The following is a 72,089-nucleotide window of genomic DNA, read 5'->3' as shown; positions in this document are numbered from 1 at the left end:
CTCTTGCTCTTTTACCATCATTTTAAACGGTAACGGCTACTTAACTCGTTTATGGTTTTTTAAACTATAAAACAGTAAAAACTTGATTATATATCGCAACGCAATACTTTATATTACACAATATATTACTGTGATTCATAAGTAAAATGGTAAATTAAAACTCCCGGGAATTAGGAAGGCAGATATATTTTTTTCGTGGTTAGTAGGGCTCTATAACATTTGCCAAGGGTCTATTTTTCAAAAGGTCCAGGTATACTAAACATTTTAATTAATCGCGTCAAGTCTCAATTGGTGCCAAAAAAGCTTAAGATTTTGAAAAAAAAGCGTCAAAAACTTGATTGGTGTCGTTCCGCAACCACTGTATTCGTCTGATTTGGCTCCGTGTGACTTTAGAATATTCAGAAAACATAAGAGAACTTTGTAGGGATGCCGTTTTGAGGCGGTTGAGGAGCTAAAAACCGAATTGAAGAAGATCTTGAAGGCTATACCGGAAAAAAGACTATGTCGACCATTGTGTGAATTGGAAAAAGCGTCGGAAAATGTGTGTTTTATCGGACGTTATAAAGAATTTACATTTCGTGAAAAATTAATCCTTATTTTTAATCACAGTATTATGTTCAATTATATCCTGACAAAAATATAATCTGCTCTCATTATGTCCACAACCCGATCGTGGGTATGTCCTGGACGGAGTGACCCCATCGGTATTTAATTCAATAAATTATTTACATCACGGCCTACAGATGAAGATACAGGTACAGTTAACACTGACCTTTGAGTTCCTCGTACATTCTAATGCCCATCCATGGCATACAACAAAATATGCGTTCAATTGTACAGTTAGCAAAAATAGTGCATCTTTGATATCACGAATGAAATTTGTCATAGTTTGCTATTTTCATCGAGATATCGAGTTGAATAATTATTTGTAACTCAACAATATAATATAATCAACCACCTAAACGAGAAATGTAATGACTCAGTTATGATATATGTATTTCTCTTTTCGAATTTTGATATACTTCGGCCACGTTATATAAAATAAAGACTAAGAGAGACTAGTGGGAAAACATATATATATATATATACATACATACATATTATGATTATATATTATATACATACATATAGATATTATTTTATGTAATAACACTTTTTTTGGGAAAAAAGATATAATTCATTTGGTACAAGAGGCGGTATTATCGCATCGATCTCTACCAGCCAACCTTTGGATGGAGATGAGAGACGTAAAGAGAGGGTAGTTAAGGGTGTACATAGATACAAATATATATATATATATAGTAGACACCAGTAAAATAAAAGACAACCGGGCTGCTTAATCTGTGTCTATAAATAATCATCATTTTATAAATCGAATTTAGAAGATAAGGATATAATTCTTTTATTAAACTTTGAAACTTTTAACAAAACGCTGATAGATTGTCAACTTATTGTTTATTTATTTTTAAATCATTCATGTTTTTCACTTTACTCTACTTCGCAAGGTATTATAGTTGTGGAGAAAAAGCAGGAAGAAATATAAGACGTTGAGGGCTTGACATACGCCTCCCGTAGATTTGAAACACTGGAAACGGCCTGCGTACTACGTTTTCCGACGTAACAAAATACATACCGCAGTAAATTGTATAACAGAAATAGTAAGGAATAAAAGAGACAAATAATAAAAAACCAACCGGAAATGTGTGATTAAGCTAACTCAAATTAAATTGATAATAAATAAAAGAGCGGTCTATTAGTAAGAATATAGTAATGTAATAAAATTTGAATTTTTTTTTGTAAAAAATCCTGTAAAACTTTTTTCACCTTCATAAAAGATGTCTGCCATTAGAAGGCGACTAAAAAAAATTATAACAGTAAAAAAATTTCCCGTGTCTACAACACATTGTATAATAAAAAGATAGTCTGGTAGAGAATACCATTTAGTGACACGTTCATTTTATAAATATCATAATTATAGTTAAATAAAGTTATAACATTCATCTTGGTGCCAAAACTAAGCTAAGTACTTATTCCAACACAATTCCCATGTAAGAACTTATGCTAAGTTAAAGATAACTCATTGAATTTATTAAGTATAGATGACATTTGAAAACTTCCGCACTTTAAATGGCACCATAATGCTTTGTTAAGACAACCTTTGACAGTATATCTTATTGTAATGTCTACAGTAATAGAATAAAAATTTAGCGCTTTGACTATAAAAAACCTTCTTGTAATGCCTCTCCGTTAAGGGAGATCATTCAGTATTCGCATATTTCATTTTTATTTATAAAATCCACTAAAGTGTAGCAATGATAGCCCTGCCGGTAGAGAACTGAAATCGTGAGTTCAAATCCCGGGATAATCTCATAAAATTCACAATGTTTTGTATGAATTATGTACGACTGCTATTGCTCACAAATAAGTTTATAGAGTATGGATCGCAGCGTCCTCTGCGTACAATAATACCACAATGCGATAGCCTTCCAGCCTGTTAAGCGTGGCGATTTTGGTATGTCCACCCTAAACAGTTTTACAAAAACTCGATCTAGTTTTTCTTTTGTGTTCACTTTCACAAAATACAGTATTAACAGCAATTAAAGTTATTCAAGACGTCCACTGTTGGATATAAATCTCCACTGTAGAGTTCGAATAAAACTACTTGGTCTTGCATCGTTCGTCTTTTGACAACCTAAACTAGCTAGTATATATATATATATATATATATATATATATATATATATATATAGCTATATGCTTATAAAAAGTGTAAAGGATTTTTGTAGCTTATAGCTATATGCTTCAAAAATCCTTTACACTTTAGTTATCGTCCTCATTGCAGCCCATAGACTATCACTGTAAGGTATGAGCCTACCCCAAAAAATCTATGGGGCATATATAAAATCTTTTCGCTTGGCAAGCGGGTTGGAAATGATCGTGTGGTATTATGGTGCACAAAAGTCACTGCTACCCATCTTCAGGTTGTATCTTCAGGTTCCACTTGTTTGTGAGCTGTGGCAATTTTATGTCATTAATGCACAAAGTGTGAATTATAAAAGATATCGAGAATCGAAAATAACGCTTGATAATACGCAGTCTGTTAGGTTACCCAATATCTGAATTAAGAATAATATTGGCCATTAAAAATATAGCAAACTACTGAGCATTCGAATTTCAAATCATACCCCGGGCTTGAAATGTTAACGTTTTTTTTTTAATTACATAATTCTGAACGATCAAATGCAATATGTTAGTTCATCTAAATGATTACGGCCTGTCATCGTCCTATTGTTTCATATAAAACACTGTAACAGCTGTCAGATTTGATGTTTCCATTTGAAGCGACTTAGCTCGATTTTCATTTGTTTATGGTACTCTTGTAATTATAAGGCGCGTAACGCGTTTTTAACGATGCGATATTTCGATTTCAATATCATCGGATTGCCGTTGCGGCGAAGGTCGACTTTGTACTATTAAATAAATTATATCCATTAGTTAACAATGATGTTTATGGCAGCCATAGCTTTTTATATTAAAGTGTAATAACTATTATTAGTCAAAAATTAAAATTATTTTGACCTAGACGTCGCAGAGGAATCAAGATGACGTATAAATTGGCAGTGAGCATATTGCTTTTGAAACCTTTTGGTCATTGTGGCCGAAGGTCCCTACCATCATGCTGCTGATAAGAAGAAGACGTCGCCACAGTATAATAAAAAAGTTGTCTCTCGTTTTGATTCATTCTTACAAGCCAATAGTCGCTTAAAAGCCATGAAGAGAGGCTCGGGATTTAATTTAAAAAAAGCTAACTGACAGTCCAGCAGACCGGTAAGTTAAATAGGCAGGAAGCGAGTTACATAGTGTGATGATACCTTTAGGTAGTTGAAGATATTGCTAAGTCGATGAGTGAATCTGGATGCTGATCGCTACCAATCCTTTTGCAAATCTTTGATAGAAAAAACTACGATATTTTTTGCAATCTTTTTAGTCTATCAGTTAAATCATAAACCTTTTGGTTGTGGTCCTTACTTAATTTGGTAGCTTTTAACATAAGTAAAAATTTAATTAACTCTCTATTTAACGACAACTTTGGTATATTGTAAAATTAATCAATGTTCAAAAAATTACATTTATTTCCTATCACCTGTATAATGTGATCACGTTGAAATATGTTACATTAATTTAATTATTATATTGAAATGAGTATAGGCCAATATCTCTTGATAGTACAAATTTTGCAGGATCAAATAGTAAGCAATGATTAATTTTAATATGTCGCAATATGAATTTTTAAAACGCATTTTTTTACTATGTCATCATTTAAATTTATTTAGGGAGTAACGTACATAAATTGATTGCACTTCAGTTATATTCTAACACTTTAAAGATTTTAGACAATCATCCTATATGTGGCTAAATTCTTTCATATAAAAAAATTATTGATAAAAATAGAGTATTTGACCCTTGACCCTTGCGGTTTACGGCGGTGTGTACGCGCCTGAATCATCCGACGAATAAGGAACACGTTGAATGTTTAAGGAATGTGACATTTCCTGTTAATAGTTAAAAGGCCTTATTGAAACCGAGATGGACATGACCCGCGCGGATAGTTAGTGAAAGTGCGTTGCTACATCACCGCTCGGTCATAGAGCAGGCGTAGGTGGTCTCTGTGCAATGAACCTGTAAACGTTTCCACGGCTGACGTTAATCTGAACGAGGTTTTACGCAATGGTTATAAATGACAGTGTTAATGGGATTTTTTTTTAATATTCTAGTCTACTTAGTGTTATTTTAAACGTAGAAAACAAAGACGACAATGCGTACTAGTTGACGCTACAAGCATGGCTTATCAATTTATGGTGAAATTACTGGACTGAGATCAGATTTAACGAATTATTCAGCCGATTGACGTCCACTGCTAGATATAGGTCTGCCCCAAAGATTCCTATGACGTCTTTCCATTCAGTTGTTAACAGACAAATTCACACACACACACATATATATATATATACAACTTATATATATATATATAAATATATATATATATATATACAACTTAGTGAATAAACTGTACACAGTTCGCTCTGTTCGATTTTATCTATTACTCATATACTTATTTTGTGTCTTATATATATTACGCGCATTAAATTTCTTATAAGTGTTATTTGTCTTGGCCACACTTGATCGATATGTTTGTTTTAAGTTAAGACTTCTATGTACATTTATACAAATAAAAAATTATGTCTAAATGTATCGCTTACCTTAAAACTCGTAAGCGGTTAAATCAAATTGTAAATGCTGGAGGAAGGTTTTAATGGAGAGAAAATAAAAAAATTGAATTAAATAGTAAAAACTTTTATAGTACTCGTATATAATCAGAAAGTAAATTAAAACTTATGTTGTATATACAACCTCTAACGAAAACAAGTGAGTTAGAACGTAAATATCTAAAGAGAACTTTTATATAATTTTATGTAGGTGAATAATATGTAGTCGTATATGAAATAAAAAAAACTGGGTCAAGTTTAATACAGGTCAGGTTTGACACAAAGGATTTGATGTTAAATATTATACGCACACTGCAAGGCGTAGAACTCGCCCAAAAATCGTCTCTATAAACGGTCTTGCACTGCCTGCATTCAGTTACTTTTCTAGACCTTGATTATACCGTCGATCCTTCTAGTGGAAGGGCTTACCTATATCATATCTTTGTACAATGCGATGATTTAATTGTGTTTTTTATCGTCCTTTGTTTTACCCGTAAAACGTTCATTTCTTCACTTAAACCAACCACCGAGATTTCCAATAGACCGACATAAAGCAACCTGCATCTTAATTGCTTATTATCTATGCTCGCGTCTTCATCCACGTATATTTTTAAAAAATATATTACCCTTGTTAATTTTTTATGTCTAAAACAACGATCCTCTACACATCGCTCATTTAATATAGCATTGTAGCCAAAAGGTTCTCTTGGTAAACTCGGCGTGGATATTCGCCCCACTAAACGAACTGACGACATAATTAAGTTACCAGGAAATTACTGCATGCAGGCAGTGTAATACCGGCCATGGGATCTTTGGTAGAAAGCGAAGCCTCCTTATTAAGCAATAAGATAGAATATATTATTAATTTGTAGAAACACTACGAAATTACCGGTAACGAGACATACGTAATTTAATTGCTTTAATTATATGAATTACATTTCAATAAATCGTTACAATAAATGTATGTTAATGTATTCTCGCTTTCGACTATTGCAACATGTACTAGTAATACCAAGTGTCAAATCTCAAAGTAATTTAACGTCTAACCAAGTCACAAGTTAAACCGGATTAACACATGTTATAAAAAAAACTGCTTACTTTTTATTCGATCGACAGGTGCAGTAATTTGATAGAGAATAATTTCCAAAAGCTCGGGGGCTGTAGCATGATTAATGATGATTACAGCACATTATCTCGATTATTTCGGGCCCCTCTGCAGCGGAAGAGCATTTCGCAACAAGTTGTAACTTAGTGTATGTCACACGACTTCGTAAGCTGACTTGACCAAGTATTTTAATGTATTGTAATATAATATAATATAACTAGCTGATCCCGCAAACGTTGTTTTGCAAAAAAAATTGATATTTTAATTTACAAATAAAAAATAAGGGTTGATCGTAGAGGGGTGAAAATTTATGGATGTATGTATTCTTGTAAGCTGTATCATAAAAAATAAAAACAAAAAATTTCGTTAAAAAAATAAAATTTTTTTTTTAGTGTGAACAACTTATCACTTAGGGGTATAGAAAATAGATAGTAGCCGATTCTCAGACCTACTGAATACGCATATTAAATTTGGTAAAAATCAGTCAAGCCGTTTCAGAGGAGTTCAAGTTCGAACACCGTGACACGAGAATTTTATATATTAGATATAATATAATATAATATAATATAATATAATATAATATAATATAATATAATATAATATAATATAATATAATATAATATAATATAATATAATATAATATAATATAATATATTGGTTATTATCATCGGCGAAGAGTTGCCAGTTTACTAGTACAACAAAACCCACGGATTCACTACATCCGTACACAGTTGAAATTCCTTCCACCCGCACTAAGCGTTACTACTTTTTAGTGCTAATAGCCAAAGAGTGGAATAACCCATCTCATTGTTTCCAGCCAACTATAACTTAGGAGTCTTCAAGACAAGAGTGCATAGGTTTCCTCTAGGCTCATGTACGATCGTTGACCTCGTCATCGTTTAACATCAGGCGTGAAAGAGGTCAAATTCTTTGCCTGTAAACGCTATAAAAAAATTATCGAATTACTCGTATTTTGATATAATTTAAATGTCAATATTTAAAAACCGAAGTGTTTTGTTTTGATTCTATTTCACAATTTTATTATTCCGTGGTTAATTTTAAAATTATTATTTGTATTTTTTTATTGAAATTTTGTTTTAGTACAGTAATACCCCGCTTTACACGACCCCGTAATACGCGGTTTCACTATAACGCGAATTGTAAATTTCGCGCTCAAATGCCTCGAATTACGCGAAAAAGTGCATATAAATATAATGAGTCATCAACTTCTCTATGGTGTCTTGACCATCTGTCAATCAATTAAAAACAGTGTTGGGTGTTACTTGGGTGAACCTATTTTACAAGAACGTAAACAAAACGTTACCCAAAAGACAATAAATGTATTGCATAAAGTGTTCCTAGAATTAAAGTGATTGATTAAAATGATTTGTATTTTTTTGTAATAATTTTTGGCTATGTTTAATCATAAACCTCGTTATATGCGAATTTCAGTTAACGCGACTTTTTTTGGAACGTATCCCTCGCGTAAAACGGGATATTACTATATTTAAATACTATACATGTTTCATGTTACGCACTTCACACTTGAAGGAGATAATAAAATAAATCACGCTAGAATCGCTATTATTTCGTCAGCTTATCGAAGGTTGAACGGGCAATCCTCGTTTCTTAACTTTATAAATGATTTGTAACATTTTGAAATTCTTGATACGATCGTAAATATATTCTATTTTCTCCTTGACTATTGTAATTTGTTTTAATTTATTGATATTTAATTTATAAATTTAAAATCTATAATCGTATTATACAGTTTTTTTTTATAATATATAAATTAAAGGTTTTTTTTAGTTAAAGAGTTTATATGTACGTAAATCTTACTATACAAAGTTCTTGAAATAATTATTAACAATTTTATGTGCAATTGTGTGCTGTCTATTAAATAATCATTTAAACATTTAACAGTTTCAAAAAAAATCTATTACATTGTATAAGTCATTTTAAGTTAAAATAAAGCAAAAAAAAAAATTAATTCACAAGGAAATAAGTTTTTAGAGTTGACTTTTAACATTTGTAACTTTTCCAGATAAGGTCGCGTTTAAAATATTTTTAGGTTTATGTTTAAACATTTCATTTTAGCACAAGCAGATTCCAGTGTCTTTCAAATTGGATTCTTTTGTTATTCTTCACATGACGTAAATGAGCAGTCATTATAAATGATTATAAGTTAATAATAATATAAATAAAGAAACCAGTGGAAAGCCGATAAATATTGAGAACTTAATATTATATATGTTATGTTTCAAATAGTTCCAGATCTACATTCTTCTTACGACTCTTCATAAATCGTCAAAGTTGTCGATTTAATCCATAGATTTAATCCCTACTGTAAATTATAACATGTCTATCGTATGGTATATTACTTGATATAATATGAACCATAATTCTTGATACAGTGGACAAAGAAAAAAAGGCGATAAGTTTTTATATATCATTTTCAGTTCATAAACGCCCACTATAAGGCTCTCCCAATGAGGGGATATACCATAACAGCCAAGATTGGCAGACAGGTCAGTGATTGCAGTGTCATCTGAAAACTTTTTTCTGAGCAATGGCAATATTATATCATTATTGCACTAAGTTTGAGCTATATAATTTAATGGAATCAGGCGTTACCTTGCGGAAGTCCATCCTAAGTAAGAAAAGGACCAATATTTAGCCATATCAACACATGCAGTGGTAGTCTCTGTGTTTGGCACTAGTCGGTGTAACAACTCCTGAAGACGCCCCGTGGAGGGGTGAAATACGTGTTGAGTAAACTAACGGTGGTAGTTGTGTAATTCGCATTGTTTGCCACATGCGCAATTATCAGCGGGCTGGCGGGCCGTGCATTTCATTGCACCACTACCACTGCATGTGCGAAAGTGGCTGAATATAGGTCCTTTTCTTACCGAGTTATATAAGATCAAGAGAATCAAACCTGCGAGCTACAATCGTATGGGGCATGTTCATGGTCCACTACCGTTGCGTTACCACTACTCAAAGACTTACGCAAGTTGTCGATGTCAATTTTATTTAATGGATAGCATTGTAAATATCTGAAATCAAAAAATAAATGATTCATTTTTCCATTAAACTCCTTTAAAAAAATTAATGCATTGTAATTTATAAAAAGTATACATATATGTAAAGTAAGGTAATGTGTCCATCCTTCTAGCGTTTACGTCTCCGACCAGCGGGACGTGTGAGTTCATATAAACCCGTTTTTGATGAAACCTTAAGTTATTATTGCTATGAAATTTTAACTAAAGCCTTTGCGGTGTTGCATCACTGGTGTCTGATATGGGAAAGTCTAGGAGGTGACATTTGAAAAGTTCGCAGTTCGCGCATCGCTCGAATCAAAATGTTATACGATTTTGACAGTTATGAAACGTGATAGATATAGACGCGGTGTGAGTAATCCGAAATCGAGTGTCGGAATTGAATTATAGGTATAGGATGACGCCGCGCCTTATCGTAGTCCTTGACAACACTTACTTAGTTGTATTCCATTCGTTTCAATTCGTCCTATTCGATTTGTACCTTTTGTTTTGTATTTTTGTGTATAACTCAAATTTTTCTTGACCTATAACTTACTAAAGTACAAAGTCTATTACAGCTAAAAATAATTTAAGAAAAATAAATAAACTTACATCATCATAAAAATATTTACTTATATAGTCATTAATTATTCATATTTAAATTGAATATCTGTAATAATAACATATAATTTTATCTAGCCGTCCAACACTTCGCTTCTGATTTCCAATAAGACAGTTTCGAATTATTATCTTTCCTCTTTATATGTGGACATGTTACGTAGTGCTTGTTGGTCCGAAGTCTCCACAATAGAACCTTAAGACATCAGAGGCTATTCGTGCTGCAGGCTACGTGGCCTGGATACTGTCATTTACATGTGTACGGATCTCTTCATCAATAACTTTATTTATAAATATTAGTTGTATTTTATTTATATTACGCAAAGTTTCCTGAAAATCTAAATCGGTTATAATGAAATAAACAATTTTTGTAAATCGCAAACCTAATATACACACACTTACACAAGTTTTATTTTAAGTAGAAAGTTTTGCTCATAAACCTTCCCGAAATAAACCAAATTCGACGGTAGAAGCGGAAAGCAGAAAGCCTGCATACAATGTGTTCCGAAGAATTTAAAAAAGTCGTCTATCTTATGTATCTTATGTCCCAGGCTGCGCTGGTTGGACCCTTCTTTCCACTCAACAGCCTTAAGACACCAGCGGTCATCCGTTCAATGTCCTATGTAGCCTGTAAACTTCCACTTCAACAACTTGATCTCGCAGAGAAATCCCGAGCTTAAAAAAATTAGTCGTACTGTATTTTTATTAAGGAATATTTTTACATAGTTTTAATTTTTCATCATCATTATCTCAACCGATTTCAAGGAATAGGCTTTTCTTAAGGATCATCGAGATAACTTGACTATGACATGGCGTGGGATGACTCCCACCTAATGGGAGGCCATCCCACGCCGTGCTTGCCGGCTCGTGATCACCGCTTGACAATGTTTCATCTCCAACGGCCTCCCGTTTCAACTTTTACTCTCTACTAAATATGATTTTGTATTACTCAATAGAAATATTTTTGAAGTCTATGTATTGTAAAAATAATTTCACACAAACAGGTTTACGAACATGCTAATACATCATTTCGACAGTGTTAAATAAACTTTCGTAACGGCTTCCAAATTAAAAATTAATTTTATTCGCACAAAATGCTCCGAGCTAATATTACAAATTAGAATGTCATTGGGTCAAAGTGAAGGAAAGCTAAGTTGCAATGCAAACTATTCGCTGGTATGTCCGGAGCACTGACTACAATAGTTCAGTGTCTAAATACGGGGGCGTGAATAATCTTCGTAAAGGGACTTACGTATTCGTGAAATATGTGATGTTAATAAAAGTTTTACGATTCAAATATTTGTAGTTTTTATTTATTTATTTAATCATTTAAACACGGCGAACTTAATGCCGAAGGCTTTCTATACCATCTAACTGTTTGAGCGTAGCAGTGATAAATTAATTAAATTAGAGTGAAACAAGTTAAGTTACTCTGTGGTTTATAAGGGAATAGAAATAAGAATTGTTCTTTTTTACTTTTTTATCTCAATTTTTATATATACAGGGTATTTAGACGTAGATGTAAAAGTAATTAAGTTAGAGTGAAACAAGTTAGGTTACTCTATGGTTTATAAGGGAATAGAAATAAAAATTGTTCTTTTTTACTTTTTTATCACAATTTTTATATATACAGGGTATTTAGACGTAGATGTAAAAGTAATTAAGTTAGAGTGAAACAAGTTAGGTTACTCTATGGTTTATAAGGGAATAGAAATAGTTATTGTTCTTTTTTACTTTTTTATCACAATTTTTATAGATACAGGGTATTTAGAAGTAGATGTAAAAGTAATTAAGTTAGAGTGAAACAAGTTAAGTTACTCGATGGTTTATAAGGGAATAGAAATAGTTATTGTTCTTTTTTTATTTTTTTCATCACAGTTTTTATATATACAGGGTATTTAGACGTAGATGTAAAAGTAATTAAGTTAGAGTGAAACAAGTTAAGTTACTCGATGGTTTATAAGGGAATAGAAATAGTTATTGTTCTTTTTTTATTTTTTTCATCACAATTATTATATATACAGGGTATTTAGAAGTAGATGTAAAAGTAATTAAGTTAGAGTGAAACAAGTTAAGTTACTCGATGGTTTATAAGGGAATAGAAATAGTTATTGTTCTTTTTTACTTTTTTATCACAATTTTTATAGATACAGGGTATTTAGAAGTAGATGTAAAAGTAATTAAGTTAGAGTGAAACAAGTTAAGTTACTCGATGGTTTATAAGGGAATAGAAATAGTTATTGTTCTTTTTTACTTTTTTATCACAATTTTTATAGATACAGGGTATTTAGAAGTAGATGTAAAAGTAATTAAGTTAGAGTGAAACAAGTTAAGTTACTCGATGGTTTATAAGGGAATAGAAATAGTTATTGTTCTTTTTTTATTTTTTTCATCACAATTTTTATATATACAGGGTATTTAGACGTAGATGTAAAAGCTTCAAATTGCTTTTTTTATCATCCTGTATAAAGCCATCACTCTGAAATAAGTTATTTTTTATAAGAATACGATAGGCTATAATTCAGCGAGGATAGATAGCAAATAATATTAAATTTTAATATGTACACTATTTTTTTGCTATTTTATAGTTACGTTATGTATCATTTCTGAAACCTTTAATTTTTATGTTTAATCACCTTATTATCTACTTTATAATTTTATTACTTTTGGAACTTTCAGCGACAATCAATAACAATAAGAAAATTAGCAAAGATATTTAAATGTTTCACAAATATATAAACACACACATATAAAACATATATAACACTGTAAACAATTAAACAATCGGTACCCTAAATATACAATACTGCTATCTATATTTTTTTTTTTTAAAAAATTCCATACCTGACTAGTAAATCATCATAAAAACAAAAGTAATAAGAAAATAAACAAAAGCTAAAATAGTAATAATTGGTAGTCAGTGGTTTTAACTTACGAAACATACGAGTGTTTAATCTCTCTATGAAACATTTTTTTACTTTTATCTCATAATTTTAAAATCAGCGCTTGAAAACGTTAGAATTTTTTTGTTACGTAAAAAAAAACAGAGGTGTCCAACAAGTGAAATTAGAATTCGTATGATCGTCGAAAAGTCTGCACGCACGTATAAGGAAACTATTTTATCGATATGTGAGTGGGCCAAAGTTAATGGAAATAGTATAGGGTTTTGTCCATTTTTTAACAACAACTTTATTTTTTCACGTAAGTGTAAACTCAATGCTTTTAGTTTTCTTAGCATTTAAAACCAAATTATTAATTTTGAACCAATAAAAAAAGTGCACTATTTACTACATCATGATTATTTCTATGACGCTCGAATTAAAAATAAATCAGGCATAGTCAGTAAAAAAGTACAATGTGAAATTGACCTTTTACGAAAAACATAAAGTATATATTATAAGTACTTTTACATATTTTCAATCACCCTGTATAGATTCTTACCGTATACTCTTTCAGTAATTTATTATTATCAAATAAAATATCACATGTTAATGAATACGCGAATGGATACTATACAAACATTTCAGAAATATTAGATTGTGGTTTTTGTGACAGTTAACGTATCAATTTAAAGTCTCTTGTGACGCGTTGATGTCTTTATTAGGCAAGGTCGTAATTATTTTTTTTATTATACAGGGTGGGCCACGGATGCGTACGAATTTAAAATCGCTATAGCGTTGGAACGGGGTAAGGGAGCGGAGTGCGGGAGGTGGGGATCTGTAGCTCGGTTCTCGGAAATTTTGTCGCGATGGAGCACTTCCAGGATGAACAGCGTGCGTTCTGTGTTAAAAATTATTACAAAAATGCCGATTCGGGCGTTATTGTTCGACGTTTATTTCGCTCTCACTATGGATTGCATGACTTAAAACAGTGTCCGAGTGAAAGTTTGATTAGGGCGTGGGTCAGGAAGTTCGAGGCTACCGGTTCGACCCTCAATCAGAAACCTAAGGGGCCCAAAAGGACAACAAGGTCAGAGGAAAACATAAACGAAGTCAGAGCTTCCGCCTGGGCAATCAACTCGCAAGCGATCAGCAGAGCTCTCTGTATCAAGAACGACTTTGCGCCGAATCTTGAAGAAAGATTTAAAATTGCACCCCTATAAACTTCAACTAGTGCAAGATTTGAAGCCGAATGATCACAATTTACGACATGATTTCGTCAAAACAATGTTTGAGCGGTTTCGGTGCTTTAACAATATTCTTTTTTCAGATGAAGCCCATTTTCACTTAAATGCGCACGTAAATAAACAAAATAGTCGTTATTGGGCCTCAGACAATCCACGTTTCAAACACCAAAAGCCTTTGCATTCGCCAAAAATGACAGTTTGGGCGGCTATTTCAGCACACGGAATCATCGGACCCTTTTTCTTTGAAAACCAGCGAGGGAATTCTGTGACAGTAAATACTGAGCGATACATAGCCATGTTACGCCATTTCTTTTTCCCGCAGCTGTCAGAATTTCAAGGGTACAATTGTGCGACATGGTTTCAACAAGAAGGCGCCACATGCCATACATCTAACGAGAGTTTGGCAGTCTTAAAAGAGAAGTTCGCTGGAAAACTCGTTTCGCGCCGAGGTGACATTCCATGGCCACCTAGGAGTCCGGATTTAACCCCACTAGACTTTTTCCTGTGGGGTTACATGAAGAGTAGAGTCTACAGTAATAATTCGACCACAATTGCCCAGTTGGAGGCCAATATCCACGGAGAAATGGCCGCAATTCCGCGCGCCATGTGCGAACGAGTTTTCGGCAATTTGAAGACGAGATTCAAAAAATGTTTGCAGCGGGATGGTGCGCATCTGGATGATGTTATTTTCAAAAAACGATTTTCCCAAATGTTTACTTTAATTTAAAAATAAATTTATTTTAGTATTACTTTTGTTTAGTTTTTTATGAATTTTTCAAATTCGCAAAACTCCGAGGCCCACTCTGTATAATAAAGGACACGGTCTTTAAAGTGGAAGTAAATAACTTTTATAATAAGTCTTAAACATAATTTGAACGTTAATTAATTTCGTTTTTTAAGTAAATCTGTTTCAAAAATTAAAGTTAAAAAAATAAAATTTACGATATTTCTTTCCGTTAATTCTATATTTTACTAGTTGACCCTATGTACTGCTTAACAGTCTATAATTTGATTTTTAATTATTGATTTTTTTACACGTTTACATATAAAGACAATTTTTTTAATGTAATTTTATATTTACAAATTTGTACTATTTCTGTATATTTACTTTTTTCAGATGAAGACAAATACGAAAACTAAAAAATACTGAAAGTTAGTCAAATCGTTCTTAAGTTATAAAGGATGTAACTAACAGGAAATTATCTTGTATGTATACAGGGGAATTGATTATAGGTATTAAATATTTAATAGAGTAATTAACTTATCTGTTAGAAAAAACTTAATCTTTTACATCCATTTCCAATTATACTCTATAAAGTAACGATTCCTAAAATCGTTAAAACGCAATGACGAATTTCGAACTGTTTTTCTATCTGTGTTATTGTTATGTTATTATTTCACAAAAGGTTTTTGAATAGGTTATTGTATATATTAATTGACAGAAAACGGTAAATACATTCACCCAAGCTATACATTTTATAGCTTCTACACTTATAACTTTATGTAGATTACGAATATAATTGTTAAATATATGATGCCAGACATTATTGTGTTTTCAATATTATATTCATCACGTCTCGATAGCGACTCTTTGTGGTAATGAACCACAGAGTATTTTATTACAAAGAAATATGTTTTTAAGCTGCCAATAATGACTATCATTGCAACAGTGGTAAGCCCACTGCGTTTTCTATACTTAAAGAGTTGAAAATATGATAAAAATCCAAACCGTGGTGCTCCTGGTGATAGACTTTACTGTATTTGGAGTACTTCGACCTATCTGTGATAAAGCTAGGATAAAGGATTAAAGTAAAGAACATCGCCATCCTCAGGGGCGACGAAAAAAGATCGCCTTAGATTCCTAAGGTTGTGCAGAACAATAGGACAGAGTGTAATACGTAATAATAAGACTTAGTTACATGAGATAGAGCCAGTGAGACCTAATTATTGTTATTCAAAAATAAAAACAGAGATGAAATTTGTTATTGATAAAGGTGTTTACTAAGAAGAACAAATTAATATAACATATGAACGCAAGTCGTAAAGCAGTTACTAAGACTGTGATAGTTAAAACAAATCTATGATAAGGAATGCAGAAGAGGGATGTAAGTGACAGATATTGCGAAAAACGAAGGTGATGAATAAAAGAAAAATGAAGCACAAAAGAATAAAATATAATATATATAGATACTGAAAAAATTCTTGTAAACGAAGTCCCTATCCCATATTCAGGGATAAACGAGAGATACCCAAAACCGAAGGCCATAAAAAAGAGAGCTGAAAATAGTCACCCTAATATTCACAGTATCCTTGCGTTGAATCGTCAAGTACTTCTACTATAATACACAGAGTACCTCATAAAATCTGGAAAAGCTTTTAGTGTCCGGCAATGACGAAGAGGAAAAGGCTAGAAGACGGCTACTTACTTGATGGCCTGATGCAGTTACCTTAGCGTGCAGCACTAATAGCTTGACTTCCTAAATTTTACTAAGACAAAAATCCTTTCATTAAATTGTAGCAAATGTTGTGTTAAAAGAAAAAGTTATATGTGCTGTTCTATAATTGAGTCTATTTTCCTGGGACGTATATAGTTGTACCTTTAGTCCAGAAATTCAAAAAATCATCTTTACCTTTCGTGTTATAGTTATATTAATCTTTTGTTATGGACAATTTGTAACATGTAATTATATATACCTATTTTATTTAACTTCGAGAATGTTACTGGGGGAAAAGGCAGCGAAAGAGACGGAATCGTCGAAGGAGTTTGTAATATATGATTTTTTAGGTTACACTGTTAGATATTTCATGGAATGTCCTAAAAACTTATATATTCCGCGATGTATTCCCTCACAGTATTCTTTTTTATATGGTCCCGTTTTATGACTCTCTCGTAGCCCCGAGAGCGATTTTAAATTTAATATATTTTTTAAAGTTTGTGATCTCTTTCCTTCTTAAAAAATCTATTACATTTCTTATTCCATTCATTTCACAAACTTTTAGTATACAACAGTACAATTTAAATTTATATTTTTTATGTCTTTTATTATCATATTTTCTTACATATTGAATATTTACAATATTATTGAGTTTCAGGACTTTTATCACATTATTTCTACATTTTTTATTCTAATTAATGTTACTTCTTTCTAATATTTTGTCTTTATACTTACTCTCTCTAGTTTATGTTGAATTTTTACTTATTGCCTTCTGTATATTATATCGACAATACCGTATAAATGTGGCGTCACTTTTTATCTACTATTAGAGAGTATCAGTATTCTAGACTACTCCAACCAGATAGAAAAAAATCTAAAATTATTCCTTTCTATCTCTTGAAAGTATCATAGTTTTAATTTGTTAAATAAATATGTCGAGAAAAGTTTTAAAAACAATTAAAGTGATAATTTCTTTTTCACGTGCAATCACAATTATTCAATTTTCCTTAATTAAACCCAGTAGGATTGCTGAAAGGTCCTGGAGCGGCATCTGCGAGCAGGTATTCTCTGCGGGGGTAGGCCCTCTATTAGGCAAACCGACAACATAGTTAAGGTCGCTGGAAGTTGCTGGAAGTCCCTGGAAGTCGCTGGAAGTATCTAGAAGTCGCCGGAAGTGGATGCAAGCGGGCATCGCAGGACCTGTCATCGTGGCTATCTTTGGGGCAGACCGATTCCTTGCAGTGAGCGTCGATCGGCTGAAAAAATAATCCCAATAAACAGTTGGTTAACTTAGTTGTAAATATCTTGAGTTTTTTAAGTTATAAATTTTTTAAATTAATATTTTTATTACATAATTAATTTTTAATTTGTTGTATATTAAGATATAATATAATACTTTAGTTTTCAGTGCTCAATTTTGTTATCGTTCTAATAAGTCAATCGTATATAGTATGAGATTGATTTTAACAAGTGGTGCATATTTATTTGTGATTTATGATTGTCAGTATTTTTTAAATAATTTTAACTCTAGTAGTCTCATTTTAATATATAACCTACGGGTTTGACTTAAGGAATATAATATAAATTGTTTGGATAATACAATGTTCTCTAACCACCATAACGATGGAGTAAATTCAAAAGAAATGTGTAGATGTAACACAATATAAAAGTAAAATAACTTCATTATAAATTTTTATTAAAAAAATTGTACAAAAATTTAACAAAGCGGTCAACAAGTGGTTTGGCCATAAAAATATATAAGGACTAGTAAAAATTAATTAACAATTATTTTTAATAAAGGAACATTTCAATCGTGTTGTCCTAGTGATATTCCAAAACTGTCTCGATGGCAGGCGCGTGGGCTGGTACTGCCTGGTACTTCTGTTGGTACGCCGCCGCCTCGAATTGCTGATACTGAGGTGCTACAGCCTCTTGGTGTGGTTCAGTGTATGAGCCTGGAATATAACATAATAAATCTTAATCGTGATTCTTAACTAAGTAATAATATTAGTTCCTATACCTACACTTAGTTATTCATTATTGAGGTCATCTATACGCTTTTAAATTAAGTAAGTAATTTATAACCAGGCAAGGTTTATAACTAACATAGTTTTGTATATTTGACTACAATTAAGAATAAAAAATATAAAAGTGGGTTGTGTTTATCATCATCATTATTTTGGCTGTTGGTCTGAAACCAACAAAAGCCTCCCCCATCGATTTACGATAGGTGTAGTCGGAAACGGCTTGCATACAGCGTCTTACGACAACCTTAACAAGGTCGTTTGAACCTTGTGGATGGACTGCGACTGCTGAGCTTGATGTTCGAGGCAAAACCGGTTGAAAGCGTTCTGCAGACTGCGTGGCATTTAAGTAACCAGTTTTAGTCACTAGTTTTAAAGTGAAAGTGAATAATTCAATTACACGCAATCAATATTCAAATATCGAATAATTCCGATATCGTAAATTAATACGTATAAGATGAGAACTTTTTTATGGCCCCTATTTTTGGGAACCTTTTTCCTCTCAACGTGGGACTGGGACTTCAGAGCTTAGGTATATAACCAAGACCAGAATTAAATTTAACTGTGATATAAAAGAAAACCTGCTGTGATATTTCAATAGCGAAGGAGAAGCAAGAAAGGTGATGTATAGAGGAACATTAGTAAGTAAGAAAAGGACCAATGTTTAGCCACTTCCGCACATGCAGTGGTAGTCGTGCAACAAAGTGCACCGCCCGCCAGCCCGTTGATAAATGCGTATGCGGCAAACAATGCGAATTATACAACTGCAACCGTTAATTCACTCAACGCGTGTTTCACTCCTCCACGGGGCGTCTTCAGGAGTTGTGTTACACCGATTAGTGCCAAAGTCTTGGTCCTTATCTTACTTAGGATGGACCTCCGCAAGGTAACGCCTGATTCCATTGAATATTAGTTATCCAAAAGAATGTGAGCTATTGTGAAGGAAAATAGAGAAATGTATGACTGAAATCGGGACGAGTAAAAGAAGAGTAAAAAAACATCAATTATGAAAAACCCTGTCCCTTCCAAGATAGGTGTGAGGGGGTGTCCTGTAGTAACGGAGGTCATTTAAAAAAAAGATGGGAGCTTCGGGCCTCATAAAAAATCTTAAAGTTAAACCAGCCATGGAAAAGGCTAAGCTCTAAATTCTTAATGAGATCGAAGCCGAAATGTCGAAATTTGTAGACGAACAGAGCATCGATAACAGTTAGTGTACAGGGACCTTAAGATGCTGGTACCTCGGGGTAAATCTAGTCTCTCCAAACTAATCTAAATTCGTCTTCCTAAATACTCAAGAGAAACATGGCTTTAAAGTGCTGGTGTGAAAACCCAAAGTTCACAATCCCACAATATCAACAGACGAGCTTATTAAGGTAGTTGGTTAATATCCGGTTTTATGGTAAACCTATTGTAGTATATGTTTAGCAGTGGAGGTTCTATAGTTGGAATAATGACGATGGAACCCTCGAACATAATCACTACAAAGAGGTTACTGGAAACTCTGTAAACTTAAGTGAGACTTTAAGATAAAAAAATGAAGTAAAAATAAGTTGATTTACCATCATCATGAACACCATTAGCTTCATCCTTAGCGTTCTGTTCCAGGGACTTTAAGATCGCCTCAGGGATGGGGGGAGGTGTGGGAAGATGAGCTCCTTGAGCTCTGAATCCATTCTCATCAGCAACATATGTTACCGAGTATACGTGACCGTCGTCACCGGTGTACGAGAAACCGCCATGAGCGTGAGTGCCTTTTGGAGTTTCACCAACTTCCTCGGCTTTAATTCCTGAAATATTATTAAACACATATTTTTAATCTTATTGCTTCAATTTAATATTATTAGGTATATTTATGCAAAACAATTAAAATTTTAACAAAATTATGAACTTATTAGACAATGATAAATACTGGATGATTGGTTATATATTGTTGTTAAGCCTTAAAAAAGTCAATTTACTGTTAATCAATGTATGGTACACCATTTCCAAAAAACAATGATTTAAAAAATTATTACATATTAAAATTATTTAGTGTTTACTATCTTTCCCTGTAGATTTTGTATTGCCAGATATATACCTGTCGTATTTCAATAAAAAATATGCATTAAAATAATGAATTTAAAATTGCTAACTATAAAGTTTGATTGAAAATAGATTTAAAAGTTACAAAAGCATTTTGCTGATAAAGGAGCTAAATATATAAGTATAAGTACCGTATAAGACACGTGAAAAGATATAATAAAGGTTACATTCAAAATCCAATCTTCTAAAGCATAAACATAAATATTTAGAAAGTAAAGAAGTGTGTGTTAAGTTTTATAATATATTATTAATTATGTATGTAAGCTAGGAAATATTAAAATCCTAATTAATTCTTTTGTAAAGAGATATAATATAAATTTAAATAAATAAATAATTAATTTAATATTAAGAATAAACTAGATTTAGGATAAAACTTTCGAATTTAATTAAAAAAATAATGTACAATGTACAACTACAAAATTTATTGAAACTTAAACAGTTGATGGTAATTTTAAACATGTCAACTTAGAAAAAAATAAAGGTTTAAAATCTATACTTAAATGCAACTTGGTGCACGTTAATCACTAATTTCATCACCTCTGGAATCTGGGTGAGGTATTGCAAACCCATGGTGATCGGACTACGTTATTATTGCTTTAGGCAAGCATTTTTGCAAAGTTAAAAGAGTCGGAGATCGAGATACAATAAGATTATATACAGGATGATTTGAAACAGCTTTAATGGCTTAAATGTATCAATTGACAGCAAATGAGCTCATTTGCTGTCAATTGATGGTGTCAGAAATAATAACGTTATGATAATATATTATATTTAGAAAAATCGTTTTCAAATTTCGAATTACTACATATAGCATTCATTAGAACGCATTTAAAATCATTGTTAAAGAACGCATCTGTTTTCTTACTCTCTCTTTTAACTCTATGTATATCTCTGAGGCGCTGCCCTACCAGCTAGACGCATCGCTTCAACCGCTGTAGTAACAAAACCTTTATTGTAACTCATATTTAGATTTAGATTTTTTGACACGTTTAAACCACGGGTCGTGGCACCCATATCAACAACCACAACTCATTCATATTAAAATGAGATACGGCTTACTATTTATCTATACAGACTTTGTAATGTCATTGGTTATTGGTCGTCGTGTTTTAATAAAAAAGTAACACAATATATTTCAGAGTGATCACCCTGTATAAAACAATGTAGAATGTTTTAAAAACTCACCGTTTTCAGTCTCGTATCCGTATTTGTAGTTATGAACGTTGTTCTCAGAGAAATAGCTCAGTATCCTAGCGTTCTTCTCATGCGGCCTGCTGCTGTAAGCTGCATGCTGTGCTGCATGCTGTGCTGCATGTTGTGCTGCTAAATCCTCCTGTTCAGCGAAGCCTTGGTGTTCATAGACCACCACCGGTTCAAAAGTTTCAGCACTTTGATACTTCTCCTGCGGCTGAAAGGTTTCTTGCTGCTGGTAGTTCTCCTGTTGTTGGCTGTAGATCTGCCCTGCTGATGCGACAGCCAATATGGCGGCGATAGTTATTGTCTGTAAAAATACAAAAGACATCATAAGTATTGTTTCTGCTAAACTTTGAACAACCAACTTAACATTGTTTTAAGTGAAAATGCCTTGCTGAATAGTTGATTTTGGGTAAATTAATATATTAAAAATAATCACAGTTATTGATGGTTTCTTGTACATAAATGCTATATATATGTAGCATATTATATATATATGTAGCATATTATATATATATATGTATATATATATATATGTATATATATATATGTATATATATATATATATATATATTTAATACGAAAATAACACAGATATGAATCCAGTTAATAATTGAAATAAATTAATCAAGTTCAAATTAAACAATCGTTGCCGTCTTCGTTGCTTCAGCCAATAGACGCCTACTGCATTTGTCAAGCTCACCCCAAAGGTATCTATGGAAGGTTGTATCATAATAGTCAGGCTTACAGAGAGGTATTATGGTACCAAAAGTACTCATCTGTACATCCTCTGGTAACTTATCAAAAGCGATCCTATATAATCAATGCACTAATTGTAAAACATGTAAGATTGGAAACGAGGAATCGAACCCGGGGCCTTCCATTTCAAGTCTCAGTCCTTATCGCTAGACTACCACAACTCTGCTTTACTAATTGAACAATGTCATATAATTATCAATAAAAAATTAAAATCCTTCTTAATATAAAAAATGTATATCTTATCAAGACTAGAATTATTTTAAATCTATATAAATAATAAGAAAATATTTTGTACATTTAAAATATTACATTCCTAGCGCTACATTTATGCTATAAATAAAAGAATTAAAATATTTTTATAAAATTGTATATAAATATTACAGACATGTTACGAAATCTTACAAAGCGTTTACGTTACAGTTTCATAATAAGGTTTATATTATGAAATTTCAAAAATTATTTGCACACAATACATTAAAATTAAATCAAAAATTCTAATAGCAGTAGTTGTAAATAATTACATGCTATTTACACATAATTGCAGAGTTCGTGCTAATTGAGAAAAAGGTAAAAAAAACAAAGCGAAATTAATTCAAACTGAGAAACGTACCAATTTCATGATTACAACCAATTATATTACTCGAGATGTTTGGACAACGAATGCAAAGAAAAAAATCTCTACCGAGTTTTTATACTCAAAAACGCCTTTTACGCATATGATATGAATTCACACCGGTGACGTTTGTATTATGACCGCGAGAAGTGCGGACTTAGACACAAATTGAATCAAAGATTTATGCAATTTTCAATATGATAAATTAATTGTGATTGTAAAAAAATGTAATTATGTCTTTATTTAGATAATTTGGCCTTTTTGTAATAACTCGTAATTTTTATTGTAGAAATTTCATAATATTTTCGTGTAATGTTTGCTCGTAATATTAAAAAAATCTCTTTTTTCTACATGCATCATATATATATATATATATATATATATATATATATATATTTATATATATATATATATATATATATATATAAATACATGCATGTAAATATATATACGGTACAAATATCCAAATTATAATTTTTTTAACTTTTGTCTGTCCATTTCGGGCTTAGCTCTAAAATGGCTATAGAAATGGCAAAGGAATAAGTGAAACTAATTTTGTTTTAGAAAAAAACATAATCGTTAAATTCCATGTGAATGAAGTCGCGGGCACAACTAGTAATACATAAACCACATTGTATGTTAAAATATAATATATACATGTATTCAGTAATATATGTAGTGAAAGGTAAGAAGTAGTAACATTACTAAACTTTAGTAAATTTGCGGAATTATTAACATTTACTATTATGCATTGGGTTAACTTTTGGTTTTTAAAATGTCGGGTACAATATCTTTTTTTATTTTACGTACGTAGTAGACATTTTAAAGGGATGAATGTTATGTTATTAGCCGTATTTATTATATATAGTATATCCTATAAAAAAATGAAGTGTTCAGAAATAATAAATAAAGTATCATATTCCAAATTTACTATCCCTATCTTAACTTTATAAATAAGAAATTGAGTTTAATTTTTTTTTTCGAAAAAAAAAACAATTTTTGAAGATAAATGTACCAATTAATAAAATGTTTTTTTTAAACATTTTAAGCCTTTTTTAAACCATCTGATACAGTAATTTTATATATAAATAAAAAATAAAATCAAAACTAATTCTTGTTTACGTAAAATAATTTTCTATAAATTGGTTAAAGTTCATAGCATTAGTGATCGCTTGCTGTTACAGTTGTGTGAGTGTGATATTACGTAACACACGGTAACGAGATGCTACCGTCCATTGGATAAGTGGAGCGTATTTTGGACAGAGCTATCGTTCCACAGACGGACCGCGGTGCAAAATTTGTCTATGTAAATTTTTTTTATATAACTTATTAATTTTTTTTAGAACGCAATAATTTGAAAGTGAATTAGTTATTATAACATAATCAAGCACGCTAAGTTTATATATTTAAAAGTATAATATATACAGAGGCAATTTCTAAATTATTTCATAGCAATATTGTATATATATTTTAATATTCGTGTTAAAAGAATTAGACGATGGGTGCAAGCGGCTTCTTCGGAAAATTTATGGAAGAAGCCATAGTCGATTGGTTTACGCCCCACGTATGAAACGATGATAATGATAAAAGAATTTGAATTAAGAAATAGTTTTGTATGCATTAAATGGATTAAATTTTTCGCACTTTAATGGCGCTAGTATAAAAGACAAAACTTACATAAAATTTAGCTGGAAGTGCGACACTTTTAACCGATCTTGTTAGAAATCTATTGGGCTGGCAGAGTCTACCATTTGTACGCAGGACGTCTACTGCAGGATATACAAGCCCAACAGTGAACATCGTCCAGATCATGTTGATAAGAGCATATTTGTACTATGTCGACTAAACTCAAATGCTTTTAAAGGGTCGTGTAAGACCTAACTAGGAGAATACTATATCACAAGTATCAAAATAACAATCGATGTAATTAAATAAATAAATAAATAAAAGTAAAGGTACACACAAAGATTGTAAATTTAAATTATAAAAAAAATATAATAATCAGAAGGCGATTAATGAAAGAAAATGTAAAGGATTTAAGGAAAGTGAAAAAGAAATTGTAAAGAAAAGAGGGAGGAAGATGAATAAATATTCAAAACTGAAAAAAATATATAGCCTTTATTTGTAACGTCTCTACCCCACACAAAGCAGAGGGAACGAGATACGCCAAAAACTAAACGCAGTCCTATACACTATTTTGTGTTAAGAAAACCTTTTTAAAACAATTGTTTTAGGCTAACCATGTCATTTATTAACTATCTTAACCAGTTTGTTTTTCTGTAAATAAAAAAAACTTCAAGTATATATTTACAAAAATAATTATTCTGATTTTGGAACCTCTGTACTTTATAAGCTCTGTGCCAATGTCAACACTCAAGTTATTTTGTAACAATAAGATGGACTCCGTAATCCCATTGAGAGAAATAATATCGTATATTTTCGTGAATCGAGTCCTTATCCGGTATCAAAACAAATATTAAGTCCAAGCCAAGCCTTTCTAGAGAGCCTTCGAGCTTCGTTTTATTTTGATCAGTCTTTAATTGCTGCTCAAGTGGCATTTGCGGATACAGCGGATTCGAGTTGGCAAAACACAAGTACCAAGCCTATGACCTCTTTAAAGATAGCATAGGCCGTTATATACTACTATTTCACAGAATCGTGAGGCCGTCAAGCACTCAGATCGCTTCGGCTAAAGCTCCATGGGGTGAATAAGTTTTTTTAATAGCTCCTGTTTTTGAGGACTTCTCGGTCTATCTCTACTTATGTTGGAACAGGGATTTCATTTTGTATATTAAATATTTCACTATCTTTTGTTATTTTTATTCTCTTCTTTTAATCCTTACAATATCTCTCTTCCTATTTCTTTCATTCCATAAATCATTCTATTTTTCTCTACCAATCTTTATTATTTCTTACATTTTAATTTTTTCTGATATAATTAATTCTAATTCACATTTTTCTCGCGTGTTTTACTTATTTATTTCTATTTATTACAGTTTTTGTCACCAACGGGGGGAGGAACTTAGCAATCCGACACGACGAGAGGCGCTATTGCCTGGATAATAATACTACTAAAACTTCAGAAAGCGTTGGCTTTAACAGTAATAGCGGAAGTTAAGGTTGTATTTAAAAGCATATAAAATGAAAAAAGATGCTTACTTATTCAATTAACGCGCCATCAAAAATGGAGCAAAATTGTATAAAACTGACGATAGATTGCGGTGATAGGCGCCTGCTGTAAAGGGCGAAGAAGTTATAAGAAACAAAATAATAACTATGCTCTAATAGTATTGAAATTGAAGCATTTAGAGAATGGGTGTACAATTTTTTGGACCTAAGTTTGGTGGATTCGTAAACATTGATCTAATGTTTACGATGAAATATTTTGGTACTCACAGAGCAGACATAATATCAATATTCCGATTTTCAACACTACCTATATTAAGAAGTAATAAAATAAAATATAAAATATTGAAATTAAAAATTGTTTTTTTTTCTTTTATTTTTTCTGCAGATATTGGATACATTTATATGAAGATTGAAAAAAAACTGCTCTCAGCGGACTTTACAAACCAAGCTTGTTATCATAAGAAGTGTAATAAAAAAAATATGATGGGTTTTTGTGTTGGTAAATACAATACAGTTTCACAAGATATCTTAGGCTTTCATTTCCTCTTTTTTAATTCTTCGATTAAAAGTTATAATATTAAATGTCTTACTAGACCATTCAAGAGTTTTAAGTTAATCGAAATGTATGAAACTTAGTTTGTCTCGTTTATATGGTTGATATTATAACATACATATCAAAAATTGTAACATTTTGTTCAAAAAGAGCAATTGTTGTGGTTTTGCCGGCTCTTCTCAGGAGATCGGAACCGATGGTAGCTTAATGCTTATGATTTTGAAATAATCGACGATTCAAAAGTGTATGTAAATGCCTACGTCAATAAAGATATTGTGAATTTGAATTTGGAACAGAAAATAATTTGGAGTGTCATATAAATTAATGTCAAATTTTGGTGACAGGATATTTAACCTCCCGCTCGAACAGATTCCTCAGTAATCGTTATTGGCCATCCACGAATGCCCTAATTTTTCTAGTATTTCACAGCAAAGACAAATACTAGATCCGTCGAAATATTTATTGTTACTTTACCTTTTAGTGCTCGTTCTGTTCTGTCCTTAGCACGAGAAACAGTTGAAAGCGCTGGTAATCGGATAAAGCATTGGAGGCCCTGTCCTATAGCATCAAGTGTGATTTTATTTATTCCCTACAAATTCCTTTTTTACCCCTGGAATAAAATATTTTTCTCATTAAAACTAACAAAAAGCAATGACAAAATGTAGAAAAAACACAAGTCCTTTTTTGGTCTCGATTGCTGTCAAATATTCGCAGGTGTTTTAATTTACTTTATAGAATAAATAAATTGAATAAAAAAAAATTATTCAGTATCTTTTAATTATTTTTCTTCGTTTCGATATGATTATTTTCGTGCTATTATATTCTAAGGCTTTTACAGCTTCATCTGATATGAGTTCACAGAAGTAAGAAAAGGACCAATATTTAGCCACTTCCGCACATGCAGTAGTTGTCGTGCAACAAAGTGCACTAAATGTGCAATAAATTAATTAATCTAGTACATTTTATAGTACTCAGACAACCACAAAACTTTATTGTACTACTATTCCGTTTTTTTATTTTTATAACAAAATAAAAAATCCATATAAAAATAAATTCAATAAACAAATATTTAAAGGATTAGAACCCTTGGCAGTGATGTCGCCTGATTATTTTGATTTCATTTAGGCAATATCTGTTATATATCTGTATATTTATTAATCTGTGTTAAACTTTATAAAAATATGTGCTGCTGTAAAGTTTCTTCCTGCTTCTTCTTCCCAACTATAATACTTCGCGAAGCAGAGCAGGGTCAAAAATAAACTAGATTAAAAAAAAATTATAAGTTGACTATCAATAAGTGTTCTGTTAAAAGTTACAATGATGATGATTAGATATGGGTGTAAAAGCAATATAACTTTTTGACTTCTTTAAAGTTTTTACAACGATATATAATCATCCTGTATAGCGGTTCAAAGTAATATTCGCAGCTTTCTGTCTACAAAATTGAGGCATCTGTAATTAGGAAAATAGCGACAGATGGATGAATACATTATGTCGGGAGATATGCAAACAATGCTTTATCTCTCTCAAATACGAAAAACAATGGATCATAAAAGCCTTGTATTATACAGAGTACCTGATAACAGAGCTTGTGTTATAATTATGCGAAAAAACAGTATTTGTAATTCTGATCCTGATAATTGTTACAATACCCGGCGATAAATATTGCACATCGGCCTTCAGAAAGAGACAATCGGCTAGCTTCGGCTTTGTAGTGCGTTATCTCTGTCGCACGACTGATAAAACGTCACATAGACAGTGTGGGACAGAGATAATGCTCTACGAAACCGAAATTAGCTGATTGTCTCTTTCCAAAGGTCGATGTGTAGATGTGCAATATTTATCGCCGGGTACTGTAGATATTATGAAGTATTTTGAGTTTTGGCGTCTTAGTTTTTTAAAGAATATCTTGTATATTCGATAATAACTTTTGTAACAGAGAATAATAAATATTTTACAAGCATTAAATGCTATAAAATAATATAAGACATAAAAATAAATAAAGGAAGAAAGAAGAGAATGTAATAAAGAACACAAGTAAAAAATCTGAAAGAAAGGAAGTACTGTATATTGCTCAAACAAAGACTAGATAGAAAGATATTCTTAAAACGATAAAATATATGAACTTTATATCGAAGCGTGCCAACGAATAAAACGTATGACGTAATGCGATTTTAAATATGAACATGAGACTTTTTTTTATAATACATTGTGTATTCGATTCTATATCTAAATTGACGGTATTATATAATTATAATATTATGTAATATTACGAGTATAATAATCATAAAGAATTCACGCAAGACACTTAACAATCATCGATGTGCTTAAGGTGTAAAAAAATACATATGTATATACCTATTTTAAAATATCACACTATTATGATTTTTCTAATTCAATGTACGATTTCTGTGTATTACAATAATTAGTGTTAATATACATTTATTCTTTTTGTATCAATTTTTGTATGAGAACTAGTTTTGTTAGTGTAATTCGATTTTATCTACAATGTTAAGGAGGTTTTACATACATAATATTTCTTTTAAATTCAAATTTAAAAATAAGTTTCTAAATGTTAACTCTATTACAAAATATATAAATATATTATAGGACGTCCACAACTGGGCCCAGGCCTTCACATGAGACTTTCTACAGGACCGGTTTTTTTTTCTATTTAATGGCCCCACTATTGGGCCTCGCGTATCCCTATCTCTGGGAAGGACAGGGGCCTTCATTTTCTTTATTGATTTTTTCACGCTCTTTTTTTACTATTTTTCTCTTCTTTCATTCATCACATTTTCTATTCTCGTTCCATTCGCCATACATCCATCCTCTATCACTCATATTAGGTATCTTTATTAACAATTTTCTTTACATCTCATTTTTATGCAGCTTTACATTCTATTATTTACATTTTTTATCACAGTTTTTATCTTTTATTCTACTTATTGCAATATTTTTATTTACAATTTAATTTAATTTCTTTCCTTACTTTAGAGCTTACTTACTATTTAATTTCCTATCTGACAATATTTGAGCCTAAAATTAAGTTTTATTTCCCTCTATTACGGTTTTGGCTACCTTCTTACTTAGTAGATGAGAAAGGATTTTCTTTCTTCTTCCTCTAATATGATGGAGGTGATGGTCGCCTACTCAATCTTCTTGCCTAAACGGCATTCGGAGTCGACTCGCGATAGGACCGGTTGGAAGCGGCTTGCATTCTTCTTGCAGATAGACGTCTTACGCTGCGCCTGTCGGACTGTGGTCTCCTCTCCAGACTCTTGGGACCCAGCAGCCATAAATATGCAGATTAAATTAAAACAATCTTAAACTGAAAAAAATTTATCCAAGTTAGTACTCTGTTTATTACTTACACTGTGACATCAACTTGTTACACTAGACTATACTAATTGCTAAATTCTACAATTGAAGGAAATAATTCAAAATATTCCACATTCGCACAGAATATTTTTTGTAAAACTAAAATTTTCTCAAAGAAATAAATTCGCAACGTAACACTGTAATAACTACAATGGAATATGTGTAATGCAATTCAAGTTGAGATTTCTTATTACATAAACACTGGCTTAAATGTAAAATATGTTAAACATGTAAGTTGCTTTACTGTAACAGAACTGTAGTTATAAGCAATAAAGTTTTTTATACATATTTATATAACACAAATAATATGTTTGAATTATGGTAACGATAACATGACGGTTTCATTGTATTTAAATATCAGATATCACGAATTTAAAAGCTAATCTAAGCTAATCTAATTAGCTATATCTAAGTCATAGCTTGGTGGTGTTATAGCGTATGTAATTAATATAAGTAAGTCTTAGGCCGCCCCCAAAGACATCTATATTTTCTCTATCTATATCTTCATTCTGGCAGGCAAAATATCAACCGCAGTGTGGTATTATTGTACACAGAAGACGCTGCTACTCATCCTCTGGAAACTTCTTTAATAGCAGTGGCAATTCTATATAAATACTGCACAAAGTATAAATTATTTAACAATGTATTCCGAGAGTTGAAGCTGTGACCAACACTCGCAAATTTAGTTTCATGTCTCTTTGCCGTTGCAAACCGCACAGCGAATAGTGTTGTTAGTTCTGAACGCCACATAAACGCCGCTGTCCCTTAATATCTTAGATACTTTTTCAGATTTTGGTTCTTAATATAATAAACTAGGTGGCGCTGGGTATAAAAGACCCCTCGCCTGTTGGTTTACCTTCTTCTCAATATGACCACCCACCATTAGCCGCTCGCAAGCATTTGCAACCGCAATTGTATAAATGATATTAAGTTCTTTATTCGCTTCTACTCTGTGTTTGGCACTAGTTAGGGTAACATCACCTGAGGATGCCCCGTGGAGGGGTGAAACACGTGTAGAGTAAATTAACGGTGGTAGTTGTGTTTCGCAAAGTTTACCGCACGCGTATTTATTAGCGGGCTGGCGGGCGGTGCACTTCATTGCACGAATACTGCTGCATAGCGAAGTAGCTACATATTAGTCCCTTTCTTAGTAAGGATGGACTTCCGCATAGTAACGCCTGAATCATTAAGCATATTGGGGTATAAATTAGTTGTACATTTATGTATAAATCGTTTCGAAGAACCCCAGGAATTGAACCCGCGACCTACTGGACTACAACTGCTTATAGCTAATTGTCTGTACATAGATCTTATCTAATCTTCTTTCAATATTGTCTAACATTGCATTCTAGTTTAAAATGTTATTTCAACCTTGTTCACTCAACGACCCAGACTACTTTTATAGAGTTTTGTTATGTAGTAAATTTGTTGTTATTCTGACATTATGGGAATATAATATTAGATAGTCAAATTCAGAAGAATTCATGCTATATTTACTACTATTGGAACAATAAAACATTTTATATACCCTAATTATGTATAATAAATGCATTAAGTGTGGATTATATATCAGATTCTATCCCGGGAATTGAACCAGCGACATACGATAATAAGTCTCAATACTCTACCGTTGCTTAGTAAATTAAGTATAACTTATTAAGACTATTGGAGATTCCTTAAGCATTTTTTCTCACAATTGTGATTCTAATAGGACTATCCTTTTTTCCTTATTTTAGCCGTGGTATGATCACTGATTGACGTTGGTCTCCGGCCTAGATTTTCACTAAGACCGGATTGGAAATGGTCTGCATCAAATGTTTTACGACTACCTTAAAAAATTCTCCTTGTGAGTATATATCTTACTCTGTTCTAAAAGTGTTAACATGGGATGATTAACAGGGTATAGGTGTACGCATTTAAAATAAAGTTCCAAGAGATATCTTAGACCTACCGTTTCCAAGCTTTAAATCTAAAATTAAAGGTATGTTATTAAATAAATCTTATAATTCAAGAGTATTTAGTTGATCGAAAAGTTGACTTTGTTTGTTGACTCATTTACATTATTATTATAATGTACACGTTCAAAATTGTTAAATTTTATTTAATAGAGCAGAGCAACTGTTTGAGTTGCCGGCTCTTCTTATAAGACCAGCGTTCCGAGCTGGTGGTGATTTACTATTTATAGCGTTCAAATAATCAACGATTAAAAAGTGTATGTATTAGCCTATTTGATATTTAATGGAATCAGGCGTTACCTCGCGGAAGTCCATCCTAAGTAAGAAAAGGACCAATACTTAACCACTTCCACATTTGCAGTGGTAGTCGTGCAACAAAGTGCACCGCTCGCCACCCCGCTGATAAATGCGTATGCGGCAAACAATGCGAATTACGCAACCGCCACCGTCAAATCACTCAACACGTGTTTCGCCCCTCCACGGGGCATCTTCAGGTGTTATGTTACACCGATTAGTGCTCTTGTGCTTGTACACAGTGTGGACTCTGTGTTTGGGCGGGCGGTGCACTTTGTTGCACGACTACCACTGTATGTGCGGAAGTGGCTAAATATTGGCCCTTTTCTTACTTAGCCTATTTGAATAAAGATATTTTGGATCTTCATTTGAATCTTGAATTCCTTGGCATGCCGAACCGTTATCTTCACTGATCTTAGCGCCTCAACGGACTACTGTTGACAATCCACTAGGCTGTATCCGTTACATTCATTCATCTGCATATCTCTATATTCCTAATTCGATCTCGTAGATTCTTCTTTTCAGCCGATGGATCATTGCAAGGCATAAGCTCTAAGATCGCCACGATGTACCCTCGACCTCAACTATGACGTCTGTACACTTAGGGGATCGTACCCATGTCCCACCCTTTCAGCCCCAAGGCAACTAATGGCCACTAGCGGTGCGCCACGCCTACTGCCATTTTAAACGAGCAATTCTTTGAGCTACGTTCATTTCTAATTCGATCTCGAAGCAAAACTCGTAGATTAATCTCAAACATCGCTATCTCTATTGCTATTTGAGCAACTGTGAGCTTGCCAATCAAACCCGAAGAGATACATAACGCATTTGCGCCGTAAGTCATCACTGGTAAAACATATATTTTTTAATATTCAAGTTACGTGAACTGACAAACATATAAATGCTTATTTAATGGAATCAGGTGTTACCTCGCGGAAGTCCATCCTAAGTAAGAAAAGGACCAATATTTAGCCACTTCCGCACATGCAGTGGTGGTCGTGCAATGAAATGCACTGCCCGCCAGAGACAACAAAAGTGCAACAAACCCACTCTGTGTTTGGCACTAATCGGTGTAACATAACTCCTGAAGATGCCCCGTGGAGGGGTGAAACACGTTTTGAGTGATTTGGCGGTGGCGGTTGTGTGATTCGCATTGTTTGCCGCATACGCATTTATCAGCGGGCTGGCGGGCGGTGCCTTTCATTGCACGACTACCACTGCATGTGCGGAAGTGGCTAAATATCAGTCCTTTTCTTATATAAATGGTTGTTTGCAGCTGTGAATGTTAGGTGACGTAGCATGATGTTGTGCAAATATCACGGTGTTGAGTTTTAGAAATCATTTTAGTGTCACATCATGTAGAGTTATGTTAACAATAAAACTAGTTGACGGTTTTTAGTTTCTAAAGATAGAATCCGATAATGATGTAAATGCTTCATTAAAAGTTATTACTTCTTCTACTACTCTTGTTAAAGATAATAGAGAGGTTAATTAGTCAGACTGGGTATAGATATTTCAGAGATTTATATCTATTTTGTTTCTAAATCGCATCATCAACAAATTTGTCAATCTCTGTAAAATTAGAGACGAAGAAAACTGTTATCTGTTTAAGAATAGATCTGTAACCTGTTGGACAAAGAATCGAGGTTTATTATCTTTAATTTTATATTATTTTAATTTAATTTTGATTATTTAGAAACCTCTTAGAATTAGTTACATGAAAATTGACGATGTTTACAATATAGGGTCATCACAAGTTTCAGCATTTAACAAACTATACCGGTAAAAAGGCGTTAAAAAGGTGAAGAATGTATTGCTTATTTGGTTAAGAAAATCAATGGCTCCATAGTAAATAAATAACGTAATTATATAATAAGAAGGAGTATTTTTAAATTTGGAATTAAGTATGTTTTGGTACTGTAATTTAAAACTCATTATTGTTTACTATTAAAATAATGATAACAAACTAACAATTGAGCTTTATATATATATACATATTAACTCATTTAAAACTTTTACGTTAATAAAAGAAATAGACATTGGAGTGTAAGATGTATCAGGAAGGAATTCAATTAAAAATAGAGTAAAAGAATAATATGAAATCATTTTATTTCGAGAAATGAGGACTATACAACCTTAAGCTAAAAAACGATGGCACGGTATATAGGTTCGAAGCGTTACTGATAGGTCCTGTAAGGGAATCCGGGGTAAACTTTGTATGGATAGTTCAGACGGGCACGTGCGGCTGCCACGCTGACTGCATCCGAGTATTTATCTCCGCGGTAACTGCCTGGAAATTAAAAAAAAAGTTCATGAACCGGCTTGTTATTAAAAGTCTAAAAGGTTAACAAAAGATAAATATATTTGATATAATAGAATGTTGGATGAGGTTTGAAAATTTCTCTACGAGATCGAACAATAAATTAGGAAATCCGTGCACGAACGAAAGCATCAGATACGAGTATAGCCCAGTAAATTGGCAAGTTAAATTTGCAGTAGGCAAGCATATAACGCTCAGAATAAATAGATACTGTGGCCGGCAAACGCTTCGTAATACGCCTACAACGGGGACAGACAGCCTTATTAATATCATCGGAAGATGCTAGATGCAAGCCAATTACTTGCGGTTCTATTGAAAACCTATAGAAGAGGCCTATGTCGGGCAGCGAATGTCCAACAGCTGAAATGAAGATGATGTTGTTCGGAAAGTGATGAACCAACATGTGGCCTGTAGAGTTCCTTTATGGCTTAACGTTCGTTATAGGTGACTGGCACTTCAGCGCGTATATATATGTATGTATATGTATATATATGTATATATAAATATATATATATATACATGTATGTTACATAAATATTTACAATAAGGACAAATTGATTAACTCGCTCCGTGACGAATACAACGGACTACCAACAGAGAAAGTTTATTAGAATTTGGCATTTTCCTGAACACAACTATTGCATTGTACAAGCAACCATAACAATTCCTGCTCTGTAATAATTACCGTGTACTAATAAATATATTAATTTAAGTATATCAAAGTGCTCATTACATTCCGGCGAACATTGCTTCATGATTAATTGGGACACACAAGGATTCCTAAAATAATGTTTCGATCAACAACAAGGAATACATGACTAAACTTACGACAGTACTTTATATTGTACACATCTATATGCATTAAAGATATAATTATTTTAACTTTTTTTTACTTATAACTTCATTAAAGTACCTTATTTGTCATTTTTTCCTGACGTTTGACCGTCAAGTCAATGTAATGCCACGAGAAATATAGAGAAAAGATTGTTACGCTGCTAAGAATAAAATAAAGACTTGTGTTCGGGAACGTCATCTTTATTATTTGACAATCCCACACATTAATGAGGCTTTATTTATGTAAAAAATATATATAAAATTAATAATTTTTTTGCCTAAACTATAAGAAAGGTAGAAATCTATAAATAATGGACTTATTAATATTATATATATATATAAATATATATATATATATATATATATATATATATATATACATAGACATAGACACCGTTGCAGATATTTTTTTTACTTGACTATTGTCTGCATTACTTTTAATTGTCTGTCGTTGTTGTTTCAGACAACGCCCCACTGCATCTCCCTTAAAGATATCTATGGATATACCATATTCGCCATGTCAGGCGGGTTGGCGATTATAGTGTAGTAATACGGTACACGAAGGAAGCTGCTGCCCATCGAAACTTGAGCAGTGGCAATTCTATATAATTAATGCACAAAGTGTGAATTATATCATTCTGTACCTCGGGAATAGAACCCAGGATCTATAATCGCAAGAGACAGTGCTCTACCGCTGCACTACAACTGCTTATAACTAATTGTCTGTACTTAGATTTTATCTAATTTTATTTCGGTATTGTCTAACATTGCATTCTAGTCTAAAATGTTATTTTAACCTTATTCACTCTACGGCCCAGACTTTGCTTATTGTAGAGAGTTTATTTATGTAGTAAGTTTGATGTTATTCTGATATTATGAAAATAAAAATAATTATTACATATATTAAGTACTCAAATTGAATAAAAGTAACAAAGTATTAACCACTGTTCGAATTTCACAAAATTTTAATTGTCTTAATCGTAATTTAGGAGTTAGTTATATGAATATTCCAAATTTAAAAAGGTCTCAAAGTCGAATACAAACGCTTTGTGCAAGACAAGACAATTGTGCAAGACTTAATACTTTTAATTTCTCGACACCATATTAAAGATTGTTGCCTTATAATTTTAAAGCAGTAATTGCTCAGTAGTAGAGTTCAGAGACTTGCGAACGTAGGTAATGGGTTCGATTTACGAAAAACAATATATAATTCACACTTTATGTATTAAATATAAATATTTGTATATGATGAGCAGCAGCGTCCTCTTCGTATCATAATACCACAGTGCGATCAACAACTCGCCTGTTTAGCGTGAAGATTACGATATATCCCCATTAATATCTTATCTATGCCTTGCAGTGGGCGTTAGTAGGCCGAAACAACATATATTTCAAAGGAACAAATGCATTTTTTCACAGATATGACAATGTGTAATATAGTCTATCTTCTATTGCGTTAAATTGAACTATATCTTATCATAACAAAATACTAAATAACATCTGTGTAAGGCTTAGCACGATTAGAAGTAATAACGCCTTTGCAACTTATGGACGTTGGGACCGAAAGGTTTTGGAGTGGCGACCACAAGCGGGTAGAAGTGGCGTCTATGAACGTGAAAGTGTGAAGCGTGTGATAGAAGTAATAATAGTTTAAGATAGACAACAAATAAAAACTAACAAGACAAGTTAAAAAAATAAAATAATATAAAACTGTCATATAGAATAGATAAAAATGTGATACAATAAAAATAGAAATTAAGAAAATGTAAAATGAAAAGAGGATGAAAGAAAGGTAAACAGAGCAAAAGGGAAAGAAAGCAGAATTGTGGCATGAAATAATAGAATAAAAGATTATTTCAAGTATGAAAGTACAGAATGAAAATAAAAAATAATTATGTGAATAAATAAAATTGCCCATAAAGTCTCTGTCCCACCAAATGTAGGGGTACGAGAGGCCCCCAATAGCGGGGGCCATTAAAAAAAAATAATAGTTTAAGTAAATCCAACTTACCATCATCAAAGATACCACTGGCCTCTGCTTTCGCGTTCTCCTGGAGAGATCGTGCGATGGCTTCAGGAATGGGAGGCGGAGTGGGAAGGTGAGCGCCCTGGGGCTGGAATCCGTTCACATCTGCGGTGTACCTCACGCTGTACACCTGACCGTCATCACCTACATAGGAGTAGGCTCCTTGAGCTTGGATTCCGTTTGCTTCCCGCCCTGCTTCCTCCGCTTGGATTCCTGAAAAATTACATTTGAATGGATTTAAATAGAGCATTTGAAATATGGTGTCGAAGAAGGAGAAGAATTTTCAGGATATTTTCTCAACTGAACTTTAGCTCCTGAAGAACGTATAAGCAATTCTTATCAAATTTAAAATTGCTCTGGCGCGTTGTACTAAAGAAAGACGTTACAATGAAGGGAGTTGATGACACTAGTAGAGTAAATGGTTTTGTTGAGAGAGCTAATAATGTCGTCTCTAAATGCCAATAAAGTGCCTTAGGAGTATAGATGGGAGGAGACTGTAAAAATGCCTGTACAGTGATCTTTATGGTCAAAGCCTGAAAAATCTTCAGGAACATCTAACTAAGCGTCTGCCAAAATAGACAAGGTAACGCAATACCGTACTGGCTTAGTAACTATTGCTACTATATACCTATCAGTTTTTTAATTCACTGTTTATGAACATTTGCGTTATTATATATAGTGATTGAAAATGACTTAAGTAAATAGATATATAAGTGAGTTTCACATTCACCCCTTTTAAAGCATGTAATAACATAGTGCGTGGACTAGGAATCCAAAAATCCGATCAAATCACAGCTATAACTAAGTGAAAAAAAGAATTTTTAATATATATATATTAAAAATTATATATATATATATATATATATATATATATATATATATATATATATATATATATATATATATATATATATATATATAGATCTATATAAGAATATTGTAATATTTATTTTGTATCGATAAAAATCGCAAAAACATTCGTATATTGTTTGTGGCATCAATATTAAAAATTATTATTTTCACATACATACATGTACGTCACTTTTGCACAATATTTATTTACGTTTCTGAAAATAGTAAGTACGATATTATGTATGAATTTAAATAAATAAACTTGAATTGAAATAAAAATGAAAATAATTGACGTATTGAGATAAATCTAAAATATTTTGTCACAAGACTAAAACGCACAGATGGATATATTCATACAATATTAATTATTTAATAAAAGTCTAAAACTGCCCGGGCCCTCCATTCCCAGGCGTCCATTTGAGGATTCCCCCCCCCCCCGTCTAGAAATTGTAATTTAGAAATATAAGGCTCTGACTATGTTAGAGAAAAACTTTGTAACATTAAATTTAAAAAAAAAAATATTATTTGACATTAAGAACAAAATATTATCTGTATAGAAACAAAAAATTGAAGAGTAGTAGTAGAATAAAAGATGAATGGTACGAACCGTTCTCCGTCTCATAAGCATAGCGGTAACCCTGTTCGTTGACTTCGGAGTCCGACCTCAGGATAGCCGCGTTCCTCTCCAACGCAGCCCTAGGCCTCAGGTCCTGATAGTACCGGTACTGCGGATTGTAAGGGGGTAGTGCGCCGGCCACACACACACCCACAAAAGCGGCTAGTACAATCTGAAAAGCATACATGTAAATTATTAATGTGAAGGCTTTAAAGGAGAAAATTTATATCCTCATTTGCTGTCAATTAATAGTGGGTACACCCAGAATTAATAAATATGGTAAGAAAAATTGAGATTGTTATAATAAAATTAAACCTGTTACAAAAGTAAAAAAATATAACTAATTTTAAACTTATCACTTTATATCGCGTGATTTGAAATTGGTGTTAAAGCTTTAAAGCTTTTTGCTGACCAATGAACTAAATATTCACTCATTTAAAACTTTTACACTTGTAAACAATCACTTAAATATTTGCAGTTAAAAAAGCTACATGCTAGATCATTATAGAGTTAAATAGGATCTGATTTTACAGGATACATATTGTCACAAATAATGTCATAGAGTATACCTGTAATCCTATATATAACTATATATACCTAAACATATGCATGTATATACTCATAGTTATAACCTATGTATATATATATTCGATCTATGACAAAGAAAGTCTAGTATTTAGTTAAGTGAGTAAAATTTAAAGTAATTCAGTTGTTATAGAAATAAAACAAATATATAAATGTCATTGTTAACTATTAAAACAGATAGACAAGTAAAAAAGATATGCCATTTTAAATTAGTAAAGAAAATTTAAGTCGCACCACACTTATTGAATTGTTATTGAAAGAACACTTTCATGTACATTGGCGAAAGATCTATATCAATATATATATATTGCAATAAAAACAAAGTCAATTGTTATAAATTTTAAAACTGCAGTAAAAAGTATATTAGACAATAGCGAATTTAAACGACTATTTTGATTAGCAGCATTTAAAAACATAACAAAATAAAATAGTTCAATATCGTGACATATAAAAATGATCGAAGTTATTTTTAAGGACGTACCAATTGCATGTTGTTATCTCTCCAAATATCAATCGATGAGTGTCTCAACAGACGCTGGGTCCCGTTTATATAGGTCCCCGGTTTGGGTGATACCAGGGCCAAGGTCAGAGGATCTCTCTCAGCCAAAGCCACGAGAGTTCGTACAGTACAGGTGCGGGCTTACCTGAATGTACACCTCGGGAATATTCAAACGACGCTCTTGATTTGTACATAAAATTAATACAAGATAAATCAATATAATGCAGGTGTAATGTGAAAACATCTTCGATAAATATTTTATGATTTCGTCTTACGTAAATTTGAGAACTTTGTGAGCTTTTTATAATTGTGTAAAACTAACTTTACTTACGAATATTGTGTATTCTGTTTTAATGAAAGTTGTGTTACGTAGAATATCACACAAAATATCATTAATCATTTTTCTTAATTATTTTGTGGTCCTTACTTTAATATTAAATTTCAGTATTTATTTTAATCAACAGCTTTATCACTAATTAATCCATAATAATTTTTAATTTTTCAGTTTATTTAATAAGTGTTGAAATTAAAAAAAATATTTTGTGTGACTCATCTATCAACTGTAGATCATATTTCTGTAAATGTATGTTTACATATATATTTATGTCATAATATGTGTCATAGTTTAAATAAGATTAATATGTATATTAATCTTAATATCTCCCTCTTTAGATACAATTTAAAATAACTATAATAAAGACATTAAAATTTTTATTACGTTAGATTATTCGACAGTCGTTGTACTATCAAAACTATGTAACGATTTTGAATCTTAATAAATAAATAAAACTTATTACAAAACGTTTGTTATTATTACAAAACCTTAGGATATAAAACGTTGTAAATTCTATTTTCTGTTGCATTTAAATATTGGGCAGTGGTAGCCCAACGGTAGACGACTGAAACTTATAACAGTAGGTCGCGGCTTTGATTTCCCGGATACAATATTATATAATTCACATTTAGTGCTTTAATTATATAAGATTTTTTTCTTCTTCATCTTTATTCTACACTCACTTTCATTCTTCTCAATTTTTTTTATTCTTTCCTTTTATCCTTCACAATATCTTGCAATTTTTTTTGTTCTTTCATTCCTTCTTGCTTTCATCGCCTTCCTTTCCGCATCTTTTTTACTCTTAGGTGGCTAGGTACAATTTTATTTAATTATATAAGATTATTACTACAATTATGGTATATCCCTCCATAGATTTCTTTGAGAGAGGCCTAAAACTTGATGTTAGCGTAACGGGAATAGGTTAAAAAACCTAATAGGTCCTTTAAACAAACTTGTTGACATTAAATTAATGTTTAACTTATTTACTTATTTACCTTAATCTATAATTACATATAATAACCCGCCCAACGTGACGATATCTCTCCATAGATATCTTTAGCAGAGTAAGGCGTCTATGGGACGACAAAATAAATAATTAAAACGCTTTTGATACGGTTATAGGCCAAATGTAATTGGACATGTAAAACACATGGATTTTTATGTTTAATACATCAAACATTGATCGACTACCATTGCAATTAGTTTATCGAGATTGCCAACGCAAGCAGCAGTAGAAGTTGTATTTTTTTGGTAAAAGCCTAACTAACTAAAAGAAAGATGCATAAAATAGGTAGAGCTGTTCTAGAATTATGGCGTGGCGAAGGGTCTCCCAGAGAGCAATGGAGAAGGCTATGATCGGAGTTTCGCTGCGAGATCGAGTAATAAATGCAGAGTATTTAATGGAATCAGGCGTTACCTCGCGGAAGTCCATTCTAAGCTAATTATTTACTCCGATTACTCTGTGTTTGGCACTAATCGGTGTGGCATGACTATTGAGGATGCCCCGTGGAGGGGTAAACCGCGTGTTGAGTGATTTGGCGGTGGCGGTTGTGTGATTCGCATTGTTTGCCGCATACGCATTTGTCAGCGGCTGGCAGGCGCTGCACTTTGTTGCACGACTACCATTGTATGTGCTGAAGTAGCTAAATATTGGTCCTTTTCTTACATAAATGAAGAGATCCAAAGAAGAATCAAGATCAATGACGTAGCTCGAAGAATTGCTCGTCTGGAGAGATAGTGCGCGGAGCACATTGCTCGTGCAATCGATGGCCGTTGGAACGTAAAGGCCAAGTGGGAACCACAAGCCGGTAGACGAGCATGGATAGGCCCTCCAGTAGGTGGTCGACATTGTTGAGGTCGTGAAAAGTCGTTGGAGACGGGCAGAGCAGGACAGGTCCTCTTGACGTTCTTTGAGAAAGGCCTGTCTTGCATAGGCATCCATCGGCTAAAAAGAAGAAAAAGGGAAATATACATTTTTAAATATATACGAACTCACCCATTTACAAAAAATATACAAAATTATTGAGTTATTTATTATACAGGGTTATACTGGTGTTTTAATTGTAATTTTTTTAAATTACTAAATATCATATTTCAGTACCTATCCTTTTTCATACGAAGACAAATTATTCAATCCAAAAAAAAATAAAAATCATTAAATTGGTTCTGCCTTTATTGATCTGTAAGTGGTGTAACTAAAACGACTTTAATATATATATATATATATATATATATATATATATATATATATATATATATGTATGTATGTATATGTAAATATATGTGTAATATTAAGTCAGATGCATCGATTTGGTGAATACGGCAACCACCGCACAGACACTGGCGTTACCTGAGGATGGAAATATTGAGTATATGACCTATATGATAATCCTGTCTAACTATATATTTGTTTTCCCATTAATAACTTGTTAATTTTTAGTAGAAGTAAGAAGAATTAAGTAGAAATTTTAGTAGAGAAACTGTAAATTATTAATTAATGTTACCTTATGTACGACACGCCAAAAAAATTTTAAAATTCAAATTTGCCCCTTAGATAAAAAGGTTGCTCAACTCTGACCTAGACGCATGTCAAAGAATGTTCTTTATTATTACATTAAAATGCAAAACAATCAGTACATAGTAACTTAGTAATCTAAAGTGTAGACGTATTTTAAATCAAATTTTATTACTTTGGTATTAAATTCTAATGTAATAAAGTTCCTATAAGCGATTTTGGTTAAAAATATTCTTACTCCATTCAAAACGTATTTACCTTCTTTCGTTGAACGCGGAACAAGCAGTCTTTAACATTTTTACGATGCTCTTAATTAATGAAATAACTGTCTTTGCGTTCTTTCCCTATTCAAGTATATTTATTCATGCAACAAGTTTTTAATCACTCACTCCGTTACGGCAGTACGAGGCCATAGAAGATGCCAAATAACTGTGTATACAGTGTCGTGGTTACTCGGGGTAACTAGCTAAAGGATCCATCAGTTCGATTCTCAACGAATTTAAAATATCATGTTTTAATTAACACTTTGTTTATAAATATGCTATTGTTAACCCTTTGGAGTCTATCGGGAAATACGTGTCGCATTTTTTTTTTCGAGACTGTGTTCCACCTAAAATGTCTAATGGGACACAATGTCCCGGCCCTTAGCGTAAAAAGGGCGTAACCTGGATTCAAAAAACTAACATTTCTTGATATAGTATTCACATTTACATAAAATTTGACATCAGATATATCACAAGTATAAGAAAAATAAATCAGACTCCAAAGGGTTAAATATTTTTTTATATGATCATTGTATTTTTTTGTAAAAAAGTTTATTTAAAAGTTGTAGGTTTTGTAGCGAGTCATATAGGAACGACGAAGCATCTATCGTTGCCGACATCGTTCCCATTGATGCCGATTGCAAAGCGTCTCCGCCAAAGATATCTATGGGGGAATATACCATAATCACCACGCATTGCAGGTGGGTTGGCAATTGTATATGTGGTATTATGGTACGCAGAGAACGATGCTACCCATCTTCTTGAAACTTGTGTGTTAGCAGTAGCAATTCAGTATAATTAATCAGTAAGTCAACACTTCAAACTGTGGTTCCTACACTTCGGCTCTTATGAGCAAGCTATGATATTTAATGGAATCAGGCGTTACCTTGCGGAAGTCCATTCTAAGTAAGAAAAGGACCAATATTTAGCCACCTCCGCACATGCAGTGGTAGTCGTGCAACAAAGTGCACCGCCCGCCAGCCCGCTGATAAATGCGTATGCGGCAAACAATGCGAATCACACAACCGCCACCGCCAAATTACTCAACATGTGTTTCACCCCTCCACGGGGCATCTTTAGGAGTTATGTTACACCGATTAGTGCCACACTCTGTAGCAACCTATGAGTTTGACATGGTATAGCCTTTTCATCGTCATTATCATCCGTTACACTTCTGGATATAGGCCAATAGGATTGTTTGGAAGCGGTCTGCATTCTCAGTAGTTTCTAAAATCACTCTAATCGGAACATTATATTTAGGTAATTTAACAATTGATATAGGTGCTTTTTTGATTAATGGTAACCTAACGATAGAAGATTAAGACTCACTATCATAGGTCGCGGGTTCGATACCCGAGATACAATCCTACATAGATTACATTTTGTGCATTAATTATATAGAATTTACACTCTCATAAGCAAATTTCCAAAGAATGAGCAGTAGCTTTCTCTGCGTACCATAATTCCACTACAATCGTCAACCCGCCTGCCGAGCGCGTCGATTATGTTATATCCCACCATATATATCTTTGGTGCAGGCCTATGTATTTCAGTGGATGTCTCTAGGCTGAAACTAATAAACGAAGAAAGCTATACCTCCTAAAACTTGTACTGAAGAAACATGTGAAAGTCTCAGTAAGAAAACCAATATTTAGCCACTTCCGCACATGCAGCGGTAGTTGTGCAACAAAGTGCACAGAGTCACTTTGTGTTTGGCACTAATCAGTGTAACATAACTCCTAAAGATGCCCCATGGAGAGGTGCAACACATGTTGAGTGATTTAATGGTGGCAGTTGTGTAATTCGCATTGTTTGCTGCATACGCATTTATCAGCGGGCTGGCGGGCAGTGTACTCAGTTACGACGTACGACTACATTTGCATTTGCGAAAGTGGCTAAATATTGGTCCTTTTATTACTTAGGATGGACTTCCGCAAAATAACGCCTGTTTCCATTAAATATATAAAGGTGTATATTTAAAAATGACAAGGAAAAGAAGTAGAAGGCATTAGATCGGTGACCTTTAATTCCAGGTTAAATCTGCTTTTACTGAGAGACAATATGAAAATGTCATCTCGTATAGTTAATATAATAAATAAAGAATAACGTATCTATGATGAAATACAAGAAGTACATTTTACGCCAAAGGAGAGTAAGACCTATAAGTCATTGAAACTTGATATCGAAGTAAATATTTTGTCATTTTGATATTAATTCTAATTGGCCTAAAGATAACATCAGGTGAAGGTTCCACACGGATCAGTATATTATGGCAGTTAAACAATATTATTATTAAGTACAGTATTATTAAGGATTTATTTGAATGTTCCTTTTATAACTTAACACTAATAAATTAAAGTTCATAACTCAATTGAATTTGAAAAAAAACTGAAAAATTTTTGCATCTTTTAAAATACATATTAATGAAATATAGTAGATAATGTTATATTAAATTGAATCAAATTCACTTTACATGTACGAAGATAAAATAGATATCAGTTCACCTTTGCTCACAATTTATTATATGAAATGCAAATCGTACCGTTTAATATTTATTTAATGCAATTTTATCCGTATGTTTGTTTGATAAATAGTTCCTTATTGGATTTGACATATATCTGTACCATTAAAGAATGTGATATCAAATGCTCCAGATCTTCGAAAGACATTGTAATGCTGTGAATAATAAAGTCTGTGAGTAAATACGAAAGGCGTTTAAACCATGTTTACGTAAGTTACTTTTAGGGCATCTTTGAAAACCTAGGCTTGAGCTATTTCATCACCTGCCATATTATCGTATTGGACTAAAAGGTTGTTAAGGAATATAAGCAATCCAACATCCTATGAAAATACGTATTGGTATGTCCCTTATCGCAATAATGCAGCTGCACAAAATTTAGAAAAACATCTGAACATATATACAAGAAAATGGAACTCCTGGTTTAAAAATTTCTCCTGGTCTCATGATCTTATATACTCTTCACGTGTGATAATTACAGTAATCCACATATTTATTTATTTAAACGTATGAAGCTTAGTAAGAAGTAACGTAATAATGTATTTTTTTTAAATTCTTGTTCGTTATAAAAAGGTGTCAGAAAAAAATATGTCCAGATAAAAAGCCATCTATTTTTCAGAGTAACTCTCTCAGAGACTCTGTAACATTCGCAAAAAATAGTTTGAGGTAGACGAAAAGTACGGCTGAAGATGGAATAGATGTTATCGTTGTTACAAAAGATCACTGTCTAAAAGATCAGATTAGATATATGAGAAGCATAAAATTAGAAATGTAGATCTTACTAGAGAGAGAAAGATTTACCATTGAACAAGAGAAGATGATGGGGAAAAAAGATGTAGATTCACTGTGAAGACATAAGTCTACTCATGTACAGTGTCCATGATGTAAATAAACTAAATAGTATTGAAAGACAATCATCATCATAGCAGCTTAAAGACTTAGATATAGGCTTTTTTCAATGGCTCCCTTCTTTGAGGTTTCTCTTTCCCTCTGTTTATATGTAAACAGGGATGTTACAATTTCAGGTAATAAGTTTTTCAAACATATCATTTAACTAACATTTGTCTTCTTTCTGCTTTCACAATGTCTTTCATGCTTTTTCTTTCTTTTCTTTCATCAATCATAAAATCTTTCATTCCACATTATTGTCATTCAATCATCGCATTTCACCCACTAAGACTTAGACCGCCCCTAAAGATCACTTCATATGATCCAGAGACTGAAGATCCAGGAACTTCCTACAAACTTAATTATATATGTCGTCGATCCATCTAACATAAACATTATTATGGTATGTTACAATAAATGAAAAACTTAATGAACATATATGGTATATAGATATATAAATATAAATTCAAATAGCAGAAGCATCAAAGAGGTAATAAATTAGATTATGGAACCTTGTTAGCTAATGACATCTATATTGACAGTTAATAATAAATAAGCACAGGGTAATTTAGGATGTTTCTTGTTGTAGCAATACATCTACAATAATTATAAATACACGTACGTCTTTTTGTTTATCACCCTATTCTTTATAAGTACCTGTACTTAATATATTTTGAATAATCCTATTTAATATTTAGTTATTATTAATTCAAAAAGCAATTCTGTAGCGTGCAAGCTTTAAAGTATGCTTGTATATTTATTAATTTAAAAGTAACTATAACGTAAAAAAACACATATAATTGTACATCAAAATCAATAGAAAATGAAATAACAAATGAAAGTCGTATTGTTTATGCGGCGATGATACGAAAGGCAGGCAAGACAATGTCTAACAGACAATATTTAGATGGATGTAATAGAAATAGCGTAAAAGGTAGCTGAGGAAGTAATAGACAATGGGATACTACATATATATCTTAACACAAATCACTTTAAAACAATTTGTACCTATATACAAACATAATTATCAAAATTTCAGCCGATGAATGTCCACTGCAGGATACAAGCCTCCTTCATAGAATAGAACCTGCGTCCTTCCACGACCTTAACAAGGTCGTCTGTTCATGTGGATTACGGGTCCGTAGAATAAGGGTCCGTGGATTACAGGTCCGTGGATTAAGGGTCCGTGGATTATGGGTCCTTGGATTACGGGTCATCGGATTAAGGGCCTGTGGATTACGGGTCCTTGGATTACGGGTCATCGGATTAAGGGTCTGTGGATTCTGGAGTCTTATGGCCCCAAAGAACATCTGTTTAGCGGGCTTTATAACCTATCTACAACCGTTTCAACTTACTAATCCGGGGCTATGTCGGTTCTCGTTCAGCTTATACAGATTCTTATTCACAAATTAAATACGCAGTGAAGGATTTAGGTCTTACAATAGTGAACATCGTCTCATTTTCTTGAATGGACTTCCTAAGTAGACTTAGTAAGATCAGTGCAAATTTGGTGAAGTAGAAAGGATCTGGTCGGTGAAGATGAACACCAATATATTGCAAGGAGACATTCTTAAAACTTCTAGTAATGTCCCTAGCTTAGAACTGTACACGGACCTCCATCCTGCAAAGATGGACCAGCACCCTCTGGCATCCATAGAACGTTAAGTTACGTCTCTTTGAAATATTTAAGAGACAAATTATATAAAAAAAAAAACAAATTTGTACGGACAAAGACGCGTTTAAAACTAGTTCAGAATAATTATATTTCATACAAGTATATTGTGTATTTTTTATACTAATTAGTGATATAAAACATATACAAGAGATGTTGTTTAGTGATAAAAATTGCAAGTAAATCTAATCTAATTTTGATATTGATTAATGGTGTTTTTAATTGTGTGTAGTGTTAATATATTTAGCACACATTTAAAAGTGATGCAAAAAAATATATGCGGTTTATTTTTAAAGGTCACGTCAGGGCGGCGGACTGCAATTTATATTAAGTTTTAATAATACTTTAAAGAATAACATTGGATTAAATTGATATTAATTGCATGATATCATTTTATGTATCTAAAAGACCATTATTTGCAATAAATTCCCTGGCGAGGTTTTCCCAACTATTTATAATAAAGAATTTTACAAAGAAAACCTTATAATTACAATATAACTTTATTTCGCTCCATATAAATGACTTAAAATTAGTAATTTTAAATAATAGTTTTTATAAGTTTGTATGGACCCACTCACGGTAAAAGCCTTCTCCAAAGCTTTCCATTTGTCTCTATCTCTGGCAACTTGGAGCCGCCCGTGACCTGCCGTAGCCAGGATCTTGTCAGCTCATCTGACATCAGGTCTGCCTCTCTCAAGGAAACCTTATAATACCGTTTATCTTTTATGAAACTGTTTATTTTTTGGCCCCTGCTATTGGGGAGTTCCTGTTCCGATCCCTATTTTGGTGGGAACAGGGTTTTGTTGGGGCAATATCTTTCAGTTTTTTTTTTTCTCTTCTTTCGCTCTTTTACATTTGCTTACATTATATTACATTTTTTATCTTCTTATGAAACTGATTTGTGGAAACATGACTAACATTTGTAAATTTATTTTCAGCAAAAAAAAAATCTAATAATATTAATTCTCTTAAACTAACAGGGTAATTATGGGTGTAAACTCTGGAAATAAATAAATGTATAGCTCATTTGCATCTATTCACAAATCAATGGTTTCAGAAATAATAAAAAGTAGTGATAATATAACAATGGATATATAATATTTTCAGTTATATATGTTATATATGTATTTATGCTTATATTATGTATATATATTATTTATTATGCTTATTTATGTAAGTATATAATATGTAAGTATACATTTATGTTCATGTTAAGTATGTAATTATGGTAAAAATTCGTATCTATTGTAAATATTTCAATTTAATTATTGTGCACGTTGTGTCTGCCTTTTTATGAATCTCCTTCCGTAGGCCTACTGGAAGAAATTTCTGGTTAGAAATAAGTAGTGCCTGTTGTGTCAGTTATATTTGTATTGTTACTTTAGTGTTTTTATTGTGTACAATAAACTGTTAAATAAAAAAATAAATGGAATGGTCGGACTTTCGTTCATCAATCGAGTTATCCACAAATAGATCAAGGTCACCGACGTATGTATAAGAATTGCATGTCTTAAGTGGCAGTGGGAGAGGTACTTCTCTCGTACAAGCGATGGCTGAAAGGTTCTTTAGTGACGACCATGATTTAATATTATTGACCTAGTTAAAGCAGATGATGGCTAGGATATTGTGAGAATTTAAATATTAAAAATATTTGATACATAGGTCATCAATGCCGATTTTGTATACAGCTGTATTACGTTCTTTCTTGATAGCACACACAGTGGATTCTATACATTCTTAGTGACTCTAAACAATGGTATACATAATTCAGTAATGCGTCAGTTGATGTGCTGGCATTGTATCGCCCACCCGTATGTCAAGGATGCCGTGAATCATTTAGGAAGTTTGGGTAGGTGCGCGATAAGGTCTAAGTAATTTTTCACAGTCTACTGAACACTGTTTATCGGTATTATTCGCTTTATTAACTTGTATGAAAACGATTTATGGATTTATAAGCTCAATTCAAGAACTCACTTATTTGATTTATTTACATAAATATATAATCATTGTCGAAAAAAGGCTTATAATTGAATTTTATTTTTTAAACAAAAAATTAATAACCCTTTTCAAGATATAAATATTATTAGTGATAAATTAAGGCTTTTTTTGCTTAGATTACATGGATAAAGTTTTGTACAAAAACATTAAATAATTTATTTTTACATTAATACAATATTTATTACATACCTACATATATACATACATACAATATTTGAGACTTTAGATTTTTTATCCTCTATAGGCGAAGCAGTTGATCTCTGTCTCGCTTGATGCTAAGCGATGATGAGGTCTATGATGGTACATGCTTGTCTAGAAGAAACCTATTCACTCTTGTCTCGAAGACTTCTAAGTTATAATAATCTAGAAATGGTACAGAAAGCCATAGAACTAAAATAAAGAGTGGAGTAAAACCTGACCCGAAAATTTGTAAAATAAAAATTGTTAATAAAAAAAAATAAGACAGATGTTGTAATAAAAACCAAATTTAACAAGGAATGTAGATGAGGAAAATAAGTTGATGTGCGAAAGAACATCAAAATGTTATGAAACAAAGAAATTTTGAAGGATGATATTTTGAAGGAAAAAGATAAATAAAAATTATAAATACGAATAAAAATTAACCCCACACAAAGCAGAGCGTACCCTCTGCCCTATTTTTTTTAAATTTCATCATTTTACCTGTATTGCTCTTTACATGATTTTTATAATAGTTTTGTTACTTATTTCCTGCGTGTCTTACCGACTCTTAGTTTCTAGGGTCCATTAGCGACTCTTATTCCTATTCATTGTGATCTGCACTCCTTTTTTATAGCCTTGCACCCTCTATCTTTCTCTTCCATAAGACTGGCTGAAAGCGGCCCAAGTCCCGCATTTTTTGACGATTTTATAGAAATGATCTTTTGGGAGGACTTCATATACTGCTCTTGACGGTCTGTGGTTTACTCCCTAGGAACTTAAGACTTACTTATTCTCTGTCGACGTAGTTGCTGCTATCCCGAGAGTTTTTACAGGTTCATCGGAGCTGAGTTCACGGAGTGGAAGGATCCGTGAACTTAAATGTCACTTAAGAGCGTAGTGGTCATATGTACTAAGCTATATATACCTACTGTCACTTCTACTTGCTAGTCCACTGATCTATTATAACATATATTAATCACTTTTACATGTTTACGATAGTTTGAAAAATTGTTTTTAAGGCTTTAGATGAAACAGATGAGTAGGGTTATGTAACCTCTTTCTATAACCAAATAGACAAAATAATACACATATTAGGGGAACAAAAAAATTAAATATATTTTGATACTAAACGGTTTCACAGCTCGTTTTAGTGAGAGTCGCCAAGATTTGAAAAGACCTGCCTGGGTCAATTTTTTCTGATGAGTTGAACTCTAAAGCCTTTAAGAGTAGAGTGAACAGGTTTCTTTTGGATGGGCGTGTACCACCTTCGTCTTCATCTACACTTTCCATCAGGTGAGATGGAAGACAAACGCCTATTCCTTTATAAAATGTTAAAAAAAAATACTTATTTTCTTCGGCACACATTGCTTGTTTAACTTAAATAGAGAAATCCTTTAATATACACAAAGTAAATCGACGAGAGATAATTGAGTCGACAATCGAAAGCGACTAATTCATCAGGCTCTATTGATAGTGTTCAATGTATGAATAACTCAACCATTCGTGTTTAGGCGTTCGTAAATAGCATGTACCGTGGACTTCGATTTAAAATTTAACCGACTATTTCTATTTCAATTTTTGACGTTTGTCCAAGAGTCCGATGATGCAAAATATATTGCTTTTACTTAATTATTTTTAAACATGCCTTTGTATATGGAAATAAATACTTTTAAAAGTATATTGATTAACATGAATGGAATCGTGTATTCAAATATACCTAATACTGTGATCAAAAGGTAAGGTTATTCTTTCAAATAATTTTCATTCCATTTAAAGCATGGTTGCATAGACTTATTAAAACTAGGGGCCACTTGGGCAAATCATGAACTAATGGCGGGCCGGCCGCCAGAAGTGTAGGTAATTAAAAATTTTTGGTTTTATTCTGGAATAGAATTAAATATTTTACGAACGTACGAGAGTATTATTTTTGCTGTCGGCGAGCCACCAGTATTTGACCGGCGGGTCGCATGCGGCCCGCGGGCCATGGTCTGTGCATCCATACTTTAAAGTAATCCTCTTCGGATAAAATGCACTTCTGTCAAAGCTTTTTCCAGTCCTCTAAACTGTAACAATAGTTATACAAAACAATAATATCCACAATCGTATCAAAACGACTTTCCTGAATGAGCTTTTTAAATTTGCTTAATAGCCAAAAGTTGTTCGGAGCTGAATCAGGCCAATACATTGGTTGCGGAACGATATGAGTCGAGTTTTTGACGCTTGTTTTTTTGACGCGTTTGACAAAATTGAAACATTTAACAGAAACACGTGTAACTCGGAGGCTATTAAACCTTTTGACAATCATATACTTGGCAAATGTTATAGACAGTACTAACAACCTAGGAAAAATATCACCTGCCTTCCTTACAATAAATGCCCTTCAAGCATGAAATTGATTTGGAAGAATGAATAAAGAAAATAGATCACAGTATTATTATTGTACTTTTATGTTTATTATTATGAAACTATTTAAATGTATTATTATTAACATTGCATTTGACGTTTTCTTCCAAAAACAGGTTCAAGGTTTCTAAGCTCTGATTTCTTTATTACGTCTAGAAGTTCCTTTACTCTCAACGTATTTATTACAAAATACTTTCCTTTTATATACAATAAATAAAGTTTACAAGCGCTACAAGATCTAGACGATTTAAGAAAGTGTCATTATTCCATCACCCGTCACTTCTAAATATATGCATAATGGTTCGTCAATATCATCATTGTCATCATTTTAGCTGTAGAAATTGAACTGCTGTAAATAGGATTCCCTTGGTGAGTGACACTGTTAATAGAAACAAAACAGTATAGATCAGTAGGTAATCTGCACACAAAATAACTAGTCAATAAATAAAAGAAAAAATAGACAAAAATTGAATAATAAAAGTGCAGTAATGTATTAAGAAAGCACAACCCAAAGAAAACTGTGATGTAAAAAAATAGAATATGCAAATAATAAAATAAAGATTAAAAAAAAATGTACCCAGCCACCTAAGAGTAATAAGATGATGGAAGGAAGGCGATGAAAGCAAGAAGGAATGAAAGAACAAAATGAAAGATATTGTGAAGGAAAAAAGGTAAGAACAAAAGAAATTGAGATGTATGAAAGTGAGTGAAGAATAAAGATAAAATAATTGAAAAACTCATTTTGTAAATAAAGTCCCTGATCCCAACTAGTTAGGGGTACGAGAGGCCCCCAATAGCGGCGGTCAGAAAAAAAAATAGGATTCCCGATAGATTTCCAATAGGATCTGTTTAAAGTGGAGTGCTTTTAACATCTTAACTAGGTACTCCTTTAAGAGTGAATGGACATCTGTCTAAATAAAAATCATGTCGAGTTAAATACATAAATAAAGCCGAGAGCAAATACTAGTTTCAAACATTCCAATGTTAATTACACAAAGACGATCAATATTTGCCAACATCGTAACTGTATTCATAAATAACTCAGATTCGTTGCGATTTGATGTGAATGTGATTTGTCTGTCTCCCTGTCTGTCATGTGTCTGGCGGATGATTTGTGCGTGCATTCGGCTAGTTTGTACCCACGTAACATTAATTTTAATTTCAATTGTGTAAATATTAATTGTCTTTAAAAATATTATATGTGTTATTTTCATACAACACTTATATTTATACATTTTATTTGTAAACACTTTTTTGGGAAAAAATAAATAATTCATCTGGTACAAGAGGCGGTGTTATCGCTCGAAGCGATCTCTTCCGGTCAACCTTTGGATGGAGATGAGAGACGTAAAGGAGAAGGCAGTTTAGGGTGTACGTACATACAAATACACATATATATATATATATACTAATATATATTTGTATATATATATATATATATATATATATATGTACGCGGGAAAGGTACTACACAGATACGAATAATTAAGAGATGCTACACTATATCCTATTTTAAAGTCGAAGGAAGTAATCGTTTACCTTTTTTTTTAAACGAAAGTCGAGTAAGAACATATTTTTATTTTAATATATATATATATATATATATATATATATTTCATACGTACATATATATATTAGGTTTTTTTTAAAAACACACCATAAATTTTTCATTTTTTTTTTCAATTTCTTTATTTCTTGCAACGGTAGAGGACAGAATTTCGATCGATTCCAGGTTCAATTCTCATGACAGTCTTGTAAATAAATCATATCATGCGTTAGTGCATTAATTATAGGAATGCCACTGTTCATTAACAAGTTACCAGAGAATGGGTTGTAGCGTCCTATGTGTACCATAATACTACACTACACTCACTAATTGACCTGCTAAGCATGGCAATCACAGTACACGCTGTAGATATCTTTGGAAGATGTTTATAAAGACCAAAGACCGTCTATCGACTGAAGAAAGGCATATACCCCTACCGAAGATCGCCACGATGACATTTCCTGCGCTGCTTGCATCTAACTACCCCCCGCATCCTTGACTATATCAGTCCACAGAGGGGGGATACCCTGTTATTTGTTTAATACTTACTTCACATACACTTATTAATTTATCTGAGATAAAAGGTTAAATTGTTCTACAAGGCAATTTTATAGGACCGGTTCGAAGCAGACGGCATCTAGCCTCTTCTGATGAACTTATTCGCCGCTTAAGGAATATGAGATAGTTAAAACTACTATAAATAGGTTTAAATGCCTTCAGGCTCTGTTTACTAAAAAGAAAAACTACCAAAGACTGAACAGAATTTGTTAGTAATAAAGTATCTTTTAAATAACATTTTAAGTTTATCATGCTTAAGTTCAATCACGGACCTTGACCAAGCAGTTACAAATTTTAACATTGTGGACCACAAATCGATTAAGACACATCATAAAACGGTTTAACTGCATAGTTAACTTATTTAATTACTCTAACAAGGCAGCAGTCATCTAGTTAACTTTAACGATCTTCTTTCTATTTCAATCTAACTTGAAATTAATAAATAAAATATTCAAAACTAGAACCTGTTTATGTATTATGAAATTTACGTTTTGGAATCTGTTGTAATGATTCTAGTTCTCTGCCTACCCACTTACGTAACATTAGCTCTGTTATATCTATTTTAATACGCCTATGCGTTAGATGATATAAAAGTTGTATGACTAAATTAATTAAACACAAGTATTTCTAGGTTATATGTCATCTTTGTTGACGAATTAAAAATATTACTTCTTTAAAAACAAGCATTAACATCGGGTTATTACAATACTTTCATAATGTTGAGTACCTATATAAGGAAAGTTAGGCCTAGGAAGAAAGAGTACCTCGTGTACCAGAGATCCAGCGATGGACTAGATTGTGCTGCACTTGATTGCCCGCTGTCTCGCATTTGAAAGACAGAGAACGCAGTTGAAGATCAAAATAGAAGAGAGTATTGGGATAAAGAACGTCGCCTTTCATTCCTTCAATTCAGCAAAGAAGTCGTACACGTTGTAATAGAGGGAAATAAAACAGCAGTATTTATGGGGTTTATATTATTGATAAAAAAAAATTATTACATAAACACATAAAATGTATATAATCAAAGACAAGAATTAAATTTTACTTTGATTAAAAAGTAAACCAAAGGAGAGGCTGGAAAAATAATGTACAGAAGAAAATTATTAAGCCAAAGGAATGTGAGAGATTGTTAAGAGAAATAAAGGAATGTATATCTGAGATTGTGATGAAAAAAAAGGATAGTATAAAAATAAAATTTGAAGTAGAAAAAATAGCTGAACTGTAAAAAATCCCTGTCGCTTTCAAAATAGAGGGGAACGACAAAAATAGTAGCAATGTTTAATTTTGATACATAAGTATCAATAATTAGTCACGATAACGCAGATTAGTGGACTGATTTGTTGTAGTTTTAAGTCTTATAAACTATGGCTGTCTCAAATTGGTCTTATTTAGAACTCTATGGGAGCCATGTCAAACGTTTAACGTCTTGTAGTAAATATGTAGCAGCATACACAATAATAATTTAACTTTATTATTATATGTAAGGCATTAAGAATATTTATATATCTATACGCGCGGTTTTCTCTATTCGTCGAACACTTTCTTTAATCCTTGAAAGAACATTGGAGTCTCAATCTATAAACGACACATCTAAATATTATAAATACTTTCATTGGATAGTCGATTTAAGAAGTTCCTCCATCTGTGATCTAATCTAAAGATAGAAAATCATTTCTACATCCGCTAACAATTTTTTGCATTCTTTTTTGTTTTCTGAAGACTACTGGAACTTGCGATTGTTGGTTGTGGATTCGAATTCCAGAATACTTTTTTTTATTAATTCTAATTTGTATCGCTAGTGTTTTTTTTAACATTTTTTTTTGCTTTTACTAAAGCAGACAGTTGGAAGACGGTTGCCGCTATTTGATACAGATTTTTCTTCTCCCAGCTGCGAGACACGACAGCGTTTCATAATTTTTACAATTTTTCTTACACAATTTTCACTTATGGGTAAATATAGCTAAAATTTATACATAATTTAAGTTTTACTCAATTATATACTAGTTGGTACATTATTTTATTTCAAGTCGCTGCACAAGCGCTATAGACCGTTAAATGCCTGGAGGATTGGCCTAGGATTGGCCTAGGATGGCCGTTAAATGAACGGAGGTATATTAAAGTTTTCACATAAGGTCACGAGATTACGTCTTTTGGATTCGAATCGAGAGCAGTGTCTGAGTAAGTGATGAAAAGTCTGTACTGTGGAGTCGTCACATGGGCAAGTCTCATTATCGATTATTTTAAAACGGTGCAGGTACTGTTTGCAGTACCCGTGCCCGCTTAGTAGTTGTGTGAGATGGCAAGATGTCTTGATGAGTTTTCGCAGTTTGTTTATGTCGGTGAGTTTCGAAAGAAGTCCTATGGTATGTCGACCTTGAGCCGAGCTCTCGTGTCTAGCCTGCCAATTGCGGTTGAGTTCAGCGCGGATTACGCTCTTCACGAAACTCATTAGGAAGTTGACATAAGCCGGTGTAGAGTGCATTGCGGCAGCGCTCTTTGCTTCCAAGTCGGCTGCCTCGTTACCGACGCCACGTAAAGTGTAAAATTCTAGAATACTATCTTATGTAATTCACATTTTGTGCAGTAATTATATGGAATTACCACTGCTCACAAACGAGTTTCCAGAGAATGGGCAGCAGCGCCATATAGTTTTGTACCATAATATTACACTACAATCGCAAACCTGCCTGTACAGCGTGACGATGGTATATCCGTTTTAGATATCTCTGGGTAGGTCTTCGCCTTTCAGTGACGGCGTCAATCCAGCTAATAATTGACCGCTCTTATACCTTCTACATTACCGTCAACTATCCTTTAGTCTTTCTAAGAACCTATGTGCAATGTTACCGAAGATAAAAAATAGATGATCGTAAAGAGAAATTTATACGGAGGCATTTTTAAATTGTGGCGACTCTTTTTCTAAGTTAACATTAAGCGTTCCCAAACGCGAAACTTGACATCACTCATTTACGCACTACTTTTAGATATACGGCTCATATTGAAAATATCAAGTCGTTTGATTTTATTCTAGATCTATATAATATTATACAAGAGAATATTTATTATCCTAGTTTCATTGAACCAAGGTAGAAGACGATATACCATAGACTCTTTTCTAAATATTTATGATCATCATTTCAGCTAGGCATTTGCATTTGTATATACCTTCTCCGTATATTTGATATAGCAGCAGTTGAAAGTAGCTAATAACTTATATTACATTGCAAGGCGTGTCGAGGCTGCCATAACATGAGTATGAATCCCACCCACATTACAAATCGATTATCAAGATGGCCCTCTTTAAGATTTATTAGATCTATGTAACAAAATTGGAAAATTATTTACAACTCTATACGAATTCCTTCGGTTTAGGCGAAAACTTATTGATTAAAGGCTCAAAAATAATAATAAGATTCATTCTATACTCAAATTAGATCTGATTGTGCATTTATTATTGATTTGAATAAATACATTTAAAAAACTTTTAAGTTAAACGGTTTTTTAATACCCATATTGTGGTGGTTGTGGAAAAATATGTACCTAGTCCGCCATATTGGAACGGCGTCCGTCTTGAATTTTAAATTTTAACATAATTGTCGTGTTTTACTAGTGTAGCCCTTTCATTTGATACCCATATTGAGGGGGTAAAGGGGTAAAAAAATTGTTATCCGCCATTTTGTATCGGCCGCCATCTTATATTTATAATGTTATCGATTTTATTATATTGTATTGTCATCTAAATTAAATGTTTGTACCAAATTTCAGGTCAATCTGGCAACGGGAAGGTGCTTAAATTTCAATTTCTAATTTTGAAGATTTTTTATTTCATCGAAATATATGTAACTTGTTTCGTTTTATAATTTAAATGGTTGATATTATAATGTATGCATCAAATATTGGTATTTTTTTAAAATGAGAAACTGTTCAGTTTTTGGCCAGTTCTTCTATGCAGATCAGCATTCGGATAGCTTACTATTAATAACTAAATGCATGTAAATGCCTACTCGAAAAAAAATATTTTAATTTTTTAATTATGGCATTATGTCCCTGCGTTTTAATATATAATATGAATATAAAATTTAAAATACATTATTTATTGCAATAGAAATGTATGGAACTTGCTTCGTTGACTTATTTATGGAAATGATTTTACAATGTATATATTAAACATTGTTAAATTAAATTTAATAATAGTAACTGTTGGTATCTGGTCAGTTCTTCTCTGCAGATGAGTTCAGAGTCGGTGGTAGCTTATTACTTATAATGTCAAAATAAAAAACAGTTTAAAAATTCATGTAAATGCCTACTGAAAGAAATATATTTTTAATTTTTAATTTTAGCACAATGGTATTGTGTTTTACGGGCGGTTATAAATCTAAAATTTAAAGTATATATATAACCGGCTTTGTTGACTCATTTGTAGGAATCATATTAAAGTACGTGTACACATTAAAGTTAAATTAAATAAAAAAAGATCAACTGTCATGTTTCTGGTCGGCTCCGTGATAAATTATTGACGAGTCAAAAGTGCATATGCCTACGCGAGTAAAGAAATTTAGAATTTTAAATCTCAGGGCACTTCTATAATATCACAGAGAAGTTACATCAATTCAAAAATTCAAATACATAGCTACTGAATATATTTTAATATAAGTATATTTGCTATAACAGTTTCTCCAGTCTGAATAGTCTTCGCTATTAAATGGTATTTTGAATATGTATACAACTTATTCATGTGTTTATGTGACTTGAATAGAGAAGTGACTAATACATTTATAATTACACAAAATAATTTAATTTTAAATGCAGTTTATTTCACCTTTTTTAATATTTAGTAAGAGTTCGGTCAAAACAATGAATGTCTTCACCTTATACCATATTACACGGGACATCTGACATTTATTATTGACCAAAATTAAAAGGTTACTCAATATTTCCGATAAATTAAATAGATAATGGATGAGAAATAATAATACAAAAGATCATAAATGCAATTACGTATTAATGGATGAAGGATTTTCATAAGACTCATTCCAGGTGAATGATTGACAGAATAATTAATTCTCCGCTTGTAACTTGAGAGGCTTCTGCGGCAGTGTTCAAGTAAACAATGATGCATACATTAAGATGACTGGATCTAAAATTACAATTAAAATTAACTTAAGTTCACGATTGTATGAAGTGAATATCCTATATTTTTTTATTAACACTAAACATACCATAACGGGTCAAATGACCCATTTTTAACATTTTTTTTGCGTTTATAATAGAAATGGTTAATATGCTATTTTGTTTAACTATAATAAATTTAATTTTTATATCGTTCCTAATAACTATATTCCATACATTATAGAAAATGTAAAGTTGAGTCATATGACCCGCTATGGTAGAAATAAGTGCCTAGTAAGTGTTGGTATAATTAGTGTTAAAACCTCTTTATTTCCATTATGAATAATATACTGTACAAGTATATAATATTATTAATTATTACATAATATGTGCATGCATTAAAAAATAAAATATTACTATTAATAATCATTAAATTTAATATTCAATTATTATAAATAAATTTCAATGTTTATAAATTTTTAAACGATTGATAAATTAAAAAGAATCAAAATCAAAATTTATTATTGTAAATCATAAATCATTATTGACTCTTCTGCGGTTAAAGGCATCCACCACTCTGAATATCCTATATATAGGTTAATATTGTGCTTTATTGACACACACAAACACACAAATAATTGTACTTACTCTTGTAAAATGAACTACATACAAATTTTAAATACATCTAAAATCATCAAATAGATTTGATCATTGTATTTGACGTTTAAAGCGCTAAAATATTTATGTTTCAGGAAAAGTAAAAGTTAGAAAAATCTATAATTGGTCTTTTTAAGTTACATTTGTTTTACTGATTTAATTACGTAATGCTGCAGGTTTTTTATTAACTTATATATATATATATATATATATATATATATATATATATATATATATATGTAAATAGATCCTGATGCAAGATATTGCATTATGTATCATAATTGCGATGTCTTGTTATTTTGTAGTGAAACAAGTCGATTATTAAGTACAGAGAACACTCATCAAATGCAAGTGATCTTAAATATAGAGTATCCGTTTCCCACTGGTTGTTATGTACGGTAAACGCAATGCTTCTATTTCATTTAAATATCAAACATTTTACGGTAAATTAGATATAGCTAGAATTACTATTAAAGATGAAACGGTAAGGTATTATTTAGTCGTGAACTGTAGAGTATATTGATTTCTTAAACGTACAACAAAGGATTTATTTTATATTTCTTTTGTCAGCAAAAAACATTAAAGCCTTTTTACTTATTTGTAATTAAGTGATAACTTTGATATATGTGACAATATTTTATATTACAATGCGACATGCCAACAACATATGGCAGTACAAAATAAAAGAAATAATAATTCAATTATATTCTAGTATCCGACCATATGTGAATTTAGCTTTCACTTCGCCAAACACCACAATTAAAGAGCAGCAGGGGCACTAAAACCGACCGGAACATGTCCAAGATGACTCAGACAAAAGTACACTAATGAAAAGAAGAAAGGATCCGATTTTCAAAACGCTTATTCTTATTATATTATTAATTTATATAAAACACTTCTTATAATGACTGCCAAAGGCATTCTGTACTAGTTAACCGTTTAGGCGGTGCATAGATAAATTAATGAAGGTAAGTGAAAAAAGTTAACAATCATAGAAGATAAATAAAGTAAAATAAAAAATGAGTGAGAGATAATAATCACGAAGATGAAAAACACCTTGTATAAATATATTAATAGCTACTACTAAGTATAATAATATAAATATACCATAATATATATTTAAATATCTATGTATACTATCTATATACATATAATAAATAATAAAACCTTTTCTCGTAATTATTATCGATGATAATGCATTTGCCATGTAATTTTAGGGTATTTGTTCTACATGTAATTTTGAGGTCAACTTAATGTTAAATAAATAAATAATTTTAACTAATAATTAGTGAAATTATTTCATTTGTTTATATTTTAATGTACTTGTATATAGTGCATTGCGTGAAAAAATCTAGTAGAGTCCAATTTGGTAAAAACTTAACTCAACAAGGATTACAAACGCTGATCTAATAAAAGCTCACAAAATCGGACAACTCATTATTTGTAATTTCTTTTGCCATATCCTTAACAGCTTCATTATAACCTATAGATGGTTTACTAAGTAATATATTTTTTACACAGTTTTAATTCAGTAATATCTTTAAAATAATTTCATTACATTTCAAACACAATATAAGCATTTGTATAAACAAAAATACTTTAAGTTATTCCAGGATAATAACGATGACCTCTAAACTGTACGCGAAATGTCAGTTACATTAAAAACTATGTGTTTATTATACGAAAATAAAAAAGAAGTCACAATGTAGGTGGGAACCTGTTGAATTGATAAAAGCATCATTACGATGGTATCACGTTCGATATTGCAATAAAATAAACATATAAAACTTCAATTACTGACCTCAACTTTACCGCCTGTGCCTATAATCTTTTATGAAAAAAAAAATTTATAACGAAAGAAAAGAGATTATTTCGATGTTTTTGACTGTGGAATTCTGAATAATTCTGATTGTGGCCTTTCCTATAAATTTCCAATAGGACCTATTTTAAGTCGCCAGTATCCGGCGTCTTTTTTAACAAAGTTAATCATATTTATGTTTTCAATAGTTCAGATAAACATAAGGCATATAAACTTAAAAGTTCGTAAATGTTAATAATTATTTAGCTACATAAACAGAAGTTGAACTATAAAAAGTTTTTTTTTTTTATATATCGCAACCTTATAGAAAACAAGGTATAAATAAAACGTATTTCACAATGACCAGTTCGGTAATAATACACAAAAACATACAAAAAATACAGAAAAAAGTCTTGTACAAAAATAATTATGCTAGGATGCACAGACAAATATATTTCTATGTATCATTTATTGCATATTAATTCTATGTAAACAAATCTTACATCTGTAACGAATCTTCCATAAAACGTGTTCCATGCTGCATTAAGTTGACAGAAACAAATTTGTTACGGCGACAAGCCGCAGGTCAAAACTTATTGCTATATGAGATCGTGACATTTTATTCAATAGAATTATTAACACGAAACAGTTTGATTTCTAAAGTGATTAAATTTTACAATCTATAGGTAATTTTATTTTATTTTACTATAATTGTCACATAAACATGTACGAAAATAATTTTAATAAATAGTAAACCGGATTGATTAATAATAGATGTGTACAAATTATTATGGTAAAAACCTAGCCACGGGTTTGTCTACAAGATCGATTTAAGAATGACTTGTTCCATGGACGATAGATTACCCGCTTGGTCATATTCAAAATCTCAATAGATTTTGAATATGACCAAGCCTATTTAACATACACATAACATTTGGTATAGATCGCTTAACTTATATTATACATTAGATGACCACGTCATTCAAAGAAAAATGCCTAGTAGCTATGTAATATTACTTGTGTTTATTTATTTATTAACTTAAAAAATTAAATAAATCTTTTATCTCATAAGGTATACGTATGTATAATAAAAATCCAAGATCAATATCATAGCTGCCCCTAGAAAGATTTTAAAACTAACATTAAAAAAAATTGTATCAAAAAATTATATTATTCTTTCCAAGAATATTATTCTGATGTTAATACGTAGAATTAAATATTATTGATGCTTATATAGGGAGCTATATAGGAGCTATAAATATATGATAGCTCCTATATAGCTATATATAGAGCCTATATTATTTGTTGATTAACGATTGGAGAGTGCTTGTAACAGCCTATTCAAAAAAAAATGAAAATATAAACTTTTTTCATCATCATCTTATTCATTTAAGCAGTAGAACCTCCACTGTTGGACACCATACATTTTGAATATGACCGTTTGGATAGGCTCACGTCAAGCTTCTTCCGATGACCTAAATAACATCGTCTGTCCTGTTCCTTTCTGTTGTCTCCATTCCATAAGGCCGTAACGACCATAAGAAATAGAAATTCTAGTGCTAAATTGATGGCCCAATTAATTGAATCACCTGGGATATTCTATCCCATAATAAATTCATCTAGCTTTATCTACAAATAGAATCGTAGCCTCCATCTCGTAATTTTGACGTGAACATCTTGCATATTGACGTTACGAAACAGGACTCGATAAATTTTCTAAATTACCATCTGACGTTTTCAACAAAAAGGGCACACAGGCGCAATTAGTAATGCTCAGATAGTGTTTAGTAACAGTACAGTCGAAAGCATATGTCTAAATCTAATATATAAAATTCTCGTGTCACGGTGTTCGAACTTGAACTCCTCTGAAACGGCTTGAATGATTTTTACCAAATTTAATATGCGTATTCAGTAGATCTGAGAATCGGCTACTATCTATTTTCTATACCCCTAAGTGATAAAGGTTGTTCACACTTTAAAAAAAAAATTTATTTTTTTAACAAAAATTTTTTTTTATTTTTTTATGATACAGCATACAAGAATACATACAAACATAAATTTTCACCCCTCTACGATCAACCCTTATTTTTTATTTGTAAATTAAAATATCAATTTTTTTTTGCAAAACAACGTTTGCGGGATCAGCTAGTAATTATATAAAAATAACTTAAAATATTTGCTTTATTTATTACTTTTAGGTACCAAAGATCGTTTAAAATAATGTATGGAGTAAATATGTCACTCAAAATTTCACTTTTTTGTCTACTTCTCCACAAAATTACACGTTGTAAACTATGTAGGTGTGATCAACAAGTAAGCTGAAATTTCCATTTCAAAAGTATATTTCATGGCTGAGCCAAAACCATTTTAAAGGATGTTTTCTGTTCTAAACGTGTCTCGATTTTTTTTTAAAAGCATCTAAAACTGAAATTATATTATTCCGTACCACTGTATTCACTTGATTTGACTCTTTACATCTTCTGGCTATTCAGCAAACTCAAAAGGCCAACGAGAGATTGCCGTTTTGACGCACAACAAGCTCTGGAGAGGATTATGGTAGTGATATCACAACGAGATAGAATTCGGATTAAGAACATCCGTAGCAGGACGAAAGTAACACGTCCTGGCGGATTGGTAAGTTGAGGTGGCAGTGGGTACGCCACACAGTGCGCAAAGAATGAGTGGAGATTCTAAGAATCTCATTGGAGATTCTATAAGTCTCGTTGGAGATCCTACGAGTCTCGTTGGAGATTCTATTAATCTCGTCGGAGATTCTACGAGTCTCTTTGGAGATTCTACAAGTCTCGTTGGAGACTTATCTCATTGGAGACTCTACATCCAGTAGAAGAAACGATGATGGTTTGTATGGCAAAAATGAGAGTGTTGATTTTACTATTCCAACAAAACAACTTTAATGGTTTTTTAACGAAAATATAATACAAAATTCAGGAATTGGTTTAGTTTTAGATATCAATGTTTAAAACAAAATTGAAAATACTATTGATGATTTTGGTGATTTTTTTATATTACTGTTCGCGACTGTACTTATTACACAAATTAACTAGTTCCTAAATTATTCGCGGGCACCATCGCTGGGAGTGGACGGGTTAAGATGGTATTACGACTTAAGCAAGACTCTGTACGGACGCTCCGACTAGGCAATCTTATCTCTTTACAAAACGAATGAATTTTAAATGAGCTGGTAACACATAATGTTATAATTTATGATTCCATACTGTCATATCAATCAGAATTAATGTTCATATCGATTTACATTCAGAAACGGCATGGAAATTGTAATTTAATCAAACATGCAAACCTACAAATGGAACATACCATGTTATGTGACGTCATCAAAGACATCGATTATTAACTGGTAGAATGTTATTTAGCTACACAACAACATGGCGTCTATATTAGAGGTACACAAACTTATTTATAGTCTGAAACGTTTTTCGAAATTGGAAAAATTCGAAAGATCAATAAACATTATCTTTTCTTATTATCTAGAAACGCAAAGTAAAATATTAAATATCTTCTCAGCAATATAATAGACATAAACATGTATGGAACAGTAATATGTTTTCACAAAAATGAAAACAGAACTCGAGGATATTTACCGAGAGCCACAAATAAATAATCCTTGGAAACCTTAATATACTTCCGTTCTACTTATCGGACTCCTCAAGAAAAATCTAATGTGTGTGATTTAAACCTCGAAGCAATTAACGCTCTGTAGCGCTTGGGCAGGGACTTCAATTGACATAATGTAGAATGAATGTATAATAGAGTAAAAGTCTTAAATAGTGTTGTTTATTTATATAAATTTCAGCTGTATTGACCCAAAAGAAATATTATTTATAACTGTAAAACGTTGTCGGGACTGCGCTAAGAGAAGAAAGATCCGTATCGAATAATGACAATCCCTCTTTCAACCAAACAAAACCAAAACACCTTATCGATACAAATTCGAATTAATAAAAAGAGTTGCATATATCTCACGAGCCGCTATATTACATATTTCTTTTTCTTCTAAATCATTTTCTTATAAATGAGGGTCATGACCAAGCATCTTGTCTCTACAACCATTTTTCTTAAGATTTTACGTTTTAAAAATGTTTCGTTGTGTTTTAAAATGAACGCTGTAAAGGTTATAATCCAGCGATAGAAATATTACTAGAAAAATACGATATTTGATTAAAAAAAAAGAAACGCACGGAGTACGTTATTTTAAAACCTAATTTGTAAAAAAATAAAATTAAATAATTTATTTTTAATTCTTTGATAATGCAAAATATCCTAAATATTCAACACAAGCTTGTGCATCTACTAACTCACATGTGTGAGTACGCATACATACATTCATACACACACATATAAGTTAAATAATCTATTTGTCATATGTTTAAAAATATAATTGTACTTTCCACTATTTAGGTTTTTTTATGGTAATGGTAATAGCGGGGATTGGAGGCCTCTCGTACTTCTAATTTGTTGGGATCAGGGTCTTTGTTTACAAATTAGTTTTTCAAATTTTTATCTTTATTCTTCACTCACTTTCATTTTGTTCTTTCATTCCTTCTTGCTTTCATCGCCTTCCTTCCATCATCTTATTACTCTTAGGTGGCTAGGTACATTTCTTTTATTCTTTATTTTATTACGTATACTATTTTTTATATTTTATGACAGTTTTCTTTTTTGGCTTTGACTTTTTAATACAATACTACTTTTTTCTTATTCCATTTTTAGTTTATTTTTCCTATTATTAATTGACTAGTTATTTGTGCAGTTTATTTTGTACCTTATTATCTATACTGTTTTATTCCTTTTAACAGAATCACTCGCCACCCTGCGAGCAAACCACTGTTTAGGTTATAATAAACAATTCAATGTAAATAAATAAAAACAGTACCACGTAATACAAGTATCGTTACATAAAAATAACTTAGTTAGCGAAATAAATATATTTATATTTAATGTAATCCTTTGGTTCGGTTTACCACAAAACTGTTGAGTTACGTAATTAACAACTGTATTGCACCAGAGGTCAATCAAAGTAATAAAAATAGATTTGAAATTTTATGTTAAAACTGGAAAATAAATTTTATTTTTAATTTCTATTGGGTACACGCTGTAGGCATATTTATTGCAATCATATCGATTGAATCGATTAAATATCGATTAATTTGTTACGATGGAGTAATGCTCTATCGAAATTAATATGTCAAAATGTTGTAATAAATATATAATTATTTGTATATAACCTTAGAATATTATTTATTTTATTCTATACTATATACACACTTCCATAGATTTTAATTAAAAAATTATACATTATTATCGACGGAATTTACTAAAAAATGCCTCATTTATTCCCCATATTGCGTGGCTGGAGTTACTCTAACAATTTCTTCGAGCGATAACATATCCAAAATTATTGTAACTTTTACTTTAAAAGTTATCACAAAAGTTTTTTTATTATTATTATTATGATTTCAGAGCCGTGAACCTTGGGTTCGAAGAAGCTTTAAAAGAAAGAAATAAAGGGCTTCCACTGGTGGATGTGGCACTCTCCTTCTTTTTCCCGTAATAACCAAAGGATGAGCTCGACTTCCCCAATAATATTTGCTGTGTTAATATCAATAAATATTAACAATTTATTCTAAATACATGCTAGATTAATCAAACAGGCAAGGAACACATTAGCTTTCTTTGGTGTTATTATCGACTTCTCGTTATTGTTTAATAGCTAGATGAAATATATATATATATATATATATATATATATATATATATATATATATATATATAATTAATCAGATAAATTTAATTTAACGTTAAAATCTTTTTTAACATTACCTATTAAATAAATTAACACTATCAAAAACGAAAAGGTCGACTAACAAAACTACATTTTCATTTTTTTATCTATTTTTTGAAATTTGAATTAAACAATCGATATTTATTATAGTCCATTCAGCCCATAAATATGTACTGATAGGTATAGGCCTCTACCAAAGATATCTATGGAGGGATATTCCACAATCGCAACTCTTGGCAGGCTAATTGGCGATTGCAGTGTGGTATTATGGTACGCGGAAGACGCTACTGCCTACCCTCTGGAAACTTGTTTTTTAAAGTATATTACTACGTAATAAAATCCAAATATTAAATTTCATTTTTAGACCCTATGTACGATAACATTTCAACAGGTTACGGTTGTTAAAAAAAAATCAATTACAAATTAATTATTTATAATGTCATTAAATAACTTCAAAGAAGAACGAATCAAATTGCGCTGCGTAATATGTTAATGCGACCAATGAAACTTTGAACTTAACACAAATTACAATATTAATAAAATAATTTTAAACCAGGATACGTCAGTTAGTAACTAAATAACTTTCTTAACTCTTAACTAACCTAAATCGGCTTCTTTCTTTCAATGTAATTCATTAAAGAATATTTAAATATTTGTATAAATTTAATTATTATAATTAATGAATTGATCCTAAATATTTATGTTTAATTCATTGAATATCATTCGAGTTCTTTGCTATATATCTACAGATTTATAAAATTAATACATAATTAATACCTATTTATTTTATTTCGTCGTCGTTTTAGACCATAGACGCTCTCTATTAGCTTACACCTTCTAAGCCTCCCCCAAAGATATCAAGGGGGGATATAATATAGTTGCCACGTTTGGTATACCGGCTGGCGATTGCAGTGTAGTATTATGCTACTTTGGAAACTTGTTTGTGAGCAGAGGCTACCATATAAATGAGGCACAAAATGTGAATTATTTAAGATTGTATCTCCTGAATCGAAAATTCGACTTAGAGTCGATTTTTTTTACATATTAATTTTTTATACGAATTAATATTTTTTATACTCTTATTGAAAATCAATTACTTTCAATTCTTAATAACGAGCGGGCCGCGATAAAGTTCACTAATGAAAATTAAAAAAAAATTGCTTGTTGTGCTTTGACGAATATAATCTTCGTCATCGTTGTGTCAGCAAAGATCAACATGAAGTATGGTTTAGATTTCCCTGCAGCCATCTATTTTTCACTATCTTAACTGTGTCATCGATCCACATAGTGGCGGGCATACACTACGTCTAACAGGTTGTGATCCACTCGAAACTTTTAGGTCCCAGTTATTGTAAAGTCAAGTAAGGTGTCTACTATATCTCCAGGAGCTTTACCAAACGAAGGTTTTCAAAAACGCGCCTATAAGCTACTGGAAACGAAACTATTTCTTGTAGAATTTTCTGGTCTTAACTCATTTCTGTTTTGCGACGATGTAAGTTATAGAATAAAATATTTTACTCTGCTATTTAGATGTCCTCTGTAAAAAAACAACAAAGCAACAAGTCTAGACTTCTTGGCTGCCAATTAATATCACGCCTTCTCGGTATGACTTTTCTTTGGAACATTTTTCGTACGACCTTCATGTTAGCATTAGTTGTATTATAAGTGGCATCATCCTGCTGGAACCAGGTCATGTAGTTGTACTCGTGCAGCTCTTAAATCTTCAATAAAAAAAAATCATTCATCATCATCATCAAGATAAATAGGTAATTTTATTACGGTTGAGCCTTTATAATTATATTTCGAACAAGTTTATCGAAGTCCAAATCTTACAGGGTAGGTCAACCTTAAAAGGAACTGTTGTACAAGGTTGTGGCATTTATTAGGAGATGTGTATTTATTCTGATCCAGTTAGTCGAAGAATAAGGTCAGGTGTCGAGAGACGAGTACAATGTATAAGTCATTACAAGTTTAAAAATTAACATAATAAATAATACACGAGTGTACATACATATACACTTATGTAATAAATCTATATGGAATGAATTTATAAAACATGTTTCGTTTATTGGACAACTATATTTGTTTTATTTTCATCTCCACATTAGATAGGTTAGATAATTAGTTTAATATACCCGATGAAGAAAAATGAACTAACATTTTAATCCTAGATGTTTTTTAACACCATTAAACTCAAGGTAGTTCCAACCGCTCTAATATTTTAAGATATTCACATACAATTTTAAATGACGTAGATAACATTATGATAAAAATTCTGTAACTAAAATTTAATTTTTGGGTTGTACACAGGTTGATTGGTTATAGATGTAAAAGATTTAGAGGGTTGAATGTAAAGGACTGGGACTAACGATCGAAGGTCGCGGATTGGATTCTCGTTATACGTTCCTATATAATTCACATTTTGTGCTTTCATTATTTATAATTACTACTGCTCATATATTAGTTTTCAGAAGATGGACAGCAGCGTCTTCTGTTTCTGTTTACCATAATTCTATACTGCAATCGCCAATCTTCTATATATACATACTTTTACTACAACCACTACTATGTCTATATATATATATATTTGTATATATACTTTTGGTATATATATTCAGTCCGGCGATTCCGTAATCTGCGGCACGAGCTAGGGCTCTTCAGGGAGCCGAAAAGTTTCGCTACCTTCAAAGAGGTTTTAGTCGCAAAATCTACAAAGCTCTTGTTAATAAAATAAAATACAAAAGTCACAGATTAAAATATATACAGACAAAATAAGCAAGCCAACATTTATATTTAATTAAAAAATTTTATGCACTTGAAACTTTATACTGTAAGCAATAAAAATTATGTATATAAACATGTGTTTTATTGTAACGACGTTCATAATAAGTATATAATACGCTTATGATTGCCAAAAAAAGTAAATATTAATATTTTCATTGACGCAAGCGATTGCGATACAAGATATTTAAAAAACAATGGCGTAGATTCTGATAACTTTCGAAGCATAAAAATAATTACTCTGTGATAGAAAAGGTCAAGTGAAATTGTCATTTTAAGGTTTGTAGGACCGTCTGTTTGTCAAAAGGCTTTACAATCACCAAGTTACATGTGTCTCCTTCTATCTAGTCTTGATTTGAGTTAAAATTGCTCTATTTTTGAAAAAAAAAAAAGCGTCAAAAACTTGACTCTTATCATTCCGCAACCGCCGTATTTGTCTGATTTGGTTCCGTGCAGCTTCTATCTATTCAGCAAACTCAAAAAGCCAATTTGGGAACGTCGTTTTGACACAATTTAGGAGATAAAAACCAAGTCTTAAAGGCTGTACCGGAAAAATACTATTCCGACTGTTTGGATGACTAGAAAAAGCGTTAACGTCTTCGATGTATCGATCGGAGATTACTTTGAAGGGATGAAATAAAATTTTGAAAATTTTTTAAACAAATTCACCCTACTACACAGTAATGCGTTAACATTACATTTGACGTTTTCTTCCATAAATAGGTTCACGTTTTTTAACCACT

General features: G+C 31.8%; 2 protein-coding genes across 2 annotated transcripts; both read right to left on the bottom strand.

Moving 5' to 3' along the window:
* Positions 1-18,410: 18,410 nt before the first annotated feature.
* LOC137921722 (cuticle protein 3-like) lies at positions 18,411-23,267 on the bottom strand. The gene is made up of 4 exons (XM_068764534.1): positions 23,259-23,267; positions 21,881-22,196; positions 20,173-20,400; positions 18,411-18,544 (listed from the first exon to the last, which is right to left on the bottom strand). The coding sequence occupies exons 1-4, from the start codon at positions 23,265-23,267 to the stop codon at positions 18,411-18,413; spliced, it is 687 nt and encodes a 228-aa protein (XP_068620635.1).
* Positions 23,268-34,662: 11,395 nt separating this feature from the next.
* On the bottom strand, positions 34,663-40,322 carry LOC137921466 (cuticle protein 3-like). Its single transcript, XM_068764236.1, has 4 exons — positions 40,288-40,322; positions 39,213-39,393; positions 37,739-37,966; positions 34,663-34,863 (listed from the first exon to the last, which is right to left on the bottom strand). Exons 1-4 carry the CDS (start codon positions 40,294-40,296, stop codon positions 34,751-34,753), a joined length of 531 nt encoding a protein of 176 aa, XP_068620337.1. The 5' UTR covers positions 40,297-40,322; the 3' UTR covers positions 34,663-34,750.
* Between the last annotated feature and the right edge of the window lie 31,767 nt (positions 40,323-72,089).

The sequence above is a fragment of the Battus philenor genome, unplaced genomic scaffold (genome assembly GCF_028537555.1).
Source record: "Battus philenor isolate CCGP_79_NKW_IND1 unplaced genomic scaffold, ilBatPhil1.0.hap1 SCAF_19, whole genome shotgun sequence".
Classification (NCBI taxonomy): domain Eukaryota; kingdom Metazoa; phylum Arthropoda; class Insecta; order Lepidoptera; family Papilionidae; genus Battus; species Battus philenor.
The sequence above is the reverse complement of the archived record's forward strand: the minus strand, read 5'-3'. Positions and strand labels throughout refer to the sequence as shown.

Bases quoted from the DNA above. Each gene is read 5' to 3' on its own strand.
- LOC137921722 (XM_068764534.1), bottom strand. The intron at 20,401-21,880 runs GTGAGTTTTTAA...ATAATATTTCAG, and splicing joins CGGATACGAGACTGAAAACG to GAATTAAAGCCGAGGAAGTT. The intron at 18,545-20,172 runs GTAAATCAACTT...GTTATATTCCAG, and splicing joins TAATGGTGTTCATGATGATG to GCTCATACACTGAACCACAC.
- LOC137921466 (XM_068764236.1), bottom strand. The intron at 37,967-39,212 runs GTTCGTACCATT...GTAATTTTTCAG, and splicing joins TGCTTATGAGACGGAGAACG to GAATCCAAGCGGAGGAAGCA. The intron at 34,864-37,738 runs GTAAGTTGGATT...TTTAATTTCCAG, and splicing joins CAGTGGTATCTTTGATGATG to GCAGTTACCGCGGAGATAAA.